Consider the following 70,491-nt stretch of genomic DNA (forward strand, 5'->3'; position numbering starts at 1 on the left):
CAATCTCATTCTGCCTTTGTCTGCTAGATCCAAAAGGCATCGCTATCAGAAATCTCTTTCCCCGTACAGGTACTTGTAGACCATGACCAAGTCACCTCTTAAGTTTCTCTTGCACAAATTCAGTAGATGGAGCTTTTGAAGTCTCTCACATTAAGGAAAGTATTCCAGACCTCAAAGCATTCTTGTACTACTTTTCTGAAAACTTTTCAATTCACAATCATTGGTTTTGAAATGTTGACACCAGAACTGAACAGCTACAGCTACACCCTAGGAGCTCATGTTTCCACCCTAACCTTTTAACTCCTTTCCAGGGTCACTTCTTCCCAGGGTACAGCTCCCCAGTCCGTTAAATGTGACCTACATTCTTTGTTGCTAATGTATGACCTTGCATTTGGCTGTATAGAAACACCGTTCAGATAAATTCAGCTGTCTGTGTATTTCAAATACTGTTGTACAACTGACCTGTCCCCCATCATTACCACCCCATAAATCTTTGTCATCTGCAAATTTTTCCAGCAGTGATTTTATATTTTCTTCTAGATCATTGATTCAGATATTAAAGAGCATTGGTTGAGAACAGCTCAATGCAGAACCACACTAGACGATTCCGTATTTACAACTAGCTGGAAATCTCTTATCCCGTTTAGTTGATTTAGAGTGTGCCATACTGATTTTGTGCACTGCTAATTTTTAGTCCCACATGACATTCTGATATGTCAAATACGAAGACAGCTACCTATGGTGGAAGTAGACTTTGCAGGTGTAAAGATTTTAACTTCTTCACTTTTGACAAGTTTCTTTCACTCAGTGCAAAATACATGCAAACGGAGTATTAGACTATTCTGGAAATTGGCACAGCCTCTATACATGGGCTGAGGAGATACAAGCACTGATTCCCTTCTAGAAACCTCCTAGAAACTGAGAACACCAAAGACTGGATTTTGGCTTCCTTTCAGCCCAATGAGTAAGGGAGAACTGGCCAGCCCAAGAAACATGATCTTCGCTTACTGAAAGAGCTGCATTGTGTCATATTCTGCTAAGTCAGTAAGAAGATAAAGGCATGTAAGTGGTCTGGAAAAGTATAGAATTGTAGATTTTTATTTAACATTTCTTATTTATTGCACTCCTAAAATGAATGTCACTATTGTATCGACTCACCTCAGTGCCTCTGCAGCTCAGTTACCCATAGTTGCCTCATCACCCCATTCTACTTATTTGTACTGGAAGACTATTCTGTACTAACAGGGGGCATTTGGTGTCAGTAGGAAAGACTCCAGCATTTCCCCCAGGTCCAGGTCAGGGTGCTAATGGGGCCCTGTATCATGCACTAAAACCCAAGAAGCTCAGCACTAACTGACAGCTAGTTCCATGCTCTCATGCCCAGTGAACCTCACAGGAAGAGGAAGGAAAGCAGGAGACTATTCTTCCCTCTTTATTGACTGATGGATTCTCAGGCAGATCTGGTAATTACACTGTTAAATAATCATTAAAAAACAAATCAAGGCCTGAGGAGTTTGAAGTGAAGTTTCTAAACTGAAGCAGAAAGTTGGGGGTGAAGGGTGAGAAGATGGGCTAGGGTCTCCACTTCTGTATCACTGCAAGTCAGATTCCCTACTGCCATCACCATGACTCCAGCCTACTGGAGTGGAAAGTCTGATGTAGGATGGGACACCATCCAGCTGTGGATACAGTTGCCTGAGTGCAGTTGGAATAGAAGGGAAGGGTTTGTCCAGATGTGGAGATACGGCGGGGGTCGAGGAGAAGCAATGTTGCAGCAATGCTAGAACAGAACCACAGAGATAGCAGCAGAGTCGATTCCAGTCAGCAGGAGGGTGGGTCAGGCTGGCCGTTGTGTCAGTCTCTAGGGAGAGCACCTGACCGACCCCTCCAGCACTCACACGTTGTGGGTCTTTTTGGTGAGCTGGGGCTCCTCATCCACTAGTTTTGACTTGAGATGTTCCTTGTAAGCGAGGATATCACCCTGCCACTTTGTGATTGTCTGCTTCTCGCAGACCCAGATCTCTTGGGCAACCTGAAAACATAGGAAGTTGGTCCTTAGTGCTGCTCTACTCACAGGGGCACTAGGTGGAGGATTCCCTCTCCACCCCACAGGGGGGCCCAGGCTCCCTTGTCCCCTTTTGTCCAGCCAAAGCAGGCAAGCAGCTGCCAGCAGTTCACTAACTCAGCTAAACACATTCATAGCTGTTACGCCAAATTAGGTGATCAGCATAACAGGCCACAGAATCTCACCCAGGAATTCATGCATCCAGCCCATCACATCTGACTGAGCTAGAGTGGGTCTGATAGAGACAGACGCCCCACTCCCAATTTACTGGCTGAGAAAAGTACTTGACGAAACACCCCACCCCCACCTTACCTGCTGGATGAGCCTGAAGTCATGGCTGACAAGCATCATTCCTCCCTCAAACTCGTTGATGGCATCTGCCAGAGCATCTATTGTTTCTATATCCAAGTGGTTGGTGGGTTCATCCAGGAAGAGCATGTGGGGATTCTGCCAGGCCAGCCACGCGAAACACACACGGCACTTCTGCCCATCAGAGAGGTTCCGAATGGGGCTCACCTGCCAAACAGACAATGCTTACAGCTCTGCAGAGGCACAGATTGCACCAGTTCCCATAGACTGGTCCTCCCATGAGAGTCAGGATGGAGTACTGCATGCTAGAACTTGAATTCTCCATGGGCAGCACTTCTGCATCACAGCAGGGCAGCTGCAGTGGGCTCCTGTCTTGACTAACCCTTCCCCCACCACTGCACCAGGGGTCCTGCAGATTTCTGAAGCAGAAACATGGAGCAGTCAAAGATGCTGCTCATGCTTGAAGTCCTATCAGGTACAGAATTAATTAAGGTCATTATAGGGCCACATCCTACCCACAGCCCTAAATGCTGCCCTCAGTTTCAGAGTGACTGGATGTTTCTCCTAGAGCAACTAGCAGGGAAAGTTATTTTTAGCTTTGTGGAATTAAGAGCCAAATCAGCTGGGAGGAAGTATTTAATCAGAAAAATTTAAATGATAATTGGGAATCATTTAAGAAACACCTTCCTAAATGCCCAAAAAGCCACAATAGAGGAAGGCGGCCAAGTTGGTTAAAAACCCAACTGTGGTTTAGAGGGGAAATTAAGGCAGCTATTAAAAAAAAACAAAAAAAACCCCACAACAGAAGAAAGGGGAAACTGATAGAAATCAATATAAAATTAGAAGTGTGGAACTGTAGAAAATTGATAAGAGAAGCAAAGGGACACAAGAAGAAATCTACGGCAAGCAGAGTTAAGGACCATAAGAAGGAGTTTTGTTTTAAATTATATTAGAAACAAAAGTATCCTGACAATGGGCCCGGTCCACTATTAAGTGGACATAGTAGAATCATCAACAATAATGAAATTTTTGCCTTTTCTGTATTAAGCACGTTTGACTTGGTAACACATGACATTTGATTGAAAACTAGAATAATAAAATTAACATGGCACACACTAAATTAATAAAAACTGACTAACTGATAGCTTTAAAAAATGTAACTGAACAAGGAATCATCATCGAGTGGTTGTGTTTCCAGTAGGGTTCCACAGGAAACTGTTCTTGACCCTATGCTATTTAACATTTTAATCAGTGACCTAGAAGACAAAAGTCATCACTGATAAAGTTTGCAGAAGACACAAAAATTGGGGAAGTGATAATGAAGATGACAGGTCACTGATTCAGATCAATTTGGATTGCTTGGTAAACTGGGCACAACTAAATAATACACATTTCACTACTGCTAAATGTAAATCTATACATCTAGAAACAAAGTATGTAGGTCATACTTATAGGATAGGGGACTCTCTATCCTGGGAAGCAGTGACTGAAAAAGGCTTGGGGGGGGGGGGGGGGGGGCGTGGCGGATAATCGGCAGACTGTGAGCACCCAGTCAATGCTTTGGCCAAAATGGCTAATGCAACCCTGGGATGCATGAACAGGGAAATCTCAAGTAGGAGCAGAGAGGTTATTTTACCTCTGTATTTGGCACTGGTGTGACCACTGCTGGAATTCTGTGTCTAGTTCTGGTGTCCACATTTCAAGAAGGATGTTGATAAACTGAAGAGGGTTCAGAGAAGAGCCACGAGAATGATTAAAAACTTAGAAAACATGCCTCATAGTGATAGACTCAAGGAGCTCAATGTGTTAGCTTAACAAAAAGAAGGTTAAGGGGTGACTTAATTACACTCTAGGTACCTACATGGGGAACAAACATTTAATAATGGGTTCTTCAAAATAGCAGAGAAAAGTATAACACAATCCAATGGCTGGAAGGTGAAGCTAGACAAATTCAGACTGGAAATAATCCGTAAGTTTCTAACAGAGTAATTAACCACTGGAACATTTTACCAAGGATCGGGGTGGATTCTCCATCACTGACAATTTTAAAATCAAGATTGGATGTTTTTTGTAAACATCTCTGCTCTAGGAATTATTCTGGGTCAGTTCTCTGGCCTGTGTTATACAGGAGGTCAGGCTAACTAATCATAATGGTCCCTTCTGACCTTGGAATCTACATAAGCTGCTAAAGCTAAATGACTCAATTAGTCCAAACAAAAAGGCCTACTGATATAATTCAGGGACTATATTAATATGCCTGGTAGGCAAGAGAAGTGTGGGATTGGAAATCAATTAACCAAAATTTATATGTTGGAAATTAGACCTACTTGGTGGACAAAATAATAAGAGGGCAGGCTATTTCACCCATCAATCCCTTTTGTGGTTTTTAAAGGGAAAGCCTTTGGGAGGAAATTTTATGGACGACAGGTGGGCTACCATGATAATTGCTGACTGCCCTCCATCTCCTGGGATCCACTGTAATATCAATGGACCTTTGTCATCCTGACACCAAGAAATTTCCTGGGTGAAGAGAGAGACCCTGATGACATTGCCAATCCCACTGGCATGGGCTGAATCCCAAACACCACCCCCCACCCACCAATGTGTCCTTTTTCTTCTCCACCTTACTACTTTATTTTCCTCTCTCCCCTCTTTTGCCTTCTGTCCAGTAAGAGTGGCTTAGCTGGCCAAGACTGCATCTTTTCCAACACTGCAACCAAACAGCTAGCTAAATGCAAGGTCCTAAACAGCCCAACACTGGTACAAGTTTGCCATGTCTCAAAGGGGCTGAGACTACCATGTTCTGTGCCCCGGTTTTTCCAGTAGTGTGGTTGAAAGTGAGAATCAATATCAGATACAGAAGCTGCATGTTCTATCTTTGCTGTTCCGTTCTTTCCCCTCTAGGAAATGGGATTAGATGTTAATAGCAACCCATTTCAACTTAATTTATTCTCTTTTCCCCAAAAGGAGAGAGACTATCATCTATAATACCGTTGAAGAGACAGGCAGCGGTGCGTGCAGGTGTTTTTCATTCTAAAAACCCTTTCTCCAGCTAACGGGAAAGCCTTACCTACTTCACATTTGAAATACTTTTAACTGTTTCTTTCTTTTCTGTATCTTTAATAAAAAGGTTAAAAAGCATCCTTAATGGTGTTTTCCATCATATTAAGCAGACTAAGGACTCTGTATACCACACTCCAAACCTTGTTTAGGCTCATACATTCCATCTAAATAAACACTACAGAACTCCACTTCAGAGAGTGGCTGCAACTTAAGACAAGTTCATACCACTTTGTACTGTGACCCAAGGGTCAGATCTAGAACCAAGCTAGGTCAGGCTAGGTTAGTATATGGATGGGAAACCAAGCAGATGCAAAGTCCATCACAGACAAATCCAAGAATAATCCAAAAATAAGGGGGAGTGAAGGGTGCAGTGTAGCCGCTCAGTTCCCTTCCAACCTCCAGTGCTAAAGATGCCTCATCACAAAAAACCTAGTCCACATGGACCATGAGGAGAAGGAAAAAAGGATCCTACAACTGGCCTTCAGACAGGGACCCTGTCAACTAATGGACCCGTTTCTTTCTGTTTAGGTACCATGCTACCCCAGGTAGTGGGTATGGCCAACAATCAAATAGTCACGGTGACCTGTGTTGCACGTGCCATGTTCTCATTCCCGCTAAAGACAGAAGAGATTTGTAGTCTATGATGTGTAAATTGGTGGCCATCCAGGGGATGATAATCTGTGGGTTAGAAGTAGAAGCATCAATACTACATAGCATCAGAGCAGACAGACTTTGGTATATTGATAAGGGAAGCTCGAGACCAAGGGGAAAAAAAAATGTATGGCTGGCAGAATTGAGAAGAAGAAGAAGGAATCTTTTTTCTAACTATGCCATGAACGAGAGAAATCCCAGCAACAGTGCAGGCTCACTACTGGATGAAGATGGTAAAACTGTTAATGAGGAAGAGGCAGCAGTCTTAAATATTTCTGCACCATATTTGGAAAAAAAGCAGGATGATGTAGTCACATCACATGAACGAACTACTTTTTCGTCCATTAGTAACTAAGTGTAGCCAATGATTTTAGTTTATTCTTCACTGATTGTGTGATATGTGTATTCATATTTACACGTTATATTAATGTACCAGTATGTTCTATCATAGATTCATTGTAGAATTCTGGAAGTATAAGATTGATCAGTATTTAGGCCTTGTCTACGCTACCGGGGTAAGTCGACCTAAGTTACACAACTCCAGCTATGTGAATAACGTAGCTGGAGTTGATGTAGCTTAGGTCGACTTACTACTGTGCCTACCCCGCGCTGCGTTGACAGGAGACACTCTCCCATCAACTTACTCTTCCTGTTCCAGTGGAGCTCCGGAGTTGACAGGAGAGCAATCTGTGGTCGATTTAATGGGTCTTCACTAGAGCCACTAAATCAACAGTTCTCAAACTTTTGTACTGGTGACCCCTTTCACATAGCAAGCCTCTGAATGAGACTCCCCCCGTTATAAATTAAAAACACTTTTAATATATTTAATACCATTATAAATGCTGGAGGTAAAGCAGGGTTTGGGGTGGAGGCTGAGAGCTCGCGACCCCCTCCATGTAAGAAACTTGGGACCCCCTGAGGGGTCCCGACCCCCCGTTTGAGAACCCCTGTGCTAAATCAATCCCTGGTACATCGATCACAGCGGCATCGATCCCCAGTAAGCGTAGACATGCCCTTAGAGGGAATCACATATTCGATATAAAAGACAGACAAGCTGAAATGCAAGAACCTGTAGGCCGAGGCCTGCAAGATTTTAGCTTAGCTATTTTAGGCCTTGGAGACAAGAAATGCTGACACAAATAAATGACCAACGAATAACCCGATGCCCCGAGATGATGGGGAAAAGGTACCAAATGGTGATATTGGGAAAAATTAGCCAGAAGATTAATTTTAAATCATAAAAATGCTGAAAAGGCACATCTGTTGCCAACATGTGCCTTAACTACAGGATACAGGTTGAATGTCAATGCTAATGAGAATAAAGAGAACCTACACAGCCTACAGAAATCAGGGTCCCTTAAGTTTCTAGGGTACATCAGACCAATAGGGAAAAAGAGGGTTGACACTTTTATGGACATATGGAAAATATAGGAATAGGCAGAATCACATTATAAAAAGGGGGTGCCCAGAGCAGGAAAATTGAGATTCCCATGGGAAAAGTCCAGCAGGAACCATCCCTCTACTGATGATCAATCCATGAGACACCCATCAGACCCTAACACTATTATTTAGGGTATGAGTATAACTATATTTGTAACTATATGCTTGGGTAATCATAACTTTTTAATTGTAACTTTAATAAAACTTATAAAACAGACTAGACCTTATACTTGTGAATGTCTGTGTGGTCACTATCCTTGGTCTTTATGTGTGCCTAGAGACTCTACATCTGAAGCAAGTAGAACAGGCAGCTTTCACTCTGTTAAGCTTGAAACTGTAGCCATCAGAGCCGAACCCACAGTAGCGCAATACCACATTATAAAATTCACTTTAAATAAAAGTCTACCTGAGGATATTAAGACGACTTTGCTAGGGCTAAATATTTTTAAATCAATATAGAGTTCTATAATAGCTGATTGAGATGATCTTTTGCCCACTGTTAGTTTTTCATAAATCTTTAAAAGCTGGGGAACTGGAAAAGCTGACAGGATTCAAATCAGTAAAAAATTAGATGAGGAGGAATATAATACCATCTTTCATTTTTTTAAAAAATGAGATTACAAATTTGACTGACGAAAGTAACCATGTAGAAGTAGTATTCTTGATTTTTGTAGCCATTGAACAAAAAAATTAGCACTACACAATATCAATAAGGTACATATTAAATGGATTAAGAACTGGCTAACTAATAGGTCTCAAAAAGTAGTCATCAATGGTAAAGTTTCTAGTGGGGATCTGCAGTGATCAGTCCTAGGCTGATCACTGCTGATAAATCTATGGATGACAAAGATTGGCAGAGTGAAAGTAATTATGAGGACTGGGTAGTTACATACAGCCATCTGGAGTGCACTGTAAGCTGGGATCATTCAAACATAATGCATTTTAATACAGTCAAATGCAAAGGTCTTCATCTAGGAACAAGGGATGCACGCCAGTGCTTGACAGAACAGGACACTATACCTGGAAAGCAATCACTCTGAAAAGGATTTAGGGATCATAATGGACAAGCAACTCAACATGTCAAGCATCTTCACACACTGACTCGCCAACCTAGCGAGGACAGCTTTAAACTAAGGTTTAAAGGGGGCAGGTGATAAAAGCCCACAGTATGCATAATTAAGGCAACCTTAACAGAGGGGCTAGATAGCAAGGGTAGGGTGAGAGGACTTGGAAAGTTACAGTAGGGTCAGAGGAGCAATAAGAGGGAAATCAGTGGGGGAATCTATTCAGCATCTTAGATGTCTATACACAAATGCAAGGTGTATGGGGAAGAAATAGAAGTATTAGTACACAAGCTAAATTATGACATAACTGACATCAGAGACTTGGTGGGATAAGTCTCATGACTGAAATATTGCTATAGGGGGTATAGCTTGTTTTGGAAGGACAGACGGGAAAAAGGGAGGAAGTGTTGCATTATACATCAAGAATATACACACTTGTTCTGAGGTCCAGAAGGTGAGCAGCAGTTTAAAGTCTCTGGGTAAAGAGAAAAAGAGGGGGGCTGGAAAATAGGAGTGACATCATTGTAGGGGTCTACTATAGACCACCAAATCAGGAAGGGGAAGTGGATAAGACATTTCTGGAACAAACAGAAGTTTCCAAGACACAAGACTGGGTGGTTATGGGGGAAATGTACCCGGATATCTGTTGCAAAAGTAACATGGCGAAATAGACTATGTCCAATAAGTTCATGGAATGTATTGCAGACAAATTTTTGTTTCAGAGAGTGGAGCAAGTAGCCAGGGACAGCCTTTTTAGACTTGATTCTGACCAACAGAGAGGAATTGGCAACAAATCTGGAGGTGGAAGGCAATTTGGGGAAAAGAGATCATTAAAATGGTAGATTTCATGATTCGAAGGAAAGGAAGGAGCAACAGCAGCAGAATAAGGACAATGGACTTCAAAAAAAGCAGATTTTAAACAAACTCAGAACTGGCAGGAAAGGTCTCGTGGGAAGAAAACCTAAGAGATAAAGGAGTTCCGGAGATCTGGCACTCTCTCAAGGAGACAAGATTAAAAAAGGAATAGAAAAGAATTGCATAAGAATGTGAGGACAAAATCAAAAAGGTTAAGGCATGAAATGAGTTACATCCAGCAAAGCACACAAAAGGCAATAAGAAGAGGGCTATTTTAAAATACATTAGGAAAAAGGTAACCGCTACCTCAGTAAGGAAGTAGAGCTAACAACAGATGATGTCAAGGAGGCTGAGATGCTTAATGCCTATTTTGCTTCAGTCGCCACTAAAAAGGTTAACGGTGACCAGATACACAATTAGTATTAACAACAAGGGGGGAAATGAACAAAAGCAAACATAAGGAAAGAACAGGTTACAGAATATTTTGATAAGTTAGATGTAGTCATGTTGGTATGGCCTGATGAAATTCATTCTAGGGTACTTATGGAACTAGCTAAAGCAATCTCAGAACCACTAGCAATGATCTTCGAGAACACATGGAGGATGGACAAGGTCCCACAGGACTGGAGAAGGGCAAACATAGTACCTATCTTTAAAAAGGGGAACAAAGAGGACCCCATGAATTATAGAGCAGTCAAATCTAATTTCAATAACTGGAAAGATATTGCAAAAAAATAAAATAAAAATAAAATAAATTATTCAACAATCAGTTTGTAAGTACCTAGAGGATAATAAGGCGACAAGGAACAGCCAGCATGGATTTGTCAAGAACAATCATGCCAAATCAACCCAATGTCCTTCCTTGATAGGGTTACTGGCCTAGTGGATAGGAGGGAAGCAGCAGATGCGATGTATCTTGATTTTAATAAGGTTTCTGACAGTCCCATGTGACAGTCTCATAAGAAAATTAGGGAAATGTGGTATAAATAAATTTACTATTACGTGGGTGCACAACTGATTGAAAGACCATACTCAGAAAGCTGTTATCAGTGGTTCGATGTGAAACTGGGAGGGCATATTGGAGTCAGTCCTGGGTCCAATAGTACTATTCAATGTTTTAACTAATGATGACTTGTATAGCAGAGAGGAGAGTATGCTTACAAAATCTGCAGATGACACCAAATTGGGTGGAGTTGCAAACACTGTGGAAGTCAGGATTAGAATTTAAAAGGGCCTTGACAAATTGGAAAATTGGTCTGAATTCAAGAAGATGAAAGTCAATAAAGACAAGTGCAAAGTTCTACACTTAGGAAGGAAAAAAATCAAATGCACAACAACACAGGGAATAACTGGCTAAGTGATAGTACTGCTGAAAAGGATCTGGGGATTATAGTGCATCAGAAATTGAACATGAATCAACAATGTGATGCTGTTGTGAAAAAGGCTAATTCTGGGGTGTGTTAACCAGAGTGTCATATGTGGGACATGGGAGGTAATTGCCATGGCGTACTCTGCATTGGTGAGGCATCAGTTGGAGCACTGGGTCCAGTTCTAGGCTGCGTTCCCTGTAAGCTGCACTGTCGGGTGGCCGCCCGGAGTGATTCAAGTGCGCATTTGATTAGCAGAGCTGCGCACAGCAGCATGTGTTCAGGTGCCCCTCCACCCACTGCTTTGCAGCCATGTTGTTCCTGCAGCTGCTCCCAGGACCCTCCTGCTGGCTGTGCAGAGCAGAGGGAGGTAGGGAGAGAGAGAGAGAGAGAAGAGAGGTGTTGATGCCAGGGTGTCCCCTTTCCCCTGCACCCCATCGCCACAGAGCAAGGGAGAGGGGACAGGGCCAGGACTTGCAGCAGCTCTGAGGTCTGAAGGAGCCTTCTGTCCAGGCAGTGTGTGCCTTAAAGAGACAGCGCATGGTCTCTCAGAGACTTTCCCAGCAGCCAACACTCACACAGTCTCTCCCCTGCCCATGTACCCCATCTCCGCAGAGCAGGAGAGAGAGGACATGGCTCACGCAGAGCAGGAGAGCTTTCAGTGAGTGCCTTAAGGAGACAGTGCACAGTGTCTCAGAACCAGCAGACAGAGAGAGTCTCTCTCTCTCACACACACACCCCCTCCCAAAACATACTTTTATTACTGTTGTTGTTACTTCTTGCACATATATTCTCTGTAATTATATTCTTTCAAAGTGTGTTATTTTAGTTTTTTGACTGGTCTATACATTTCATAATTTTTATTTCACTCTTACTGCTCAAAGAATTAAATTTAAGTGAGTTCTAAAATGCCTCACCTGTCCTGGCTGGAGTAATTATCCCTATGGTAACTTTTAAAAAATAAATATATCATAACTAGGTTTTTTGTTTCTACTTGTGGCGCACATTACCCGGGTGTACATAACAAAATTTATTCTGCACATGGATGGAAAAAATTACAGGGAACATTGGTTCTAGGTGCCACATATAAGGAAAAAAGTGGACAAAATGGATAGAGTCCAGAGGAGAGCAACAAATATGGTAAGGTCTAGAAAACGTGACCTATGAGACAAGGTTAAAAAAAATGGGCATATTTAGTCTTGAGAAAAGACGACTGAGGGGGGAACTGATAACATATGCGAAGAATATTAAGGGTTGTTATAAAGAGGACTGATCAATTGTTCTCCATGCCTACTGCAGGCAAGAAGTAATGGGTTTAATCTGCAGTAAGGGAGATTTAGATTAGATATTAGGAAAAACTTTCCAACGAGAAAGGGATAGATCATTGGAGGTTTGTAAAATCAAGTTGGACAAACGTGCCAGAGATTCATAGATTTTAATGCCAGAAAAGGACCATAATTTAGTCTGATCTCCTGTATAACAGGCCATAGAACTAACCCAAAATAATGCCTAGAGCAGATCTTTTAGAAAAACGTCCAACTGTGTTTTAAAAATAGTCAGTGATGGAGAATCTACCACCACCGTGGTAAATTGTTCTAATGGTTAATTACCCTCACTGTCAAAAATTTACACCTTATTTCTGTCTGAATTTGTCTAGATTCAACGCTCAGCCACTGGATCACATTAGACCTTTCTCTACTACACCAAAAAGCCCATGACTAAAGATTTCTTCCCCCATGTAGATATTTATAGACTAATCAAGTCACCACTTAGAATTTTTACAAGGCATGTTTTCTAATCCTATCATCCCTCTCATGGCTCCTCTCTGAACCCTATCCAATTTGTCACTTCTTGAATTGTGGGCACCAGAACGGGACAGTGTTCACCAGTGCCAAATACAGAAATAAGATCATCTCTTTCCTCCTACTTGAGATACCCCTGTTAATGCATCCCAGGATTACATTAGCTCTTTTGGCCACAGAGTCACACTGGGAGCTCATGTTCAGCTGATTATCCACTGTGACCCTCATATCTTTTTGAGTCACTACCCCCCAGGACAGTCTCCCATCCTGTAAATGTGGCCTCCATTTTCTCTTCCTACATATATACTATTATCCCTCACACCTCTCACTGATGAGATAGAATCATAGAGGATTAGGGTTGGAAGAGATCTCAGGAGGTCATCTAGTCCAACCTCCTGCTCAAAGCAGGACCAACCCCCACTAAATCATCCCAGCCAGGGCTTTGTCAAGCCAGGCCTTAAAAACCTCTCAGGATGGAGATTCCACCACCTCCCTAGGGAACTCATTCCAGTGCTTCACCACCCTCCTAGTGAAATAGTGTTTCCTAATATCCAACCTAGACCTCCCGCACTGCAACTTGAGACCATTGCTCCTTGTTCTGTCATCTGCCATTACCGAGAACAGCCGAGCGCCATCCTCTTTAGAGCCCCCCTTCAGGTAGTTGAAGACTGCAATCAAATCCCCCCCTCACTCTTCTCTTCTGAAGACTAAATAAGCCCAGTTCCCTCAGCCTCTTCTCATAAGCCATTTGCCCCAGCCCCTAAACATTTTCTGCAGGGGAGAGGGGTAGATAGGGTCCAGAGTGACCTAGACAAATTAGAGGACTGGGCCAAAAGAAATCTGAGAAGGTTCAACAAGGACAAGTGCAGAGTCCTGCACTTAGGACGGAAGAATCCCATGCACCGCTATAGACTAGGGACCGAATGGCTAGGCAGCAGTTCTGCAGAAAAGGACCTGGGGATTACAGTGGATGAGAATCTGGATATGAGCCCCAGTGTGCCCTTGTTGCTAAGAAGGCTAATGGTATATTGGCATACTGCCTTAGTAATAGCAGTGCTAGCAGACCGAGGGACGTGATCGTTCCACTCTATTCGACATTGGTGAGGCCTCATCTGGAGTACTGTGTCCAGTTTTGCACCCCACACTACAAGAACAATGTGGAAAAATTGGAAAACGTCCAGTGGAGGGCAACAAAAATGTTTAGGGGACTGGAACACATGACTTATGAGGAGAGGCTGAGGGAACTGGGATTGTTTAGTCTGCAGAAGAGAAGAATGAGCAGGGATTTGATAGCTGCTTTCAACTACCTGAAAAGGGGTTCCAAAGAGGATGGATTTAGACTGTTCTCAGTGGTAGCTGATGACAGAAGGAGTAATGGTCTCAAGCTGCAGTGGGGGAGGTTTAGGTTGGATATTAGGAAAACCTTTTTCACTAGGAGAGTGGTAAATCACTGGAATGCGTTACCTAGGGAGGTGGTGCAATCTCCTTCCTTAGAAGTTTTTAAGGTCAGGCTTGACAAAGCCCTGGCTGGGATGATTTAGTTGGTGTTGGTCCTGCTTTGAGCAGGGGGTTGGACTAGATGACATCCTGAGGTTCCTTCCAACCCTGATATTCTATGATCATCCAGATCATTAATGAAGATGTTGAATAAAACTGGCTTCAAGACAGACCCCGGGAACTCCGCCTGATACCGACTGCCAGCTAGACATCGGGCTGTTGATCACTACCCGTTGATCCCAACAATCTAGCCAGCTTTCCAGGGTGGATAAAAATCAGATTTTTTTGATAAAATGCTTTTTGAGGAAAAAACCTAAAGATAAAGATATATCTTTGAGCTATAATGTCTCCTCATGGAATAGGAAATATAAATTCTATAGTATGAGACAGTATATTAATGTAATGTTTAAGAAAAGTTTTGTGAATGAGTTCCAGTTGTTCCTGGATTAGGGACTTAATCTTATGTGGTTCCAGGGGCTTCTGTATAGATTATTTAGGTTAATCTTTCTATCTACCCAATAGGACTCAATGGTCAGTCTAGAAGATACCATCAGAGATGCTTAGTTTTGCAGTTCTCAAACTGGGGATTTTTGTCTCCACAGATAACATACTTGTTAGTAGCACAAATGTTTTTAAATAAATAAATAAGGTGAGAAATAACAGACCTCAACCCTATTGTGTCTCTGCAAATCTGTGTACACAGTCAATCTCTTACCTCTCTCTATAAGTGCAAAGTTTCAAAAAGTTCAATGAATAGAAGATTGCTGGGGGCGGAATAGATCTGGACAAGGAGAAGTAGTCTAGAGATAATGTGAGAAGGGAGGGACAGGCAGTAGAAACAAGAGTGAAACTGTTTGAGCAGCATATTCCAGAAGTCTTGAGGTCTTTCTGAGTGTAGCCTTCATTGATTTGAGATCTACCATACCATTCTCTCACTAGAAGGGAAAACTTATAATGGCAGCAGGTTGTAAGAGAGACCCAGTTTGGGAATATTTTAATGAAGTTCCTCTACCTGTGGGTAAGAAAGGCATACATGCAAAATGCAAACAGTGCAACAAAGAAATGAAAGGCCTGATTGGCCAAATGAAACAACATCACGAGAAGTATTCCTTCTCAGGAGGAAGCTGCATTGATGATGAAAGGAACATGTCTGAACATGCAGGATCTTCAGGTTGGTAAACATTTTTATTTCATACTTCCTTCTTAAGGACTGCCTGTCTTCCTTCTGGACTATTCTTGAATTCTCATGTTTGAGCAAAAAATATAGTACCATAGAGTAACAACTATCATTTTAGATACTGTTGTGATAAAAAAAAATAGATAGCTGAAATAGGCAGATCTTCCTTTTACAATTTCACCTTTAAAGTAGTATGGAGTGTCAGTGAATGAAATAAGGAATACTAAATGAGCAGTATGGTAATAATAATTAAATAACTACATTGACTTATTTTGTTTAGGAGAATCCATCCTCAACATACAGGATTCTGAAGACTATCCACCTTCAAGATCACCATCATTTTCTGTAGTGTCAGAGTTATCGCCAATGACAGTGTTTCAATCATATCATGTATGGCACGTAGCCACAGTATATCACCTATAGCAAAAAGAAAAAAAAAAAATCTCCATCTTCCAGAAACAACCATAGGTAAGTTTGTGATAAGAACCCGCAGATTATAAAAAAAGGTAATTGATGAAAAAATTTCCCGGTTTGTTTATGCAACAAACTCTCCTTTCCGTATGATTGAGAACCCACACTTCATTAACATGGTTCAGTCATTAAGACTAGGATACAGTCCACCCAACAGAGCAGATGTCTCACACAAATTGCTGGATAAAGTGTATGAAAGAGAAATTGAGCAGTGTGCAAAAGGTCTAGAGGGTGAAATTGTTAACCTGAGACTTGATGGGTGAAGCAATGTCCACAATGATCCCATTGTATGTGCTTGTGTGACAACAGAAGGTAATGTCTTCCTGACAGAAACAATTGATACATCAGGAAATGCACACACAGCAGAATACTTACAAGTAGCAGCAGTAAAAGCTATACCAAACTGAAAAAAAAATTCAAATGTTTAGTACGCAGCTTGGTCACAGACAATGCTGCAAATGTATCCAAGATGAGAAGAAATTTAGGAGTGAAGAGAGTCCCAAGCTAACAACATATGGTTGCAGTGCTCATTTGATGCACCTCCTAGCCCAAGACTTCAGTGTTCCAGAAATAAAAGCTAATAATGTTGAAATTGAAAAATACTTCCGTAACAACCACTTTGCAGCAGCTGCTCTGAAAAAAGTGAGAGGAACCAAGCTAACTCTCCCACAAGACGTGCGATGGAACTCAGTAGTGGACTGTTTTGAGCACTGTATCAAGAACTGGCCTAATCTGATGACACTTTGTGAACAAAATTGTGAAAAAACAGATGTCATGGTCACAGCCAAAGTTCTCAACATTGGGCTTCAGAGAAATGCTGAACACATGCTGAGTACCCTGAAGCCTATTTCTGTAGCCTTGAACAAAATGCAGGAAAATAGCTGTTTTATTGCTGACGCTGTTGAAATTTGGATGGAACTGAGTGAGCTTAAAAAGAGAAATATGCAATGACAGAGTTAAATTACAAGGATTAAAAAAAATCGAATGGGACAAGCACTATCTCCAGCTCATTTTCTTGCAAATATTCTCAATACTTGGTACCAGGGTCAAATCTTAACTGCTGAAGAGGAGGAGTTGGCTATGACATGCACATCCAGCAATCATCCCTCCATAATGCCAACTATAATAAACTTCAGAGCTAAGGGTGAAACACTCAAGAAATATATGTTTGCTGATGATGTTTTAAAGAAAGTCACATCAGCGAACTGGTGGAAGTCACTTAAGCACTTGGATTCAGAGACTGTTGAAGTGATAATCTCACTTTTAACAGTAGTAGCTTCTTCTGCCGGTGTAGAAAAAATATTTTCTTCCTTTGGACTAATTCGTTCCAAATTGAGAAATCGTTTGGAAAGCTTGTGTTTCTTTTCCAGATTATGAACAAACAGGAAAATGAAGATGAAGACGACAGAGTTAGCTGCAGAAGTCAATATTTTAAGTTTCTCATGTTGACCTGGCTGACATAGTAAATTTAATTTTTTTTTAAATTTCATTTAAACAAGTTTAACAAAAACAAACCTGATTTTAAAAAACTTGAAAGTTTAACTAAATTCAGAAATTCATGTGCTTGTTTTGTTAAATTATTATATGTTTGCTGTTGAAGAAAAAAAATCCAGAATACATAATGTTTTAGTTAAATAAAACAATTTAAATGTCTGTCTGGTGATGTTCTCCTACAGCATGGCAAGAAAATACTCCAAATATTAATGATTAATCTGTTGAATTGGAGATAGTTCTCCTCCCAAAGACTTCATAAATATCTGCTTCAATTACCTTTGGTAAATGAAATAACCAAATGATCATTCATTTTCTGATATAGCTGTAAAACTAATCTGAAAAGTTTTCAGACTAAATCACTTTAAAAATGTATAGTGTGTATCTTCTAAAAATGAAACCTACATCTATCTCTGAGTTGTGAAGAATATGTATTAAGTTTATATCAGCCAACAAGAATGCACTTTTATGAAGAAATCCATGATTAAATTGAGGCTTCCTGACTAGTGATTTAAATCAATTTGATTTAAATCAAATCCACCTTATAGTCCATTCATCCAATCCATACTTTTTTAACTTGCTGGCAAGAATATTGTGGGAGACCATATCAAAAACTTTGCTAAAGTCAAGGTATATCACGTCCACCGCTTTCCCCATATCCACAGAGCCAGTTATCTCATCAGAGAAGGCAATCAGGTTGACCAGGCATGACTTGCCCTTGGTGAATCCATGTTCACTGTTCCTGATCACTTTCCTCTCCTCCAAGGGCTTCAAAATTGATTCCTTGATGACCTGCTCCAGGAGATGACGGAAGCATTTGGTGGTAGGCTAAGTTCCCTCTAAGCTACACGGCTCGACAGCAGCCTATCAAGGGCCCCAGCCCGGCCCAGAGCTGCCACAGTGGGGAGAGGTGCCTCTCCCTCGGCCCCAGTCCAGGTGCACCCCAAACCCCTCATCCACGGCCCCACCCAAGCCCACAACCCAAACCTCTGCCCCAGCCCTGAACCCCCTCCCATACTCCAAACCCCTCATCCCCAGCTGGAGCCCTCACCTCAACCCTTGGGGGCCTTGCAGGAGGAAGTGAAGAGGCACACAAGTGGTGAGTGGATGGCTGGCTGGGGGAAAAGGGTGGGGGGGAGGAGAAAGAGGTGCGCACATGTAAGCAGCTGGTCGGTGGACCTGGGGGTAGAGCATGGGCAAGGCTTTGTGGGGGGGGGGGGGGGGAAGAGAATTGGAGGCGGCTGAGAGGGGGTAGGCCAAAGAGTCCAGGCATGCACAGCCTCTCCAAATGGAGGAGTCACACACCACCCATGAAGATGACTATCGCACCGTGGTCAGAACCTACCAATGGCACAAAGAATCCGAGCTGATCTATGCCACTGCACCAAAGGAAGCAAAACAAACATCCTCTTTCTCTGCCACCACAGCTATTCCACACAGCGAGCCAGCTAATCAATCCCAACGGCATAACCCAGGCACCAGCCACGGCACAGAACATTGGGATGACCACGCAGGATCAGACCCAAAGTCAGTCTAGTCCAGTATCCTGTCTCCAACAGCAGCACAGACTTGCTGAGGGGGAGACTAAACTGGACCAGATGTGACACAAAACCATCTGGGGCATCTAACAGGCCCAGGAGGCAGAACTCAGAGGAGCTAGTGAGGTGAGTGATTCCATAGTCACCAAGCCTGGAGCCAAGCATGAGACCCTGCTCCCTTGCCACACACTCCCTGTTGATTAACTGAGTTGTTTCCCCACAGACTGGATGGGAGATTAGAAATAGCCTTTTTAAATACTGAGGAGGTGCTCGACACTGTAGCTCTGGGGCCACAAGCTCATAAGTGGGAGAGGGCTTGCACCTCCATTCCCCAGTGTAGCCCACTGCCCAGTAACTCCAGATGGCTGGCAGGTGAACAAAAGGAAAATGGTGGCTCTGCATCCCGAGTATCACTCCAAGAGGAGGCCCCATGGAATAGATGCCCACTGCAGTCCACACCTACCTGCTGCTTCCCCGTCAGCCCATATCTGCCAATGATCTTCCTCATCTCCTCCTTCTCCTTGATCTCTGGGTAACACTTCATCATGTACTCCAGGGGTGAGAGGTCCAAGTCCAGTTGCTCTTGCAAGTGCTTGACAAAGAGAAGAGCAACTTCAGGCCAGCACAAGCAGAGATCCCAGTCACCTGCTGAGAGTGAGTTCACAGCCAGCAAGCCAACCCCAGCCCCCCAAACCTCTTCGCCTCTGTGGGTACAAGCTGGGGAGCAGGAAGCATAACTTCAGTTACACCTCCATCCCCAGATCACAGCAACCCATACCTGCCAGTGCCTCAGTGTGGTAAGAGGCTCACAAGGCATAAGGAAGCAGCCTCCGTATCATACAGAGCTCTGGTAAAGAACATCATGCTTTGTGCTGTACCAGGCACAGAGTTGCAGTCTCCAGTCCAAAGGATCAGAGACAAAACAGACAGGCCCAGAGCAGCACTGTCACACCTTCCAAGGGAAGCAGAGGTTGCCAACATAGCCTGCTCAATAGCCACACGCAGCAGGAGGAGACATGAGCTAGAAGGAAGTCCAGAGCCCTTTCACTGAGAAGCAGCTCTTCCCCATTCCAAGCGCTGTGCTGTGACTAATGAGGTGCCTCTTCACCTGGAGGCACAGCCTCTGACCCAGCAAGCAGGAGCTAGAGACACTTAAGCCAGGCTTGGGGGAGAGGCCTGGGGAGAAGAATGGAGAGATGAGACCCCTCTGTTCCCAGGTAGTCATCCCCAGCAGCCTGGGACATTCCTCACTGCCCCTGCAGGGATTACCTGGTGGTATCTGCCAATTTTCACATGCGAGTGTTTGCGAATCATCCCATCTGTGGGCAGCAGCTGGAAGGAAGACAAAGGCATTTCACAAGGGAATGGCAGACCAGCCACCCCTCCCACAATAGCCCATGTTATCCTGCTCCAGCTGATGGGAGACAGCTGGCTTGAGTGGCTGTGGCAGCAGTGAACCATGATCTTATCACTTCTCCCCTCCTGCAACCCTATTTTACCAGGGGGGCCGGCGGCAGCTCTTCCTGGGGTCAGTGAATGGGTCATGTGTTGTAATAATTGCCCCTACAAATTTATTCTAAATTGTGAGCTCAACTGGGAAACTGGATAAAAGTTTATACAGTGTCACAATAACCTATAACAGTAAGTGTTGGACTAATTCAGTCTTTCGTCTCAACAAAATGTCTCCTGATATAACTCAGGGACTGTGTTAAGATCAAGCTTTGTAAACAAGAGAAGGGTGGAACTGAAAAATCAGGGAAGCAAAATTGGTGAGTCAGAAACTAGGCCTAATCAGTGAGCAAAATAAAGCGAGATGGGCTATTCCACCCATGTCTCCCCTTTTAGGGTTTTTTAAAGAAAAGATGTTGGGGAAGAAATCTGACTACCGCACTGCTGGCTGAAGGAAAAATTAGAGAAAGGGAAGGAGCTGGCTTTCCCATCATAGCTGCCACCCCCAACATCTCCTGGGACCTGGACCTTTTTCATCCTAATCCTGAAAGATGTCCTGACCAGATCAGGCCAGAGAGATGGAGCCAGATGACACCACTAGTTTCACCAGCTCCAGCTTAATCCTAAAAAACCACCTGGGATGTGAGACTGTCACTCACCCTTCCCCCTTGTGTTCTTTTCCTTCTCCACCTTATTTCTTCTCTTTCCTATCCCTCTCCTTTTTCCTTCTAATACAAGTCTTGCTTATCCAGCCAAGACTGTATATTTTGCAACATTGTTTTAAGCTTGTGACCAGGAAAAGGTAGCTAAATGCAGTGCCTTGCATAACCTGATGTTGGTACAAGATTGACAAGCCTAATCAGCTCCTCCAAGACCATATGCTCTGCCTGTGTTTTTCCAGTACTGAAGTTACAAGTGAATGCCAACATCAGAGACAGATGCTGCACTTTCTTTCTTTGCTGTTCTTTCCTCCCTGCTTTGTGAGTAATTGTTTTGTTTTCTAGGAAATGGGATTGGACTTTAACAACAGCTTCACCCCATTTCAACTAACTTCTCTCCTTTGCAGAGAAAAGTTATTACTAGGTAGTTATTTAATACCATCTACAAGACTATCAAACAAGGGTTTTCTAAAATCTCTATCCAGCTAAAAGGAAAGGGAACAAGAAACATTAAAATTAAAGCCTTAATACTTTATATTTCAAATGCTTTAACTGTTTTCCTTCTTTCTGTATCTTTAATAGAAAGCTTAAAAATTTTTAAATGATGATTGCCATGGTACTAAGCAGGCTGAAGTCTATGTATACAAAGCCCCCAACCTTGTTTGAAATGGTTTAATGTTGTTAACATGACCCAGTCAGTGTTCATCTTTGACTCTTTGGACCCATGTACTCCACCTACAGTAATACAACAGAGGCTCTGTACAAGGAAGCATTTTGGGTGCTGCAGGTGACACCAGGGCTGTAGGGGTGGGGAAGAGAAGGAGAAACAGCCATACAGGAAGCATACCTCTCCTGTGAGCAGTTTCAGCAGCGTGGACTTCCCAGCACCATTGGGTCCCACAAGTGCCACACGTGTGTCCAGGTCAATCCCGAACTCCAGGTTATTATAGATCCAGGGCTGCAATCCACAGGGGAGACCATGAGAGGGGTCACGCCCCAAAACACCTGGTAAACTGTGATGAGCAGGCCCAGCTTGGGCACTTCTGATAAGCCACAGCTGCAAGAGCTGAGCCCCTCCCCAGTCTGCTACAGTCTGATGGGGAAGCTGGGCCAGTGGCCTCAGGGCCCAAACAAGGGGAGGGGGAAATCTTCATGCAACCCAGGCAAGCACAGCACCAAGTGTGCCTGGGAACAGAGAATACTCACCCCATCCTTCATGTACTTGAAGCTGACATTCTGCACCATGATGACAGGAGGGGGGATTTTCCCACATGGTGGGAAATAAAACGACAGAGTCTGGGAACAAAACACATCCCCATATTAAGTTCCTGCCTCACCCAGGGGACGAGGGGAGCCCTGCAGTTCCAATATGACTTGGCTTCCAAGTATGGAGGAGCAGCTGCCTGCATCCGTGGAGCCCAGAGAGCACCATGATGCCAGGGAGTAGTCAATGGCTTTACAAGTTGCTCCTAACAGCCACCAGGTCAAGCAGGCCTATAACTCACTAGCAGGAGGTTTGCTGTGACATTCAGCCCATTGCCGGCGACTGCCTACCCATTCTGCTTCCTTTGTGGGGTAGGTGTGTTCATGTCTCCACCCCACTTTAATCCTTCGGCGGAAGGGAGGGGCTGCTCCCCCACCCCAAGCCATTCAGCATTCATTGCTTTCCTTTGGATCCCTTGGGAGGGTTGGACAAGCCTTCTCCCCCACGCTGGGATAAGAAGCCACTGTATAGTAGCCCCCCCTGCATTCTCTTTTGGCCAGTCTTCTGTTAGAGCTGATGCCCCATTTACTGCCCCGCCCCCAGCCATTCCTGCTTCCAGCTCTGATGATTATTCCCAGCTGCAGCTCATTTTACTTCTCCAGCCATATTTATAGTCCTTGTCTCCCACAGTCAGCCCCACTTCTCCATCCTACCTTATCATTCACCACCCTCTCTGTTAGCCCGGAAGCCATCATTTTCTGAAGAGTCTTCTCTTTGCTTTGTGCCTGCCTAGCCAGCTTGGCACTGCCATGACCGAATCGTGCAATGTAATTCTGTAATGAGACAAGGGATTACCTTGTGGCAGCTGCCATGGTGGGGGGCACATGGGGGAAGATTGAGAACTGCAGTCCAGTTAAATAGATACCTTCATGTGGGCAATCTGATCCTGCTCCCAATGGAAACGCTTCATCTGATTTTCTTCCAGCTCCAGCCGGGTCTTCACATACTGATCATAATTCCCCTGGAGCGAGAGACCACAGGCCATGAGACAGCTCCCAAAGGCCACGCCCTCCCTGCACATAACTGAAACAAGATGCCCAGGCCTCTTGCAAGGAGGTGCTCTCTAGACTGCACAGTCCTGCCCTGGAGCCAGGGATGGGTCTGGGATGGAGCTGGTAGCCTAAACAGGGGTCTCCTCCTCCCCCATCCCAGGTGCTTGTCCACACCCTGGCCCCATTCACTCACCGTGTAATACTTCAGTTTGCGGTTGTGCATGTGGATGATGTTGGTGCAGATGCCATTCAAGAAGTCCTGGGAGTGGGAGATCAGCACAAGGATCCGTTTGAACCTGCAGCACCACATGGCTATTAGAGGCCCAACTGGGATGAGACTCCTAGGCTGGCAGCCCTGCCAGGGACCAGGAAGGATTCATGTCCACTACGAACCACTCTGGATTCCCTCCCATTAGAGAGAACCAGGTGCTGCAAGAGCTTTAGGGAAAGCTCCTAGGCTCAGTCCCAGGTAAGAGAATGATCCCTCACCACAACTGGGCAGAATGGACAGGAAAGAGGCCCTGACACACTTTTCGGAGGGCCTAGTCTGCTCCGTGGGAAACACTAATTCAGTAATGCCTCCCAGAGAGTGTCCTTTTGGGCATGGACTCTCCTACTGTCCATTCAGCACCCATCACAATAGGCCCTCAGTGCCACCATAATGCAAACAGACATGTCCACAGGTGGCACCTACAGAACAGCTGCTGGGAGCGATTGCTCCAGGAAGCAAGCTGCCCTGGGATGCCCCAGAAGGGTGCACAGGCACCAGAGCACAGCAATAGCTGCCTCCAGCCACGCTTACGTTTTCAGCTCCTCTTCCAGCCACACACAGGCATCCAGGTCCAGGTGGTTTGTGGGCTCGTCCAGCAGCAGCATGAATGGCCGAATGAAGAGAGCTCTGCAGAGGCCAGAAGGAGAGAGGTAGTGAATAGAGGTTTCCCCAAGCCCAGTTTGGAGGGTGGATGTCCAGAAAGCAACTTCCACCACCTCCCCAGAGATCTCTCCACCTCCAATGTAGCAGCCTGGAACAAAAGAGGGGAAGGCCCAGGGAGGGAACACTGAGCGTAGCACTCACCTGGCGAGAGCCACCCTCATTCGCCAGCCGCCACTAAAATCTTTCAGCTTCTTCCTCTGCATGGCTGGAGTGAACCCCAAACCGTACAGGATCCGGGAGGCCCGCACCTCTGCCTTATCGGCGTCTAGCTCCTCCAGACGCTCATACAGCTCCATCAGCTTCTCACACTCCGCTGTGAGAGAAGACTCCGCCAGTCAGCACCTGCGCCAGCACCTCACCAATCCGAGACCCCACCAGTGTCCCACTTTCCACTCATGTCCCTCCTCACTGCTGCCTGCAGCGGCTAGGGGCTACCTCTCTGCCCCCTGGTTCACAAACCTCCTACCAAGGCAGGGACCCCATAGCAAGCTCCAGGGGAGCAGGCTCCACTCTAGTTTGAATGGAAGGAGCTGTTGTGTTGCTGGAGAAGGAGCAGTGCTCCCCAGAAATCTCCAGCTAAAGCTGGGCAGCAGAGTCAGGCTTCATGCCCTGTGAAAACTTTGGTGAAGAGCCTGAGTAAGAGGCCCTTCCCCCAAGGGGATTCCTTGCCTGCATGAACCCCACTTGAGCATTACCGTCCTCGTGAGCCAGCCGCTCAGCTTCCCGCTCCAGCATGGCCCTCTCCGTATCCACCTCCATCACACACTGTAGTGGCGTCTTCTCGCTAGGGGGCATCTCTCGGGTCAGGTGATAGATGTCAATGTGCTCTGGGATTGGCACTTCCCGCTTCCCGATAGCAGACAGGAGCATCGACTTTCCTATGTACAGGCAGGTAGACAGACAGACAAACACCCTCCTGTTACTGTCTGGCATTGGCAGCGAGTGCAGTTATTACTATGTGATTACCAAGACACCTAGGAGTCCTACTCATAAATCAGGAACCTACTGTGCTAGGTACTGTACAAACAGAACAAAAAGACAGTCCCTTCCCCAAGGGGCTCACAGTCTAAGCGTAAGGCAAGAAACAACAGATAGGTACAGACAGGGGAGTATGAGGAAACAATGAGACAATATCGGTCAACGTGGTAGGCAGCAGTCTCTGCAGACTAGCAGACTAACAGTCAAGTTTTATGTAGGATCATCGGAAAGGAGAGTTTTAAGGATAGTCTGGAAAGTAGATAAGGAGGTAGCTCTGCCGATATTTATGGGGAGCACCTTCCAGGCACGTGGGGCAGCCTGGGAGAACGCACAAAGGTGTTAGGAAATGTAACAAGTGGGCACTGGAGGCTGGCATCTACTGATCAGAGGCAGGCATCAAACAGAGAAATGATAGATAAAGCTGGGACTAACTATGAAGAGCCTTGAAAGTGAAGACAAGCAGTTTATGTTTGAGATGATAAGAGAAAGGGGAGCCAGTGGAGGGATTCAAAGAGAGGGCTGACATGGTCAAAGTGACAGGCTAGGAAAACGATCTTTGTAGCAGTATCCTGAATGGGTGTTAGTGGGGCAACAGTGCATTTGTCAAGAACAGAGAGATGGATGTTGCAGTAATCAAGAAGCAAGATGCTGAGAGCTTGGAAGAGAATTTTAGCCGTGTGGATGGATAGGAAAGACCATATCTTAGATATTATCTAGAAAGAATCAGACAGATTTAGATACAGCCCGGACATTAAGACCTAGAGAGAGGTCCAACTCAAATGTGGCTCCCAGGTTATGGGCGTTAGTGACAGGCAGGAGGGTGGTGTTGTCCATAGTGATCAGGAAAGAAGACAGCAGGGAGGGTGATTAGGAGCTCTGTTTTACCCATGTTAAGCTTGAGCTGATGGCTAGACATCCACGACGAGATGTCAAAAGAGACAGACTGAGGTTTTAAGCTTGGACAGAAGGAGACAGGTCTGGAGTAAAGAGCTGAATCATCAACACAGAGATAGTAGCTGAATTTGTGTTTGCATATGAGATTACCCAGAAATAAGGCAGAGAGAGAGAAGAGGAGGGACCAAGGGCAGAGCTCTGTGGAAACCGCACAGAACCTTTGGAAGGCAGAGGAGGAGGATCCTCCATTAGAGAGGCAGGCATAGAACCAGGAGAGGACAGAGTCACTAAAGCCAAGAGAGGGCAGGATTTCAAGGAGGGAACCATAGTCACCATGGCTTCCCTGCACTGTGACACTGATGCTGCTAAATACACAACACAAAGCTGCAATGTGAATCCATCTAACTTCCTTCCCTGTTTTACTCCCCCTGGATCTCCCTGGGGTAAGGGCAGGTACCCCAAGTGTATTTGCTGCACTGCCCCAGCTGAGTCTCACTCTGTTTTTCCCTGCTCAGGGGGCACCTCTCTCCAGCATCACTGAGATTTTGCATCCTACAGCTCACCACCAGTTCACTGACCCCCCCCCCCCCAGGCATTGTTTCTCCAAACCAGCACTGAAAAGCTCTCTCCCCACATGCACACAGCACCCCCCAATCTCACCTATCCCATTGAGCCCGATAAGCCCATAGCGACGCCCTGAGTTCAGCTCGAGTTTGGTGTCGCTCAGCAGCTCCTGGCCGTGGAAGGTCAGCGAGAGGTTAATGATGTGCACATCAGTGCTGTTGGGGTGGGAGGCCAACACTCCAGTGACAGCGCGAGCAGCTGCTTTCTTCAGCTCAAAGTCCTCCAGCTCCTTCGTCAAAGCATCTATCTCTGTGTGCGGAGACAGGCCAAAAGACAAGGACTAACCCAGGGTCCCCATGGCAGCCCTCACTCCACCCCCAGCACCCAAAATGATGTGGGAGTCTGCCCCTGCCCAAGCACTGTTCCCCAGGAAAAGAGGCAGCTCACTTGCTCAGCTAAGCAGGCAGAGTCACTATGGTTAGTGAAAAACAAAACAAAAAAAAACACACACACCAAACAAACACCACACCACGAGGAGTACTTGTGCACCTTAGAGACTAACAAAGGTATTTGGGAATAAGCTTTCGTGGGCTAAAACCCACTGCATGAGATGCATGCAGTGGAAAATACAGTAGGAAAATATATACACACACAGAACATGAAAAAACGGGTGTTGCCATACCAACTGTAAAGAGACTAATCAATTAAACTGGGCTATTAGCAGGAGAAAAAAAACCTTTTGTACCGATAATCGGGATGGCCCATTTCAAACAGTTGACAAGAAGGTGTGAGTAACAGTAGGGGGAAAATTAGCATGGGGAAATAACTGATTAGTCTTGTTACAGTTGGCATGGCAACACCCAAATATCCTGTGCCACTCAGATGCCAGCATCTGACCTCCACAGAGGGTTTCTTAAATCAGTCAAGTTGCAAGAAAGCACCACACAGTGCTCAATTTGTAATGAAAAAGATGCCGGGGCTCAAGCAGTATTTTTACATCCATAACTGATTCAGCAAGGCCAGGGGTGGGGGGCTCTGAACTGCCAAGCCCTGGCTGTAATTAAGCACCGGCACCTCAGCCGGTGCTGAGCTGGGAGGCACCTACCCAGGAAAAGGAAAAAGTCCAACACAGGATGCTCCTTTCTCACCTGTCCCTTCTGTCCCATTGGCCTCCTCATTCTTCATTTCCTGTTGCTCCATCTCAGCATCCCCATTCTCCTCTGGGGTTTTCTTTGGCCGCTGGCGAGCTTTGGCTGCCTCTTTCTTCTTGGCTGCCTTCTTCTTGGCCAGGTCAGAGGGCATGGCTACAGGTCACAGCGCTAGCACAGTTGCGAAAGGAAGAGGAAGCAGAGCCCCGTTAGAGAGAAGCCAAGGCCCGGCACAGACCCCGGGGCTGAGTCCCTCTCCTGGGCTCCCATGACAATTTACACCCTCTGAACTCTGGGCCACTCGCAGTTTCCTGGGTCACGGGTCCTCCCACCTTCAGGGCTCGGAGCGAGGCCTTCACCCCCGACTCCTCCGAGGCCACCCGCACCCCGAGGAGGGCCAGGCGCCGGGCCCCCAGATCGGCGCGGCCGCTCGGCTCCTCGCTGCGGCCGGGGCCGGGGCCGGGCCGGCAGCCCGCGAGGCTGCAGCGGGCGCTGGGAGGGCCGGAGCGGCGCCGCGGTCTCAGAACTCGCGGAGCAGCTGCCGGGAGGCGCCGCCGCAGGGCGCAGGGCCGCCGCCGCTGACCCCCGGCTCCGAGGAGGGCCAGGCCGCAGCTCGCCCGGAGGCGCCGGGGAAGCAGCGGCCGGAGGCCGGCAAGGCCCCGTCAATTTCGCCCTGGCCCCGGCCCCAGCCCCGCTCCCTCGCCGGCCGCGCGCGCCTCACCAGCCGCCGGCTCCTCCGCGCTTTTCCGCCTGTCGCAACAGAACAGCTGCCACCGCGTGCGCACGCTCCGCCCCCTCCGGCCCGACCGCCAATCGCCGCGCGAGACGTCACTGCTCGCCGGGCCCCACCGCGCTCTGGGAAATAGAGTCACGTCCCGCCATCGCCAGAAGAGACTGGCCCCGGCGGGCCTCTGACTCCCAGCATGCACCGCGCCAAGCCGCAGGGCCCTCCCCAATAGAGGGCCGAGCCACCCCCGCAGCTGGGCCCCACAGCGCGTAACTTGGGCCAGAGCTCCCCGCACCTCCGGGCCTGGCAGCGCAGAGCCCCCCCCGCACCTCCGGGCTTCGCACCTCAGAGCCCCCCCCCGCACCTCCGGGCTTCCCACCTCAGAGCCCCCCCCCGGCACGTCTGGGCCTGGCAGCGCAGAGCCCCCCCCCCCGCACCTCCGGGCTTCGCACCTCAGAGCCCCCCCCCCCCCCGGCACCTCTGGGACTGGCAGCGCAGAGCCCCCCCGCCCCGCACCTCCAGGCCTGGCAGCGCAGAGCCCCCCCCCCCCCCCGCACCTCCGGGCTTCGCACCTCAGAGCCCCCCCCCCCCCCCGGCACCTCCGGGCCTGGCAGCGCAGAGCCCCCCCCGCACCTCCGGGCTTCGCACCTCAGAGCCCCCCCCCGGCACGTCTGGGCCTGGCAGCGCAGAGCCCCCCCCGCACCTCCGGGCCTGGCAGCGCAGAGCCCCCCCCGCACCTCCGGGCTTCGCACCTCAGAGCCCCCCCCGCACCTCCGGGCTTCCCACCTCAGAGCCCCCCCCCGGCACGTCTGGGCCTGGCAGCGCAGAGCCCCCCCCCCGCACCTCCGGGCTTCGCACCTCAGAGCCCCCCCCCCCCCGGCACCTCTGGGTCTGGCAGCGCAGAGCCCCCCCGCCCCGCACCTCCAGGCCTGGCAGCTCAGGACACCCCCCCCCCCCCCCCCGCACCTCCGGGCCTGGGAGCGCAGAGCCCCCGGCACCTCCAGGTTTCGCACCCTGAGAGCCCCCCCCCGGCACCTCTGGGCCTGGCAGCGCAGAGCCTTCCCCCCACCCCCGCACCTCCAGGCCTGGCAGCGCAGAGCCCCCCCCGCACCTCCGGGCTTCGCACCTCAGAGCCCCCCCCCGGCACGTCTGGGCCTGGCAGCGCAGAGCCTCCCCCCGCACCTCCGGGCTTCGCACCTCAGAGCCCCCCCCCGGCACGTCTGGGCCTGGCAGCGCAGAGCCCCCCCCCCGCACCTCCGGGCTTCGCACCTCAGAGCCCCCCCCCGGCACGTCTGGGCCTGGCAGCGCAGAGCCCCCCCCCGCACCTCCGGGCCTGGCAGCGCAGAGCCCCCCCCGCACCTCCGGGCTTCGCACCTCAGAGCCCCCCCCCCGCACCTCCGGGCCTGGCAGCGCAGAGCCCCCCCCGCACCTCCGGGCTTCCCACCTCAGAGCCCCCCCCCGGCACATCTGGGCCTGGCAGCGCAGAGCCACCCCCCCGCACCTCCGGGCTTCGCACCTCAGAGCCCCCCCCCCCCGGCACCTCTGGGACTGGCAGCGCAGAGCCCCCCCGCCCCGCACCTCCAGGCCTGGCAGCTCAGGACACCCCCCCCCCCCCCCCCGCACCTCCGGGCCTGGGAGCGCAGAGCCCCCGGCACCTCCGGGTTTCGCACCCTGAGAGCCCCCCCCCCCCCCCCCCCCCCCCCCCCCCGGCACCTCTGGGCCTGGCAGCGCAGAGCCTCCCCCCCACCCCCGCACCTCCGGGCCTGGCAGCACAGAGCCCCCCCCGCACCTCTGGGCCTGGCAGCGCAGAGCCTCCCCCGCATCTCCGGGCTTCGCACCTCAGAGCCCCCCGGCACCTCCAGGCCTGGCAGCGCAGAGCCCCCCCCCGCGCCTCCGGGCTTCGCACCTCAGAGCCCCCCCCCCCGCACCTCTGGGCCTGGCAGCGCAGAGCCCCCCCCCCGCACCTCCGGGCTTCGCACCTCAGAGCCCCCCCGGCACCTCCAGGCCTGGCAGCGCAGAGCCCCCCTCCCCCCCCCCGCACCTCCGTGCCTGGCAGTGCAGAGCCCCCCCCGCACCTCCGGGCCTGACAGCGCAGAGCGCCCCCCCCGCACCTCTGGGCTTCGCACCCTCAGAGCCTCCCCGGAACCTCCGGGCTTCACACCCTGGCAGTTCAGAATAGGGTGACCAGATGTCCCGATATTTAGTTGTTTGTCCCGCGTCCTGACCGATGTACGATCGGGATGCCATTTGTCCCGATATTTTGCTTCGGTGGCACTCTGGCTTTTTTTTTTTTTTTTTTTGCTTGGGGCGGAAAAAAACCTAGAGCCGGGCCTGGTGGGAGGTGAGCCTGTGGCTGCCCCCCCTGTGTCCCGATATTTTGTTCTTGTCATCTGGTCACCCTAGTTCAGAGCCCCATCACCTCCGGGCCTGGCAGTTCAGAGCCCCAAGACCTCCGGGCTTGTCATGTCAGTTATGAAAGTAAAAAAATTCTTGAGCTCTGGCACTTCTTTCATTAGTAATTAAGCACTGGTTTCCCCCACCCCCTCAGCAATGTGTCTCATGAACATGAAATTGATCATTCCTGAATGGTGGTGGGTGTCATTGCAATGCCTTGGGAGAGGGGAAACAGGAGCCCAGAATGGGGTCACAGGATGTGGAGGGTACCACATGCACAGGATTGGGTCATATCGGGCAGCAGATTGATACCTCTTGGGTCAGGTACAAGTCTGTATTTGCTTCTTGTCATTGTTTTATTGTTATTATTTCCTTTAGTTTAGTGCAGGGGTGGCCAACCTGTGGCTCCTGAGCTGCATGCGGCTCTTCGTAAGTTAACATGCAGCTCCTTGCATAGGCACTGACTCTGGGGCTGGAGCTATCGAGTTAACATGCAGCTCCTTGCATAGGCACTGACTCTGGGGCTGCAGCTATCGAGTTAACATGCAGCTCCTTGCATAGGCACTGACTCTGGGGCTGGAGCTATCGATGCTAACTTTCCAATGTGCTGGGGAGTGCTCAGTGCTCAACCCTCTGCTCTGCCCCAGGCCCTGACCCCACTCCGCCCCTTCCCCCTGCCGTGCCCTTGCTCTCCTCCCCTCCCCACCAGAGCCTCCAGCCCCCTGATCACGGTGGGCAGGAGACATGGGGAGGGATGGAGGGAAGGGGAGGTGGTGATCCTGGGGGGCGCGGAGCCACTGGGAGCAGGAGGGGGAGCTGATGGCGTGCTGCTGACGTATTACTGGGGCTCTTTGGAAATGTACATTGGTAAATTCTGGCTCCTTCTCAGGCTCATGTTGGCCACCCCTGGCCTAGTGCCTACCCGCCCTAGTCATGGACCCAGACTCCCTCAGTGCCAGGTGCTGTACAACCATAGAACAAAAGGCAATTCCTGCCCCAAGAGGCTTACAGTAAAAACCTGGAGATGGGACTGGTGTCCTCCCTTGGGAGAGCCGGGCGCTAGGGTCAGGGGAGCAAGAAACGGGGGCTGGCAAATTGCACGTGGGCATTTCCCGGCTGAGCGGAGGTGTGTCAGGAGCCCGTTCCCACCAAACACTTCTTGTGTTTTGTGAGGCTTCCTGGGGGCCCGCCAGGCTCCATCGGTCCTGGCCCGCCCGCGACGAGCGGACTCGGGATTCCGGCCCGGGACACACCGAGCGGCGGAATCAGGCCCGCGGGCCCCCAGTGCCGACGCGGGCCGGCCCCGGCCGCTGCAGGGCAAGGGCCGCTGCGGGAGGCAGCGACGGGAGCTTTTGCTCCCGGTCCCGCGGGAGAAGCCGCCTCAGCCCCGGAGCTCGGAGGCCGGACCGCGGGGCGAGACGGTTCGCTTCGCCCCTGGCCGCGCCCGCGCCTTCCCCGCCTCCGGCCGGGCGGCCCGCGCGCTGGGCGGCACAAGGGCCCGGCCGGGGCGCGGCGCGGCGGGACCCGGGGCGGGGCCGACGGGGCGTGGCTGCAAAGCGCAGGGAGCGGCGGCGGTGACGGCGGCTCTGCGCGTGAGGCCTGCGCACGCGCACTGAACCATAGAGTCGGCGGGGTCCGGCGGAGGGAGCGGCGCGGGAGGGACCATCGAGAGGGGAAGAGGAGGGAGCGGGGCTGGCGGGAGGCGGCTGAGCTGGCGGCTGTCGGACGCGAGCGATGCCAGCCTGACCCGGCGCCCCGAGCTGCTGCGCGCCCCCGGCTCCTCCTGCCTGGCCGGCCCGCGCGAGGCGAGTCCGCCGGGAGCCGAGCCTGGCCCGGGCCCGGGCCCCTGCGGCAGGAGCGTCCGGCAGGTAGCGGGGAGCGGCCCCAGCAGGGCGATGCCTGGGCAGGCGGGGGGCCAGGCGCTGTGCTGGGGCCCCGCTCCCCTCCCTCAGCTGGAGCAGGGCTGCCCCCGGAGCCCGAGAGACCGGGGCTCGCCAGCCGCCCCTTCCCCCGCCCTCGGGGAGAACCGGGGACGTTTCTCTGGGACCTTCCCTTGCACGGGCCCGGGCTGGACCGCCCAGGCCTCCCCGGACACGTTTTCTCCTCGCACGGCGCCTTGCCGGTGGGATTCAGCCCTGCCTTGGAGGAGCTCTAGGGAAAAGAGGAGAACTCTTTCTCCAGGCCCTAGTCCACCTGTTCCCGCTCTGCTGAAGCTACCAGCTAAGGTCTGGGTGCTGAGTTATGCTGAGCATATTTGTCCAGTAAGAGTGGCACTGGAACGTAGGCTTTAGGGTGGAAAGCCCAGTATCCTCACCCAGCCAGTCTGCCCGGCCTGGGGCTGCACTGGAACTTGTCCCTTAAGGGGAAAATCCCCTGTCGCCCATGTCCCTCCACTGCCTCTGCTGAGGGCCTCATCCTTTCCCATGCAGGAAGCACTAGCCAGTCTCCCTGGCATTGTCTCAGAAGTGGAGCCTCTGACCTCTCTTTTAGCAGGGGGTGAATGGTAATCCCAGCTCTGGCGTTTAGGGTATCCTAACCTTAATCTGAGTCTGCACAGTTGTCACTGAGGCAGATTCAATCCTGCAGTTCTGGTTGTTCAGTTTCCCTCTCTCTAGGTAGCCTGGATGGGACCATCAAAAGTGCAGCAGCTTGGAACCAAGAAACAAGCAGGTGGGACAGGCTCTCATGCTGTTAGCCTGAGTCACCGCTGAGACACTGTCCACCAGCTGCAAAGGATCAGTGTTTCATGTTGCCAGATGTTATTCCAGGGGACCTGAGCATTGGTTTCTTTCTCCCTCTGCTCCTAAGGCTCCTGTACTTGGAAGTTCAGGAAACTTCCTGATTCCATCCCATGTGAGAAGTGTTTGTATCTTGAAGTCCCTGGAGCTGACTGGATTCACATATCTCAGGGCTGGAGCACTCTCTGCCTCACCTGTCAAGGAGCTGGGAATGACTTTCCACATCCCCAGGCATGGACGCTACCTGGGGCTCATTTAATTCTCTTTCCAACATGAGCCATATTGCCAAATTCTCTGAACTTTGTGGTTTATCCTCTGACACTGTTACACACCCATGACTGAGCTAGATCTGTGGCCTACTACTGCCTTTAAGTGGGACATCGTGCCTCTCATGCGTCTGGATCACTGTTTTCTAACTCTCTCAGGTTTTGGTGCATTTCTAGATCTCCCTTCGTCCAGATTTTTTGTGATTCTAGATACTTTCTTTCTGAAGATTCTGCATATTGTTTCATGATAGCTCTGCCATGCGTCTGGCTACTCTCCTTGCCTTCCTGCGGCCTGCACTGCCACTCATCCTGGGTCTCTCCTTGGGATGCAGTCTAAGCCTGCTGCGCGTCTCCTGGATCCAGAGTGATGGGGAGGATACTTGCATGGACACAGGGGTAAATAATGGGCTGTTTGCAGGGAAAATGCAGCAGGACACTCTTCCTGGAGGAAGGTCAAGCCAGAATGATGAGGACTTCAAACCCAGGATTGTTCCCTACTACCGAGACCCCAATAAGCCTTACAAGAAAGTGCTCAGGTAAGAGACACTCCTTTTGAGCAAGTCATTGTGAGGTGAAGGTGACCACCTATGTCTAACATGGGGTCCCATCAGCTGTTACGGGCTAAACAGGGTCAGACTGGGTTAGTTGGTTGAAACTATAATTAAATATAGTATAATAAAATGGCTGGAAGATTATGATGTGACAAGGTTTAACCAGCACGGTTTCTCCAAAGGAAAATTGTCTCCCACTAATGTATTAGAATTCTTTGAATGTGGAAAAGTAGCAGATAAAGGAGAAGCGGTTGACAACGTAGTTCAACTTTCAAAATGGCTTTGATAAGATGTCTCACAAAAGGCTACCAAAGAAATTAAATAGTCTAGGGGTGAGAGGCAAAGTCTTCTTATGGATCAAACAGCCTTCAACTACCTGAAGGGGGGTTCCAAAGAGGATGGAGCTCAGCTATTCTCAGTGGTGGCAGATAACAGAACAAGAAGCAATGGTCTCAAGTTGCAGTATGGGCGGTCTAGGTTGGATATTAGGAAACACTATTTCACTAGGAGGGTGTGAAGCACTGGAATGGGTTACCTAGGGAGGTGGTTGAATCTCTATCCTTAGAGGTTTTTAAGGCCCAGCTTGACAAAGCCCTGGCTGGCCAGATCACAATTTAGTGCCACACCTTTCAGGGTAGCAAAAAGCCCAACAAATAAAATGTCCAATTGTTCCATCTGTTGCATTTGATCCTGGTCCCAGTGGTTCATCTGCCCTTTCCTCAGGACTTTCAGTCATCTATTCCCTTCTTAGGGGCTTAACCAGTGGTTGTAGGGGAACCCAGGCCTGCTTCTACAATAGGTTTTAGGCAGGCAAGTCAAGGTTCAATCCCTCAAACTTCTTGCTGCTGTTTCCCTGGACTGTTCCTTACTAAGCCTATAAGGAGGCCTGTCCCACAACCTTTCTGAGTTCACCCTTCTCGCAGGGCTAGGACTCTCAGTGCTCCCTCCTAGAATTCCCCAATAAATCCCAAAGTAAAAGTGTAAGCTTAAATCCCCTCCTACCCCTCTTAGGCTTGATCTTTTATTCTTCTCTTAGTCGTCAATTGAATGTCTGCCAGGGCTGTTTCCATTCTCTGATCCCAGAGAGCAACTGCAGAGTTCCTACCTCTCTCCCTGCAGTGCCCTTCATCTTCTTATGCTTTATGGTGAAGCTGACTCGTCTACTGAGTATAACCATCACCTACTATATTCCCCATACATCCATGCCACTACGCTCTCTTACCCTGCTGAGTATCCTTAAAAAAATATAGTAGAGCTTTTTTAATGTTACCCCACTTTCCTAAAACACTCACTAAGCCCCTCCTACTAAATTAAGCTGTCACCCCTTTTGCCACAGACTTCCTCTATTTATACTGATTCCCACTTCCTCTCCCAGTTAAGATTCATGAGTCATTGTGACTGGCCAACCCTGCAGGTGTGGCCAGGCACTTTTTAATTGAGCTCCCAAGCTCCAGTTTTAACCCTTTTCATTACAATGTTGGGTAGACACCCCACCATAGAGATGAGCAGTAAAGTACCAAAATTTGCAGATGATGTTACTTTTATTAGTCAAGACCAGAGCAGACCATGAGAAACTTCAGAGAGACTGTATCACGCTAGATGAATGGGCAACTTAATGGCAAAGTGAATTCAGTGTTGCTAACGGCAAAGCAGTACACATTGGAGGGGGGAAAAAAACCTACTCATACCTTATACAGTTCAAAATCAATTCAGGAAAGCAACCTGGTGTCATTATAGACAGCTGCATGGAGATCTCTGCTCAGTCTGCAGATGCAGTCAAAAAAAGCAAACAAGATGTTCGGTTACATCAGGAATGGAATGGAGAATAATAAAAAATTAATGCATTTCTATAAGTCAATGACATGGCCTCATCTGGGTACTGTGTGCAGCACATTGTAGAATAGAGGGGGTTCAGGGAAGGAAGACAAGAATGATTAGGTGATGAAAAAAACTTCTCCTATGATGTGGCTGAAAAGATTGGGACTGTTACCTCAGAAAGGAGACAAGTGGAGACATGATTAAAGTATATAAAATAATGAGGGGTCTAAAGAGAGATCAGCAATTTCTGTTCTCCCTGTCTCAAAACACAAGAAAAAAGAGGACATTCAATTAAATTAAAAGGTGGGAAAGTCAAAAATGATCAAAGGAAATACTTTTCACTCAGTGCCACAGGATGTCAATGAGGCCAAACTTCTTATAGTGCTAACATAAATTTTGGAAGAAATATTTAACCTCATGCTTCAGGGTTAAAACCAGTCAAACTACTAGTGATTAGAAGACTTCTTGCAGCTTCCTCTGATACCGGTGGTGCTGGCCATCCTTAGAGACAGGATAGTGGACCAGATGGACCTTGGGTCTGATCCAGTCTGGCAATTTCTATGTTCCTAGTACTTGGATAGGAAACAGAGGTTTCAGGGAGCAGTGTTGGGGGCTTGGTAGCGAGTGCACTCCCTGTTTAGTGAGTGCTGATCCCAATGCTATCGTATGGCACTAAGGGGTGCTGTACTGCTGGGTGGGTAGATCCCTCAGGGTCAGTTTCCTCTCTGAGTCGGTACTGCCAGACTGCTACCTTTCAAGTATGATATAAAAGCAAGATCTTGATCATTTGTGATCATTAAAGATCCTGTGACACTTTTGCAGGAGTCAAGATGTAATCGCCAGGGAATCCAAGGATCTCTCATATATTTACATTTTGCCCCCTTGAACTTCCCCCTTACAATTTCTATTGAATGCAATAGTTAGCTTCACTTCTTGCCCTAAACTGTTGTTCAGGATTGCTGTGTGGCTGTTAAACCACTGCTGCATCCCAGCCCAGAGGGGGCAGTCTTTCATTAGTGGGTGATGCCATCTCTCTGTATAGTTGGATACAAGTGATAGGATGCTAACTGGCTTTGATTTCTGTGAAGTAGGAAGGTGCCTAAAAATGTGAGATCATTAGTAATGTGTACACACAGCTGAGCCCTAAGTCAGAGCTTTGAAAGGAATCTGATTACTCAAAACATCAAGGGGGTATGGGTGCCCCCTCTGTCTCTGATGTGAGTATAGGGACAGATCTGTTTCTTTCCCTTCTCCCAGCTGCTTGTGTTGTAACCATGGCTTTTCCCTGCAGGACTCGCTATATCCAGACAGAGCTGGGCTTCCATGAACGGCTCTTTGTGGCTGTGCTCACCTCCAAGGCAACCATGAACACACTGGCTGTGGCAGTGAACAAGACCGTGGCCCATCACTTTCCACACCTGCTATACTTTACGGGGTTGCGCAGCGCCAAGGTGCCGCATGGCATGGCATTGGTGTCACACGGGGACGAACGCCCCGTCTGGCTGATGTATGAGACCATGCGCTACATCCATCAGCACTTTGGGGGTGACTATGACTGGTTCTATGTCATGCAGGATGACACCTATGCCCAGGCCGAGCAGATCAAGGCCCTGGTGACACACCTAAGCATTAATCAGGATGTTTACCTAGGACGGGCTGAGGAGTTCATTGGGGGGGATGAACAGGCCCGCTATTGCCATGGTGGCTTTGGCTACTTGGTTTCCCGGAGCCTGCTGCTCAAGTTGCATCAGCATCTGGACAGCTGCCGTAATGAGATTCTCAGTGTGCGCCCGGATGAGTGGCTGGGACGCTGCATCATCGACTTCCTGGGCATCAGTTGCATCTCCCAGCACCAGGTATTGTCCCTCCAGGGGTTAGGTCACAGCCTCAACCCAATAGACTCCACACCCTCACAAGCCTGTGTCATAGGTTTGGGGGCACTCACCCCTTTACCCTATGCTGTGAAGTACTGGGAAGAAAGAAAGTGTGGGGTAGCAGCATGGAACAAGAGCCCAGCTTCACCCTCAGCACTTGGGAAGTGGAGCTAGACTGACATTTGAGAGAACAGATTTAGTCAGATTTCATCAATTTCACAGTTTTTCAAGGGGGTGGGAGGCAGCCTGGGATAGAAAGAAACAACAAGGAGATCTGAATTCTCCTATGATCTATGAAGTGAGGAGCAGAGGATGAAACCCCCTCTCGTGCCCACATGTTTGTCTCTCTGGGTATCACGCCCTTCAGAGTGAGTGAGTGGGTGGGGGAGGGAGGACCCAGTGTGAGTCCCAGGGTTCCTAACCAGTCTCCCTGAGTCTTATCCATTTCAGGGCCAGCATTACCGCTCCTATGAACTGGCCAAAAATGCAGACCTAGAGAAGGAGGAGGGTGAGGACTTCCAGGCGGCGCTCACTGTGCACCCTGTCTCTGAGGGGACCCTCATGTACCGACTGCACAAGCATTTCAGCAGGATCCAGCTGGACAGAGCCTACCAGGAGATCCAGCAACTCCAGGTATCTGGGTGGGGGAACACTGACGGGGAACCTGAGGCAGAGATGGAGTGAGGTTAGACAGGATCTCTTTTTTCAGGTCTGTGAGGGAACAGAGAATCTCTGACAGCCAGGCAGTGGCAGACTCCTCTATGGAAATAGCCCCTGCACAAGGAGGGTGTGGTATCAGAATCACTACTGTCCTGGACCACCAAGAATTCAGGAAGCTCTAGGTACAGAGGAGGGATCAGGCCATTTGCCCCTCTGGGATTGGAGAGGGGGACAGAAAGAGGGACCAGACCACTTGCCTCTCCAGGAGAAGAGCATCTTCAGACACTGACTCACCAACCTAGTGAGGAGAGCTTTAAACTAGATTCAGAGGGGCAGTTGACAAAAGCCCACAAGTAGATATAAAAAAAAAAAAAGGTGACCTTAACAGAGGGCTAGCTGTTGGGAGAAGGGGATGAAAATTACAGTAGGGTCATAGGAACAACAAGAGGGAAAACAGTGAAGGAATCTGCTCAACATTATAGATGTCTATACACAAAAGCAAGGAGTATGGAGAGTAAACAGGAAGAACTGGATGTAATAGTACACAAGCTAAGTTATGGCTTAATTAGCATCAGACTTGGTGGGATAAATCTCATGACTGGAATATTGGTATAGAGGGTATAGCTTGTTCAGGAAGGAAAGATGGGGAGAAAGGGAGGAAATGTTGCATTACACAGCGAGAATACATACACTTGTTTTGAGTCCACAAGGAGGTAAGAGGCAGATAAGTTGAAAGCTTCTGGGTTAAAATAAAAGGGAAAGAAAATAGGGGCAATGTCATGGTCGGGTTTGAGTTAGAAAAATCAAATGGAAGAATACAAAATGGGGAATAACTGACTAGGTGGTAGTATTGCTGAAAAGTATCTGAGGGTTATAGTGGGTTATAAATTCAATATGAGCCCACAATGGGATGCAGTTGTGAAAAGGCTAATATTCTGGGGTGTAGTAATAGGAGTGTCATGTGTAACACATGGGAGATATTTGTCCCACTCTACTTGGCATTGGTGAGGCCTCGGCTGGAGTACTGTGCCCAGTGTTGGGTGCCACACTTTAGGAAAGATGTGAACAAATTAGAGTCCAGAGAAGAGTGATAAAAAGGATAAAATATTTAGAAAACCTGAGGAAAGGTTAAAGTGGGCATGTTTACTCTTGAAAAAGGAAGACTGAGGGTGGGGGGACCTTATAACAGTCTTCAAATATGTTAAGGGTTGTTATAAAGAGCATGGGGATCAATTGTTCTCCATGTCCACTGAAGGTAGGACAAGAAGTAAAGGGCTTAATATCTGCAGCAAGGGAGATTTAGGTTAGATATTAGAAAAAATCTGATTATAAGGGTAGTTAAGCTCTGGAACAGGCTTCCAAGGAAGGTGGACGTATTTAAGAACAAGTTGGACAAATGCCTGTCAGGGATGGTCTGGGGTATGCTTTGTCCTGTCTCAGCGTGGGGGACTGGACTAGGTGGCTTCTCAAGGTCCTTTCCAGCCCTACACCTATGATTCTATAAATAGCAGTGTACTTTCTTCACAGATGCAGATCAGGAATCTGACATCGCTGACACCAGCCCGCGAGGGGGGGCTGACATGGCCCATAGGCATCAATGCTCCCTTTGTCCCCAAATCCCGCTTTGAGGTGATCAGCTGGGACTACTTCACAGAGCAGCACCTCTTCTCCTGTCCCGATGGCTCCCCCAAATGTGAGCTGGCTGGAGCCAGCAAGGCCGATGTTAGTGACATCATTGAGGCAGCACTCCAGCATCTCAACAGCCGTTACCAGCCCCAGCTTCGTTTCTACAAGCAACAATTGCTGAATGGCTACCGGCGCTTTGACCCCACGCGTGGCATGGAGTACATGCTGGATCTCTTGCTGGAGGCTGTAACCCAGAAGGGCCACAGCCATGTTCTGGCTAAGCGGGTGAGTCTAGTGCGGCCCCTCAGCAAGGTAGAGATCATCCCCATGCCCTATGTGACAGAGGCCACACGCGTGCAGCTGGTGCTGCCCCTGACCGTGCAGGAGGTGGACTTTGTCAGCAACTTCCTGGACACGTTTGCCATGAACACTCTGGACACACATGACAATGCCCTGCTTACCCTGCTCTTCATCTACCAGCCTTATGATGCTCAGCGAGTCAGCCAGCTGGATGTCTTTGCTGGGGTCAAAGCTATGGTGGGAGAGCTGGAAAAACGGTATGCAGAGGTGAAAATCCCCTGGATCAGCGTAAAAACTGAGGTGCCATCCCAGGTGAAGCTCATGGACATAGTGTCAAAGAAGCACCCTGTGGACACCCTCTTCTTCTTGGCCAGCGTTTGGACAGAGGTTAACACAGAGTTCCTGAATCGCTGCCGCATGAACACCATCAGCAACTGGCAGGTCTTCTTCCCAATGCACTTCCAGGAGTTCAACCCAGTGCTGATGTACCATGGCGAGCAGGCCTCCTCCTCCAGCACTGACTTCCTGAGGGATGGGCACTTTGACCGTCATGCCTTTGCTGAGGCTTGTTTCTACAACTCTGACTACATGGCAGCACGCACCAAGCTGGCAGCTGACATTTTGGACCGGGACGAAGTGCTGGAGAGCATGGAAGTATTTGATGTCTTCCTTCGCTACTCTGGCCTGCACCTGTTCCGGGCTGTGGAGCCAGGGCTGGTGCAGAAATATATGCTGAGGAGCTGCAACCCCCGGCTGAGCGAGGAACTGTATCACCGCTGTGTGCTCAGTAACCTGGAGGGGCTCTCCTCCCGCTCGCACCTGGCCATGGCCCTCTTTGAGCAGGAACAGGCCAATAGCACCTGAAGGACCAGAAGCTACTAGTGGTTCCCCAGCACCTTAACACTTGCACCTTCCACCCTCCTTCCCAGCCCTAGTCCTGCCCTGGGAAAGATGGGTGTGTGAGGCCAAGGGGCGGGCAGGGCAATTGAAAAATTTGGTTTCATAGGAAAAGTAATTAAAGTTTCTTCCCATGCAAATTAACTTGGTTCCTCACAAATTATCATGAGTTTCTTCTCATATGGTACAGTGACACTCCCACAGAGTGGGTTGTGGGCGTGACGGGGAGGGAACTATAAGATTACTGCCAATCTACACTTAGCCACATAAAACTCACCCAAAGCGCTGTTGGGAGCAGGGGATGAAAATTACAGTAGGGTCATAGGAACAACTAAATAAGTTGTAAATAAGAGACCTGAATCAGAACAAGAATGCCTTGACTGCGTATTAATGTATGCACTGTCCCCATTCTCTGACACACTTGGATTCCCTGATGTGTTCACTGCTGCAATCACACAAATACCTCTTGAGCCCTGGCTTGTTAGTGGTGTACTATGTTTTCCTCTTGGGATTCCTATTCTTTCACTCCATTAAGATGCCGCTTCTCTAGCCCAATGCTGAACATTCACTTTATAGCCCAGAGGGGGGGAAAAATTGCCAGCTGCCCTCACCATAGGGTGACCCTGTACTAAATCTGAATGTCAACTAATTTAAATTCAGTGTAGTTGTAGCTGTCGGTCCCAGGATATTAGAGAGACAAGGTGGGTGAGGTAATATCTTTTATTGGACCAACTTCAGGTGGTGAGGAAGACAAACTTTTGAGCCATACAGAGCTCTTCGTCAGGTGAAGAGGAACTCCATGTGGCTTGAAGTTTGTGTTTCTCACCAACAGAAGTTGGTCTAGTAAAAGATATTACCTCACCCAACTAAGTCAAATATCTTACAGAAGTCATGGACCCAGTGAGGGTGAGCTAACAGTTGCTTAGTCCCATTCAGATGTGTGTTTGTCAGGAGTCAGACGTGGCTGGTGAACATGCATGGAAGGGGACGTAGTCCTGGGAGAGCATGCACAGGGGAGTTCAGGCAGCTAGAGTGTATTGACTTCGGGATGGGGGAGCCTGATCAAAGGTATATGGACAAGGGGCTAGAATATGAGCCTTACAGCGATTCAGTCTTTTAGAATGGCTGCCCTCCACCCCCCTGCAGCCCAATTCAGGCTGCATAAAGTGATGCATTAGCTGCTTTCTGCTGCTTCTCTTCTGTCCTATCTAGATTATTATACTGTGCTTTTTACTATGGTGTCTGATGCCTTCTCTCTGAGGCTTCAGTTTTTAAGATGTACACCAGGGTATCCCAAAAGGAGACCTTAGTGAGACTGCAGCAACTCTTTTGGGCATTGAATCTGTATCTGGCTGCTACTCCTGCTCTCTGCCCCTTCTTCAGTTGGGAAGAACCTTTCCCTGGGCCCTTTTCTGAGATGAGGGGGTATGCACTTGCCACTCTGCTCCTTCTTTAGAGCTGTTGAGAGCAAACCCCCTGTCACTCATCCAGTGGTGGTTATAGATGGTAACTCCTCATCCACTGTAAATGAGATGCCCATCTGGTGACACAAAATGCCCAGCTGCTGAGACTGTCAGCTAATACTGGGGCTTATGTGAGCTTCACAATACCCATGGAGACCTGTTAGAACAGCAGTTCTCAAACTTTTGTACTGGTGATCCCTTTCAGATAGCAAGCCTCTGAGTGAGACTCCCCCTTATAAATTAAAAACACTTTTAATATATTTAACACCATTATAAATGCTGGAGGCAAATTGGGGTTTGGGGTGGAGGCTGAAAGCTCGTGACCCCCAACGTAAGAACCTTGTGACCCCCTGAGGGGTCCTGACCCCCAGTTTGAGAACCCTTGTGTTAGAATATTATCCCTCAAATGCTATAGACCTTTGACTTGATTGTTAACCTTGCTAGCTAGGCTGTTCGGTAATCTGGGAAAGGAGCCGTCTGCAGGGATGATGCCCTGCTCCTTCAGATCACTGGGGGGCTGACTGGTTCTTCTGCAGGATGTATAGGTGCCATGGCAACTCTGCTGCTGTGCACACTGTGCTCATGACATGGCACTACAGGGGTAGGATCACCCTATGGTGAAGGCAGCTGGCAATTCTTTTTCCTCTCTGGGCTCTAAAGTGAACATTCTGAACTGGGCTAGGGAAAACCGAAATATACTGAGCTAGGGAGGGTGGTATACAGCCATCTAAGTTAGTTAGCTGAGTCACTGCCGGTGTATTTTTTCACACTGCTGACTAGCATAGCTGTGCCAGTGTGAGGCACATAAGGCCATGTCTACACTACAAACTGGCCGACACAAGCTATGTGATTGTCGTGCAAGTGTGCAGGGCCACTAACCATCTGCTGTGCAGGACTGTGACTCAGCAATGTGCAGGACATAGATGGATTTGCATTAATAGGTTTCTCAAACAGCAGTGGGGCATTAGTCTGCACACAAACCCCTATTTTCACAATTTAGTCTTAAATCAATTTTCACCTCTATACTACTTCAGACAGAATTATTGGCACTTATAGTGTCTGGCCATACATTTATGGCAATAACAGACAAGACAGAATTGGTAAATGGGCCCAAGTTACCACATTCTGCGGCATTAGGAAGTACTTCCATCTTACATGATAGTTATCGCCTTCTCTGATCCCTTGATCTGGTCCTTCAGTCCCATTCTTTAGTTTCTGCTCTAGTGTATCTCCAGTTTGAGCCCATGTTCACTTAGGTTTTTTATACATAATCTTTATCCAATTGGGTTGCAGCATATCAGTCCTTTGGATTTTAGGTAACCCGTACATTATGCCTGCTCAAGCTTCAATTACCCAATGGCTGATAACATTTGTGGGTGGCAAAAAGATTGGCGGATTGGTAGATGAGGACAGGACAGTCACACACAGTGATCTGGACCACTTGGTAAACTGGGTCCATTCAAATAAAATGCAGGCCATACCTACAGAGTGGAGGACCGTTTCCTGGAAAGCAGTGACAGAACAGGATTTAGGGGCCACAGTGGACAAGCAACAGAACAGAAGATCCCAGTGTGATCCTGTGGCAAAAAATGCTAATGCAGTCCTTGAATGCATAAACAGGGAGTGATGAGTTGGAGCAAGGAGATGAGTTTACCTTTGTGTGCACTGTTAATGAGATCAATACTAGAATACTCCATACAGTTCTGGTATCCTCCTTTTTAGAATGATGTTGAAAAATTGAAGCAGCTGCAGAAAAGAACCGCAAAAATATGAGGGCTGGAGAACATGCCTTATACTGAGACACTTAGTGAGCTCAATCTGTTTAGTTTATCAAAAAGACAATTGAGAGGTGACTTGATTACAGTGTTCAAGTACCCCCACAGGGAGGAAAGACTGGGTACTCTAGTAGAGAAAGGCAGAGCAAGAAACAATGTCTGGAAACAAGCCAGACAAATTCAAATTAGAAATAAGGCATAATTTTTTAGCAGTGAGGGTAATTAACCATTGGAACTTGATCACATTTATAATGTGCAAATAGAATGAAGTCCAGACCAGTAATATACACACACACTTGGTGCTTTAATAGGACCAATTTCACACAGCTGAAAAAATATGAGCCAAACCAGCAGGAAAGAAGAATTTAATCAGAAAAATGTAAATGATAATTGGGAATCATTTAAGAATATCTTACTGGATGCCCAAAAAGCCACAATCGAGGGAAATGGCCATACTGGTTAAAACACTGACCTGGTTTAGAGGGGAAGTGAAGAAAACTATAAAATAGATAACAAATGGAAGAAAGGGAAAGTTGATAGTAATGAATATAAATCAGAAGTTAGGAATTGTAGTGAATTGACAAGGGAATCAAAGGACACAGGGAGAAATTTATGGCCAACAATGTTAAGGACAATAAGATATATATTAGGAACAAAAATAATCCTATGAAATTGGTCCAGTGCTAGATGGAAATGGTAGAATTATCAATAATGCAGGAAAGGCTGAAGTGTTCAGTACATATTTCTGTTCTGTATTTGGGGAAGAAAAAGTTGATTCAGTCTATTCATATGGTGATAACACTTTTTCCATTCCTCTAGTATCTCTGGAGGATGTTAAACAGCAGCTACTAAAGGCAGACATTTTTATATCAAGAAAAGGAGTACTTGTGGCACTTTAGAGACTAACCAATTTATTTGAGCATAAGCTTTCGTCAGCTACAGCTCACTTCATCAGATGCATGCTGTGGAAAGTGTAGAAGATCTTTTTATACACACAAAGCATGAAAAAATACCTCCCCGCACCCCACTCTCCTGCTGGTAATAGCTTATCTAAAGTGATCACTCTCCTTACAATGTGTATGATAATCAAGGTGGGCCATTTCCAGCACAAATCCATGGTTTAACAAGAACGTCTGAGGAGGGGGGGCGGGGTAGGAAAAAACAAGGGGAAATAGGTTACCTTGCATAATGACTTAGCCATTCCCAGTCTCTATTCAAGCCTAAGTTAATTGTATCCAATTTGCAAATGAATTCCAATTCAACAGTTTCTCGCTGGAGTCTGGATTTGAAGTTTTTTTGTTGTAATATCGCAACTTTCATGTCTGTAATCGCGTGACCAGAGAGATTGAAGTGTTCTCCGACTGGTTTATGAATGTTATAATTCTTGACATCTGATTTGTGTCCATTTATTCTTTTACGTAGAGACTGTCCAGTTTGACCAATGTACATGGCAGAGGGGCATTGCTAGCACATGATGGCATATATCACATTGGTGGATGTGCAGGTGAACGAGCCTCTGATAGTGTGGCTGATGTTATTAGGCCCTGTGATGGTGTCCCCTGAATAGGAGGTGCTGTTGTCATCATGAATAGGTCGGAATATGAACAAGAGCTGCTTGGCAGCTCTCCAACACCACTTTCTACAAGCCATTACCCTCTGATCCCACTGAGAGTTATGAAAAGAAACTACAGCATTTGCTCAAGAAACTCCCTGAAAAAGCGCAAGATCAAATCCGCACAGACACACCCCTGGAACCTCGACCTGGGGTATTCTATCTACTACCCAAGATCCATAAACCTGGAAATCCTGGGCGCCCCATCATCTCAGGCATTGGCACCCTGACAGCAGGATTGTCTGGCTATGTAGACTCCCTTCTCAGGCCCTACGCTACCAGCACTCCCAGCTACCTTCGAGACACCACTGACTTCCTGAGGAAACTACAATCCGTCGGTCATCTTCCTGATAACACCATCCTGGCCACTATGGATGTAGAAGCCCTCTACACCAACATTCCACACAAAGATGGACTACAAGCCGTCAAGAACACTATCCCCGATAATGTCACGGCTAATCTGGTGGCTGAACTTTGTGACTTTGTCCTTACCCATAACTATTTTACATCTGGGGACAATGTATACCTTCAGATCAGCGGCACTGCTATGGGTACCCGCATGGCCCCACAGTATGCCAACATTTTTATGGCTGACCTAGAACAACGCTTCCTCAGCTCTCGTCCCCTAACGCCCCTACTCTACTTGCGCTATATTGATGACATCTTCATCATCTGGACCCATGGAAAAGAAGCCCTTGAGGAATTCCACCATGATTTCAACAATTTCCATCCCACCATCAACCTCAGCCTGGTCCAGTCCACACAAGAGATCCACTTCCTGGACACTACAGTGCTAATAAACAATGGTCACATAAACACCACATTATACCGGAAACCTACTGACCGCTATTCCTACCTACATGCCTCCAGCTTTCACCCTGACCACACCACACGATCCATCGTCTACAGCCAAGCTCTGCGATACAACCGCATTTGCTCCAACCCCTCAGACAGAGACAAACACCTACAAGATCTCTATCAAGCGTTCTTACAACTACAATACCCACCTGCGGAAGTGAAGAAACAGATTGATAGAGCCAGAAGAGTTCCCAGAAGTCACCTACTACAGGACAGGCCTAACAAAGAAAATAACAGAACGCCACTAGCCGTCACCTTCAGCCCCCAACTAAAACCCCTCCAACGCATTATTAAGGATCTACAGCCTATCCTGAAGGATGACCCAACACTCTCACAAATCTTGGGAGACAGGCCAGTCCTTGCCTACAGACAGCCCCCGAACCTGAAGCAAATACTCACCAGCAACCACATACCACACAACAGAACCACTAACCCAGGAACCTATCCTTGCAACAAAGCCCGTTGCCAACTGTGTCCACCTATCTATTCAGGGGACACCATCACAGGGCCTAATAACATCAGCCACACTATCAGAGGCTCGTTCACCTGCACATCCACCAATGTGATATATGCCATCATGTGCCAGCAATGCCCCTCTGCCATGTACATTGGTCAAACTGGACAGTCTCTACGTAAAAGAATAAATGGACACAAATCAGATGTCAAGAATTATAACATTCATAAACCAGTCGGAGAACACTTCAATCTCTCTGGTCACGCGATTACAGACATGAGGGTTGCTATCTTAAAGCAAAAAAACTTCAAATCCAGACTCCAGCGAGAAACTGCTGAATTGGAATTCATTTGCAAATTGGATACTATTAATTTGGGCTTGAATAGAGACTGGGAGTGGCTAAGTCATTATGCAAGGTAACCTATTTCCCCTTGTTTTTTCCTACCCCCGCCCCCCCTCCTCAGACGTTCTTATTAAACCATGGATTTGTGCTGGAAATGGCCCACCTTGATTATCATACACATTGTAAGGAGAGTGATCACTTTAGATAAGCTATTACCAGCAGGAGAGTGGGGTGCGGGGAGGTATTTTTTCATGCTTTGTGTGTATAAAAAGATCTTCTACACTTTCCACAGTATGCATCCGATGAAGTGAGCTGTAGCTCATAAAAGCTTATGCTCAAATAAATTGGTTAGTCTCTAAGGTGCCACAAGTACTCCTTTTCTTTTTGCGAATACAGACTAACACGGCTGTTACTCTGAAACCTATTTTTATATCAGTAGCTCCAGATAACTTACATCTAAGAGTTTTAAAAGAGCTGGCTCAGGAGCTCACAGGACTGTTAATGTTGATTTTCAATAAATCTTGGAGTACTGGACAAGTTCCAGAAGACTGGAAGAAAGCTAATGTTTTGCCAATTTTAAAAAAGGGTAAACAGGATGACATGGATAATTATAGGGTTGAGAAAGGAATAACATGATCCAATGATGCGAAAATTCAGATGGGAAACATGGTATTAATTTTTAACTGTGAGAGTAATTAACCATTGGAACAATTTACCAAGGATCATAGAATGTCAGGGACCTCAGGAGGTCATCTAGTCCAACCCCCTGCTCAAAGCAGGACCAATCCCCAATTTTTGCCCTAAATGGCCCCCTCAAGGATTGAACTCACACCCCTAGGTTTAGCAGGCCAGTGCTCAAACCACTGAGCTATTTCTCCCACCCCACAATTACTGACCATTTTAAAATCAAGATTGGATGTTTTTCTAGAAGATATGCTCTAGAAATTATTTTTGGGATGTTCTATGGCTTGTGTTATACAGGGGTCAGACAAGATGATCACAATGGTCCCTTCAGGCTTTACATTCTTTCCCCCATTAATTACCACCCTCCACTGGGGATCAGAAGAGTCAGCCCATGAAAGTACAACGAGACATGTACACAAATGCCTGGGGTGCAAGCTCATCCGGCAGTGTATCCTAAGCGGCAGAGGAGCTGGCTGTATACCACTTTCAGTCACATAGTTCACTTAATAAGGTTGAGCTGCAGGCTGCCTTCTTGGCTGGAAAGAGGATGGGTGAGCCCCTCGGTCCCAGACAAATGTTCTCAAGCCTTGGGCAGTACACCCACTTATGCAGTGTTTTCCTACAGATACTACACCTCAGATCTTTGAGGTATAGCTACACAGCCCATGGCAGCGAGCCTCCCAGCCCAGGTCAACAGAGTGTAGACAGCATTTTGAAGTTGTGGCTTGGTCTGGAGTTCGGACTCTGAACCCCCCCGTCTTCTCTAGACTTCAGAGCCCAAGTCACAATGTCTTCACAGCTATTAATTGTGGACCCAAGTCTCTTGACCCAGGATGGGAGGCTTACTACCAGGCTGTGTAGACATACCCTAAGATCCCTCAGCGGGGGTCTTCTGGGGTTGGCTGCTCCCTCCAATTTGGGGCATCTACACTGATGCCCTTTCCAGGACCCATGCTTCGACCAATTCCTTATGGGAACATTCTCACAGAATTGCTTTAACCCGACCAGGTCAAATAAACCTGCCATCGCACTGCTACCTCTTTTGTGGAGATATTCTCCCATCTGGGTGACAGCTTCCATATATATCACATCCTATTTCTTTTGCACACCCTGAAACCTTTTCCTATAAGCCTCAAGTGTTACTTCAAACTTAAGCAAGAGAGTCTTTTTAACTGTTCATACTCCCCTGTATCAACTCTGTCCATCTGCCTATACACCTCTTATCGTTTTGGGACCCTGTCAGGAAGCCAAACAACAGAGCTGGTCTGAAGAACCAACCTTATTCAAATCACAAGCCTTTTAAAGGTTTCAGAGTAACAGCCGTGTTAGTCTGTATTCGCAAAAAGAAAAGGAGTACTTGTGGAACCTTAGAGACTAACCAATTTATTTGAGCATAAGCTTTCGTGAGCTACTACCCAAGATGCATAAATCTGGAAATCCTGGGCGCCCCATCATCTCAGGCATTGGCACCCTGACAGCAGGATTGTCTGGCTATGTAGACTCCCTCCTCAGGCCATACGCTACCAGCACTCCCAGCTACCTTCGAGACACCACTGACTTCCTGAGGAAAGTACAATCCATCGGTCATCTTCCTGATAACACCATCCTGGCCACTATGGATGTGGAAGCCCTCTACACCAACATTCCACACAAAGATGGACTACAAGCCGTCAAGAACACTATCCCCGATAATGTCATGGCTAATCTGGTGGCTGAACTTTGTGACTTTGTCCTTACCCATAACTATTTTACATTTGGGGACAACGTATACCTTCAAATCAGCGGCACTGCTATGGGTACCCGCATGGCCCCACAGTATGCCAACATTTTTATGGCTGACTTAGAACAACGCTTCCTCAGCTCTCGTCCCCTAAAGCCCCTACTCTACTTGCGCTATATTGATGACATCTTCATCATCTAGACCCATGGAAAAGAAGCCCGTGAGGAATTCCACCATGATTTCAACAATTTCCATCCCACCATCAACCTCAGCCTGGACCAGTCCACACAAGAGATCCACTTCCTGGACACTACAGTGCTAATAAACGATGGTCACATAAACACCACCCTATACCGGAAACCTACTGACTGCTATTCCTACCTACATGCCTCCAGCTTTCACCCTGACCATACCACATGATCCATTGTCTACAGCCAAGCTCTGCGATACAACCACATTTGCTCCAACCCCTCAGACAGAGACAGACACCTACAAGATCTCTATCAAGCATTCTTACAACTACAATACCCACCTGCGGAAGTGAAGAAACAGATTGATAGAGCCAGAAGAGTTCCCAGAAGTAGAATCATAGAATATCAGGGTTGGAAGGGACCTCAGGAGGTCATCTAGTCCAACCCCCTGCTCAAAGCAGGACCAATCCCCAACTAAATCATCCCAGCCAGGGCTTTGTCAAGCCTGACCTTAAAAACTTCTAAGGAAGGAGATTCTACCACCTCCCTAGGTAACGCATTCCAGTGCTTCACCACCCTCCTAGTGAAAAAGTTTTTCCTAAAATCCAACCTAAACCTCCCCCACTGCAACTTGAGACCATTACTCCTTGTCCTGTCCTCTTCTACCACTGAGAATAGTCTAGAACCATCCTCTCTGGAACCACCTCTCAGGTAGTTGAAAGCAGCTATCAAATCCCCCCTCATTCTTCTCTTCCGCAGACTAAACAATCCCAGTTCCCTCAGCCTCTCCTCATAACTCATGTGTTCCAGATCCCTAATCATTTTTGTTGCCCTTCGCTGGACTCTCTCCAATTTATCCACATCCTTCTTGTAGTGTGGGGCCCAAAACTGGACACAGTACTCCAGATGAGGCCTCACCAATGTCGAATAGAGGGGAACGATCACGTCCCTCGATCTGCTCGCTATGCCCCTGCTTATACATCCCAAAATGCCATTGGCCTTCTTGGCAACAAGGGCACACTGCTGACTCATATCCAGCTTCTCATCCACTGTCACCCCTAGGTCCTTTTCTGCAGAACTGCTGCCTAGCCATTCGGTCCCTAGTCTGTAGCTGTGCATTGGGTTCTTCCGTCCTAAGTGCAGGACCCTGCACTTATTCTTATTGAACCTCATCAGATTTCTTTTGGCCCAATCCTCCAATTTGTCTAGGTCCCTCTGTATCCTATCCCTGCCCTCCAGCGTATCTACCACTCCTCCCAGTTTAGTATCATCCACAAATTTGCTGAGAGTGCAATCCACACCATCCTCCAGATCATTTATGAAGATATTGAACAAAACCGGCCCCAGGACCGACCCCTGGGGCACTCCACTTGACACCGGCTGCCAACTAGACATGGAGCCATTGATCACTACCCGTTGAGCCCGACAATCTAGCCAACTTTCTACCCACCTTATAGTGCATTCATCCAGCCCATACTTCTTTAAATTGCTGACAAGAATACTGTGGGAGACCGTGTCAAAAGCTTTGCTAAAGTCAAGAAACAATACATCCACTGCTTTCCCTTCATCCACAGAACCAGTAATCTCATCATAGAAGGCGATTAGATTAGTCAGGCATGACCTTCCCTTGGTGAATCCATGCTGACTGTTCCTGATCACTTTCCTCTCATGTAAGTGCTTCAGGATTGATTCTTTGAGGACCTGCTCCATGATTTTTCTGGGGACTGAGGTGAGGCTGACTGGCCTGTAGTTCCCAGGATCCTCCTTCTGTTTTTTAAAGTTGGGCACTACATTAGCCTTTTTCCAGTCATCTGGGACTTCCCCCGTTCGCCACGAGTTTTCAAAGATAATGGCCAATGGCTCTGCAATCACAGCTGCCAATTCCTTTAGCACTCTCAGATGCAACTCGTCCAGCCCCATGGACTTGTGCACGTCCAGCTTTTCTAAATAGTCCCTAATCACCTCTTTCTCCACAGAGGGCTGGCCATCTACTCCCCATGTTGTGATGCCCAGCGCAGCAGTCTGGGATCTGTCCTTGTTAGTGAAGACAGAGCCAAAAAAAGCATTGAGCACATTAGCTTTTTCCACATCCTCTGTCACTAGGTTGCCTCCCTCCTTCAGTAAGGGGCCCACACTTTCCTTGGCTTTCTTCTTGTTGCCAACATACCTGAAGAAACCCTTCTTGTTACTCTTGACATCTCTTGCTAGCTGCAGCTCCAGGTGCGATTTGGCCCTCCTGATTTCATTCCTACATGCCCGAGCAATATTTTTATACTCTTCCCTCGTCATATGTCCAACCTTCCACTTCTTGTAAGCTTATTTTTTATGTTTAAGATCCGCTAGGATTTCACCGTTAAGCCAAGCTGGTCGCCTGCCATATTTACTATTCTTTCGACTCATCGGAACGGTTTGTCCCTGTAACCTCAACAGGGATTCCTTGAAATACAGCCAGCTCTCCTGGACTCCTTTCCCTTTCATGTTAGTCCCCCAGGGGATCCTACCCATCCATTCCCTGAGGGAGTCGAAGTCTGCTTTCCTGAAGTCCAGGGTCCGTATCCTGCTGCTTACCTTTCTTCCCTGTGTCAGGATCCTGAACTCAACCAACTCATGGTCACTGCCTCCCAGATTCCCGTCCACTTTTGCTTCCCCCACTAATTCTTCCCTGTTTGTGAGCAGCAGGTCAAGAAAAGCTCCCCCCCAGTTGGCTCGTCTAGCACTTGCACCAGGAAATTGTCCCCTACGCTTTCCAAAAACTTCCTGGATTGTCTATGCACCGCTGTATTGCTCTCCCAGCAGATATCAGGAAAATTAAAGTCACCCATGAGAACCAGGGTGTGTGATCTAGTAGCTTCTGCGAGTTGCCGGAAGAAAGCCTCATCTACCTCATCCCCCTGGTCCAGGGGATGAGGTGGATGAGGCTTTCTTCCGGCAACTCGCACCTACTACAGGACAGGCCTAACAAAGAAAATAACAGAACGCCACTAGCCGTTACCTTCAGCCCCCAACTAAAACCCCTCCAACGCATTATCAAGGATCTACAACCTATCCTGAAGGATGACCCAACACTCTCACAAATCTTGGGAGATAGGCCAGTCCTTGCCTACAGACAGCCCCCGAACCTGAAGCAAATACTCACCAGCAACCACATACCACACAACAGAACCACTAACCCAGGAACCTATCCTTGCAACAAAGCCCGTTGCCAACTTTGCCCACATATCTATTCAGGGGACACCATCACAGGGCCTAATAACATCAGCCACACTATCAGAGGCTTGTTCACCTGCACATCCACCAATGTGATATATGCCATCATGTGCCAGCAATGCCCCTCTGCCATGTACATTGGTCAAACTGGACAGTCTCTACGTAAAAGAATAAATGGACACAAATCAGATGTCAAGAATTATAACATTCATAAACCAGTCGGAGAACACTTCAATCTCTCTGGTCACTCAATTTCTGATCTCAAAGTGACTATCCTTCAACAAAAAACTTCGAAAACAGACTCCAACGAGAGACTGCTGAATTGGAATTAATTTGCAAATTGGATACAATTAACTTAGGTTTGAATAGAGACTGGGAATGGTTGATTCATTATAAAAAGTAACCTATTTCTCCTTGTTTATTCCTTCCCCCCCCACTGTTCCTCAGATGTTCTTGTTAAACCCTGGATTTGTGCTGGAAATGGCCCACCTTGATTATCATACACATTGTAAGGAGAGTGATCACTTTAGATAAGCTGTTACCAACAGGAGAGTGGGGTGGGGGGAGAGAAAACCTTTTGTAGTGATAAACACCCATTTTTTCATGGTCTCTGTGTAAAAAAACATCTTCTGTATTTTCCACAGTATGCATCTGATGAAGTGAGCTGTCGCTCACGAAAGCTTACGCTCAAATAAATTGGTTAGTCTCGAAGGTGCCACAAGTACTCCAAGCCTTTTAAAGTCACCTATATTCCTCCCTCTATCTCTTTAAATTGGGGAAACAATTTGATATCAAGGCTCCCTGCAGAATTGGCTTCCCTTGGTCTCACCCTCCTTATCCTTCAATGGGACCTTTTGCTCTTCTGCTTCCCTCCACATGCAGTTTATACTGATGGTGCTTTTCATGGTTTTTCCACTCTTCCACCTGGTGTTTTCACTGCTCTTCCTTAGGTTTTTGATGGTTTCTGTGGTCAGCTCACTCCCTTTCACAGTTTGCTAATCTCTGTTGCTCCTGACTGTGGAATCCTTTTGTTGACTCTTACTTGAGACTGACATGGAGACAAGAGGAAAGAGACAACAAAAAGAGTCCACAGCAGCTGTGTGTAGTGCTGACTTGGGTAAGATGGACTATGTCTTTATCTTTGCTTATCTGTGCTAACCCAAGGATTTCCCATTGCTGCATTCCAGTTGACTAATAAACCCTGCTCTGTTTGCAAAAGGCTGTCTGGTGTCACTTCAAATACTTGCTGAGGTACATTGATCCCCAAAGACTGTAAAAATCTCTGAATATGAGTCTACCTCAGTTGGACTTGCTGGGTAGAGCACACAGTGTGAAACAGGAATGATGGAGCCCAGAGGCTCAGGGCTGGTCTACACTACAAAATTAAGTTGACTTAGTCGACATACAGGCACCACAGCAATTAAAGTGATGGTTCATGTCCACACTTGCTCCTTCTGTGGGTGGTGTCCTCACCAGGAGCACTTTCACCAACTGAAGTGGGGCATTGTGGGACGCTGAGAGCTGGAGCCAAGCAGCTCTGCATGAAGCTCACAGCTACCCCAGCACTGACAGCTCAAGCTGTCAGCTAGACGCAGGCTCACAGCAGCCCCCTCCCTCCCATCCCGGCGCTGACAGCCCAAACTATCAGCTGGGCATGGGGCTCATTGCTGGCCCCCCAGCACTGACAGCCTGAGCTGTCAGCCTGGCACGGGACTCACATCTGCCCCCCAACCCTTGCACTGACAGCCCAAGTTGTCAGCTGGGCATGGGCTCACAGTCCCCCCCCCCATCGATGCCAGGGCAGAAAGGAGGGCTAAAACTGTGGGTGCTGGGGCAGAAGGGAGGGCTCCAGCTGTCAGCCTCACTGGGGGCTGGCAGCCAACAGGCTATGTAAGTAACGCAGTGTCTACACAGATACTGTGTCGCCCGAACTACAGTGACATAAGTGCTACGTCTCTCGTGGAGGTGGAGTTATTATGTTGGTGTAGCAGGGGACAGGGTAACAGGGCAGAAGCTGCATTCTAGTGCAGCCACGGAATAATTAGGTCTAGTGCAGACACTGAATAATTAGGTCTATGTAAGCTGCCTTGTGTTGACCTAACTCTGTAGCATAGACCAGGCCTCAGTCTTGGAGGCATTCAGGCCTCGTGGCCTACCCTTAAGGGAGAGTGGGGTCTGGCACACTGAGGGGGTTCCTCCAAAGAACTGTGTAAAAGCTGGGGGATAGCACAAATCCTGTATATCTGTGACGTGGGTGGGGAGCAGTTGATGCCTGCTTGGTGGTCAGGGAGGGAGGGATGGTGCAGCTGTGTTGTCAGTGCCTGGTCCCTGGCAGGGGTGTGTGTGTTGGCACCTGGACCGTGTCAGGGGAGACATGTTAGTGCCTGGTCTCTGGCAGGGGGCCAGGGAGTATGGGGAGAGGGGTGTTGATGCCCAGTCCCTGGAGGGGAGAGGGACAGGGAGTGGCAAGGGTGTGGGTGGTGCCCAGTCCCTGGAGGGGAGAGGGACAGGGAGTGGCAAGGGTGTGGGTGGTGCCCAGTCCCTGGGGGACAGGGAGGAGATGTGAGGGAAGGAAGAGTTGTCAGGGCCTGGTCCCTGTGTGAGGCATGGAGGTGGGGGAGGGGTGTCAGTCCCCAGCCCCTGGCTAAGGGGGGCAGAGGGGATGTTGGGTGGCAGGGGGATGTCAGTGCTCGGTTGAAGGGGGCTCAGTGGGTGTGGTGGGGAGGAGTGTCAGTGCCCGGGTGAGGGGGGCAGGGCTAAGGGAGGGGTCTCAGTGCCCAGCTGAGGGGTCAGAGGCTGGGAGGGAAGGGGTGTCAATACCTGGCTGAGGGGGACAGGGCTGGGGGAGGGGAGGGGTGTCAGTGCCCGGCCGGGGCGGGAGGTTCCCGCGCTCCCGCTCGGCTCCGTGGCGCGGGAGGCTCTTTACCCCGATCCCTGACGGCCGCACTTTGCAGACGCTCCCTGCCGCCCGCCGCTCCCCGCATCGCCGCGCAGGCGCCCGCAGGCCCCGGGAGCGGAGCCGCGGCCCCGGGAGCGGGAGAGTCCGGGACCGGCGGGGAGGAGCATGGACGTGAGGGTGAGGGCGAGGGCGAGGGCGAGGGCGAGGGCGAGTGGGAGGGGTCCCGCCGCCGCCGCCGCCGGGGAGACCGGCCCCCGGCTCCTTCCCTTGCTCCCCCCCGAGCCTCCCCTTTGGGGGAGACCGACCCGCCCCCCCAGCCTCGGGCACTGCCCCCCGCCGCGCCCCTCCGGGGAGACCGGCCCCCCAGCCCCGAGCACTGCCCCCCCCCCGCCCCCCTCCGGGGAGACCGGCCCCCCAGTCCCGGGCATTGCCCCCCCGCGCCCCTCCGGGGAGACCGGCCCCCCCAACCCTGGGCACTGCCCCCCGCCGCGCCCCTCCCCGCGCCCCTTCGGGAGACCGGCCCCCCAGCCCCGGGCACTGCCCCCCGGCGCCCCTCCGGGGAGACCGGCCCCCCCCAACCCTGGGCACTGCCCCCTGCCGCGCCCTTCCCTGCGCCCCTCCGGGGAGACCCGCCCCCCCCAGCCCCGGGCACTGCCCCCTGGCGCCCCCCTCTGGGGAGACCGACCCCCCCACTCCTGGGTACTGCCCCCTCCCGGCCCCCTGTCGGGGTGACGGACCTCCTGCCCCCCACTCCTGGGTACTGCCCCCTCCCGGCCCCCTGTCGGGGTGACGGACCTCCTGCCCCCCACTCCTGGGTACTGCCCCCTCCCGGCCCCCTGTCGGGGTGACGGACCTCCTGCCCCCCACTCCTGGGTACTGCTCCCTCCCTGCTCCCTCCCTGCCCCCTGTCGGGAGACCGACCTCCTGGCCCCCAGCCCTGCGTACTGCCCTCTTTCCCTGACCCCTCCGGGGAAATCCGACCCCCAACTCCTTCCCTTGCTCCCTGCTCGGGGAGACTGATCCCTCAACCCCTTCCTCTGGTAGGGGGAGACTGACCCCCACCACCCCTTCCTCTGCCCCCTGCCGAGGGAAACTGACCCTCCAGCCGATTCCCCTGTCAGGGAGACCACCCCAGCCCCTTCCCTTGTCCCCAGTCCTGGATACTGCCCACTCCCCGGCCCCCCACTGGGGGAGACCAACCCCCCGTCACCTCAGGCACTGTGTCCTACTTCCCTCAGGTGAGACCAACTGCTACCTACTGGCTCCTCCTGGGACAAATGAACTGCCCCCTGCTAGGAAAGATTGACCTCGACCAGTCCCAATGCTTGCTCCTCTGGTGTTAGGAGAGATCCAGCACCACTTCCTCACAGCCCCAGCAGTGCCTCTGGGGGAGACCCCCATTTCTGTGATATATCTTCTCCTACATGGCACTGTTCCCTGCCCCTGAGACATACACTGGGGGCTGGGTCTGCCTTTGCCTTGAGATAGATTAATTCTCCTGCCCCTGCTCAGTCTGGCAGTGCTACTGCTCCCACCTGTCCTGGAAGAGAGACATGCCTGGTACTACCCCCACCTGCCCTGGGGTAGAGATACTCTTTCCCCCTATCCCCACCCCCTGCACTGCCCTCTATCCAGCACTGCCCCCGTTCCCTTGGGGAGAGACTCCCCGCTTGGAATTGCTCTCAGCTTGCACTGCCTTCTGGCCCTAGGAGACAGACCCCTCTCTAGCATTGCCTTAAGCTGGGCACTGTCCCCCTCCCCTGGAGAGACCCCTAGCACTACCCTCAGTCCAGCACTGTACCTTTGCTGTGGGATACCCCTAGTTCTGCCCTTAGCCTGGCACTCACTCCTGCCTTCGGAAAGAGACTCTTAGCACTGCTTCCTGTTCTTTCAACCTTGGCACCCTCCTTGCCTAGCACTGCCCTTCAGTCTGCAGTTTGTTACTATATGCCTCCACCTTACAAGCCTTGCTCCCTGCCTGCCAGGCCTGGCACTTTCACTTGCTTCTGCCTTGGCATTGTTCACCTGGCCTTGCATGGCCCTGCTTCAGTTCATGCCACTGTCCACTATGTGGTACTGCCCAGATCCTCCTAATTATTTCTGGATCTACTGCTGGGCACTGTTAACAAGTCCATCTGCCCACACTGTCCCATATACCCTGTCCGCTTTCCCCTGCTTGGCTCTGCCAAGCAGCTGCTTTGGCACATTGTGGCTCTGACCAGATATTGCCCTGGCAGAGTTGGTTCTTTTGCAATGACAGAGCAGGCTGAACACCGCTGCTCTGCTCATCTGACTTAGTACTGCTACATGAACATGAACATCCTCTCCTCTCGGTCCGTCTGCTCTTGGAACATCTGGATCGTCAGCGAGCACCCTGCTGGCCTCAACACAGCTGGGTATTAAACTACCCTCCCTGTACATCCCTATGAGCACAACTGTGTTTTCCTCTCTCCACTTGCTGTGACACAGCCTCGCCTTACTTCCTGGCTTGCAGAGTTAGTGTGATGTGCCATCCCTCTTCCACAGGCATAGCTCGATTGTCACACTCTTCCCAAGGAGCAGCTGTATTGACATCCTCTTTTCCACAGACAGAGCTGGATCTGCATCCCCTTCCCCAGGAACGGCAGGATCTGCTCTGGACTTGCCCTGGCAGAGATGACTCTGCACCCACTTGTGTTGCCCATGTGCCCTAGAAACAGCTGGATCAACAGCTCCATTCCAACCTACCTACCCCAGGATATTTGGATCTTACCCTACCCTCCTTACTCATCTCTATTTACATCTCCTCACCTGCCTTAGCACAGCTAGTTCTGCACCTTCCATGTCCTGGTACAGCTGAGGTAACAGTGTCTCTGCTGAAATATTTGTACTTTGCTGTCTGTCTTTTGTAGCCTTTTTTTATACACCAGCAAACTGACACTTACAGCTCCTGAACTAGTTCACTTTCCCCAAAATAGCCAGAGTCCAGATGTGCCCAACAGCAGGAATATAGCCTGGAACAGCAATATCAGTAAACACTCTCCACTCTTCCTTCAACATCTGGGGCTGATAGCCTCTCTATCTTTCTTCTCTCAGCTTGTAAAGGTGCATCTTGGGTCAGCACTGACCCAGCAAGTTCACACTGATTTGTTGTGTTCATCTCTTCCCTCCCATTCACTGCCTGCCTTCTCCTTTCAGAGCTGGATTCGAATGTATCCTGGGTTTGCTGCGTTACAGCAGTTCCTGCTTCAGTTAGATCAGAACCTTCCCTGCTAATTCATCATGACATAACCAACCAGCCACCTCCCACTGCACAGCTGGATAAGCTTCTTGTTTCCCATTGTTCCAAGCACATGTGACTCAAGGCCTTCATCATCCACCTAGTCTGGTACAGGTAGGTTTAACTCTTTGGAAAGTGGATTGTTCCTGGTGGGAAGGAAGATGTATATGGTTTGCATGAGATAGGGAGAATGTCTGGGGCTGGCAATCTTGGGTATGTTAGGACTGTTGCCTGGAGTCAGTCCTAGACTGAGCTGCTCCTTCAGTACTCACAAAAAGAAAAGGAGTACTTGTGGCATCTTAGAGACTAACCAGTTTATTTGAGCATCCAATGAAGTGAGCTGTAGCTCACGAAAGCTTATGCTCAAATAAATTGGTTAGTCTCTAAGGTGCCACAAGTACTCCTTTTCTTTTTGCGAATACAGACTAACACGGCTGCTACTCTGAATCCTTCAGTACTGGATATCTTAGCTGGTGCTCTGATTAGTTAAGATCCAAATATACTGGGGTAGATAGGCTGGAATGGGGTTGTTGATTACCATCATGGCTGGTAGAGAGGAGACTAACATGGGCAAAGCAGGGAGTTTGACTTGGAGAGTGAGAGGTAGCCACTGAGAGAGCAAACGAGTGCTTGTTGTGGGGGAGAAGGGAAGAGGAGGAGCTTAAGGTGTTCATTCACAGTAACTCCTCCTCCATTCACTAAGGGTGATTGATGCTTGCCAGGCTGTCACTGACTTGCACAGGTATCATGCTTATCTTTGCACCATACCTAAATCAACATTTTTTGAGTTCTCATTTCCTTCATGTAGTGTCACACAGTAAATTCTCCTCCTCCTGCTATTCCTCCATCCCTGGCTTCCATAGATACTCACTGGTTAACTCTACATTTACACTAACATACTAGAATTTCCAGTTCAATTCTTTAGTGTCACTTCCACTGGAGCATTTCCAGATGAGCCATACTGCCTCCTGCTGCTCGGTCACTTCTTTACAGTTTCTCTAACCGGTATTCTCTTTTCCATGGTTGGATCAGTCCCTTTTTTCCTGCTTAGACTTGCAAAGTTCACTTCAGTGGTCACTGGTGATAAGAGTAGTGGACGAACACAGTGTTACCCTAGTGAAGGTAACAATTTTATAGTTTAGGATTATACCATTATGATCAGCCAGTTTGACCGCCTGCGCAATCCTGGCTAGAGAATCTCTCCTAGTGATTCCTGCATCAGGTTCATCACTTCTGGCTGAGCTAGAGCATGTTGCTGAGTGAAAGACACCCAGTCTTGCTTTATAGATTCGAAGTGATGGAGAATTCACTGTGGTCCAGGTAAGTTGTTCTGATGGTTAATTACCCTCACTGGTAAAAATTTGTGTTATTTCTAGTCTGAATTTGTCTAACTTCTGCTTCCAGTTAGTGGATCTTGATGACTGAAAACTTAATACCTCATCTTTTCCAGTCCAGTTGGTGCAGCTGAACCACTTCATGGAGTTTTAAAGCCAGAAGGGACCATTATGGTAATCCAGTCTGACCTACTGCATAAGACAGGTCAGAGAATTACACCTAGTGAATTCCTGCGTCCAGCCTAAGAGCGTACCTTTTAGAAAGGCATACAGTCTTGACTTAGACTCCTCATGAAGTACTCTTGCTCAACATCTGGCAAAGATTGGGGCATGGATGAAAGCTGGCTGGCAGAGGCTCGACTCAGATAAGAACAAGGTAATGCTGGAAAGTTGGGGGAAGCAACTGGAAAGAATGGTAGTGATTATCAGTCTGCTTGGTCGAGGGAGTGCACCTCCCATTTATACTCTTGTTTGCCATTTAGGGACTCTGTTAGGTCTTAGACAGCCGCTGGATGCCCCAATAGCAGCTGTGGCCAAATTGCTTTTTCCCTTCTGCGTTTGGCAAGGAGGGTGCAACATTTGCTTTCCAATTCTGAGACCTCATTACAGTTGTCCCTGTCATTGTCACCTCAATACTAGACTATTGCAGTGTGCTCTACGTTGGTTTACACCTTAAGGTCATCTGGCAGCTGAAGTTACTGCTGAATGAGTTTGTCTGCCAACTTGTTTGCATGTTGGTGTTCAAGAGTCTGAGGAGTTTGGGATGGAATTTAAGGTGTTGCTTTCGACCTACAAAGCTCTAAAAGGTTTGGGACCTGCCTCTCTCCCAGTGTGAAGTTGCTACAGTGGTGTTCAGTGGGAGACCTCAAGGTAACAGCCTGATACTTTAAACAGAAGGGAGGTGGAGGGAGAGTATTTTTCTTAAGGGGCCCTTTGACTCTGGACCTGGCTAATTTCCCAAGCCCTGTCCAGCAAAGCTTGGACCATTATAACTAAGACCCTACTTGAATCGTGGGATCATATTCAAATAATTGCAGTTGAGTTGAGAACAAGACATGGAAAATCATGGAAAAGTACTAATGGACATTTATTAATAGCAGTAATTTGGAGAAGCCAGAGTAGACCTACTTGTTTAAGAAAAATTTGCTGGAACGATATAAACACTCAAGTATTATGTTATGCCTGCTAATTTTTTTGATAACCAGACATTTTGCTGTAACTATATTAAACATTCATTTAAAAAAAAGAAAGTGACCCATACAACATAAAATTTAAAAGATTAAAAGTCTTAACATAACTGCTGTAGAAATCGACTCCAGTCCACTTTAGCCTTTAAAATTTCACAGGCATTGTATGTTAGTGCAGTACTAATTGCATACTCAAAATACATGCAAAATTGTGGACTGTGCAAAGTAAGCCAATTAAAATCCAAATTGCGGTAGAAGCCTAATATTGTGGGATCTACAACTTCCACAATATTGCAAATGAAGTAGGGGCTTAGTTATGACATTCAGGGCATGCTGTAAGACTCAACCGTTTTCCTAAGGTTTTCTGGAAAGGTTCATATTTTGAGATGGGGAGGATTCAAAATCTCTTTTATGGATAGCTCTCTTTGTATGTATTCAGTTGTGTAGAGGTGCCGTAATCCTGCATAGTTAATTACTTTTAGACAAATGTAAATAACTAAAATAGACAACCCTAAGGTGCCACAAGTACTCCTCGTTCTTTTTGCTGATACAGACTAACACGGCTATCACTCTGATACATGTCTTTGTAGCTCATACTAACAAGTATTTGTATTACACTCTCTGGAATGTATTCATGCCATATATAGTGACTACTAAATGTTCTCATCTCACAATGTGTATTGCTCAAAAATGTCCTCAGATGGATTCATTAACTGCTTTCAGCACAGAGACTGGTATGCTGTGGGCAAGTATGTCTGGTATTTAGCAACTTAACACGGGGTCCTTAACACGGGGACCATAAGGCAGAACTAGCACTTTATGTAGCGGATAAGTGTCCCTTGAGTTTCAAGGATGCTTGTTGGGTAAGAAGTGAGAGACAGTTCTAAATATAAATGACAGTGTGCAATGACAGAACTCATAGAATATCAGGGTTGGAAGGGACCTCAGGAGGTCATCTAGTCCAACCCCTGCTCAAAGCAGGACCAATCCTCAACTAAATCATCCCAGCCAGGGCTTTGTCAAGCCTGAGCTTAAAAACTAATGGAGGGATTCAAGAAATTGGGTGATGTGGTCAGAGTGGTGGCAGAAGAAGGTCATTTCATGACTTTGCTTCTATGACCTCTCTGGCCTTGACAACTGTCAACCTTGCCCCTTACAAATCTATTTAGTATACTTCTGCGAAGATCATCTTCCTGGCCTGTCACTTTGATTATGTCACCCTTCTTTTTAGTCCCTCTGCTAGCTCCTCCTCCAACGTATCAGACACAAACTTCCTGTCCTTACCTTCAAGGCCTTTCATAACTTAGCCCTGCCCTGTCTGTCCTTCCTGTTATCACAACATTGATCCCCACCTTTGCCACAGATAGGTGTCAAGGGCCATGGATAGATGTCCTCTTTTTTAAAAAGTGAATCCTAGAGTAGAGGTTGCAGAGGTGTGTCAAATGCTTTTGACTTTGTCATCTTTTACTCTTTGCTTTAAAATTTGGCACATTCTGTGGGAATGAAATTTTTGGATGCTTTTAGTAAAGTGGTTCAGCTGTTTTCAAGAACCAGGAGAGTGGAGAAGAAATACAATTTTGCAATTATAAAAATGCATTGTGGCCCTTTTTTGTTGTTGTTGTTTGCACAGCTCTAGTGCCTCAGTGGAAAATGGTATAAATGTGCATTTGACACGTTTTTGCATATGGTCCTTAGATTACAGTGTGCCTTTTGGTGGTCTGATGAAAATTGGTGGTCTGTATGGAAATTGAGTGAAATTCTTTATTTACAAGGTGATGTCATAGAGGAGAAGTGGAGTTGAATTTGTAAATGTTAGGCAGTTGAGTGGGAAATGACTTTTAAGTGACCCATAGATAATTAAAAAAAAAAAGGTTTGGTCTTTTCTGCTGCTTTTTATGGTAGAAAATGAAGAGCTGGAAGTGTTTTAGGGGGTTTCTGACTTTGTTTTTCCCCTTAGAAGTACATAGGGACAGGCCCAAACCAGAACCTAGGGACAGCTTCCTGTACTGATAGTGGCCAATACCAGCTGCTGCAGAGGGGAGGCCCAAGAAACCTTGCAATAAATGGTTATTCATAGATTCTTAGAGTTTAAGGCCAGAAGGGATTATCTAGTCCAGGGGTGGCCAATGGAGAAGTGGCTCTTCAGAAGTTAATATGCGGCTCCTTGTACAGGCACCGACTTCGGGGCTGGAGCTACAGGCGTCAACTTTCCAATGGGTCAGGGGGTATTCACTGCTCAACCCTTGGCTCTGCCGCAGGCCCTGCCTCCACTCCACTACTTCCTGCCCCCTCCCCTGAGCCTGCTATACCCTCGCTCCTCCCCCTTCCCCCTCCCAGCCTCCTGCATGCCACGAAACAGCTGATTGGGAGGTGCGGGGAGGGAGGGGGAGGCGCTGATTGGTGGGGCTGCCAGTGGGACGGAGGCACTGGGAATGGGGTGGGAGGGAAGCTGATGGGGGGGCTGCTGATGTATTACTGTGGCTCTTTGGCAATATACATTGGTAAATTCTGGCTCCTTCTCAGGCTCAGGTTGGCCACCCCAATCTACTCTGACCTCCTTGATAGCACAGGTCCTGTATTGACCCAATAATTTGTGTGTGACTAAAGCATAAGTTGGTGTTTGGTTAAACCATATCTTCCAGAAAAGCATCCAGTCTGGATTTGAAGACTATCCTTGTGTTATTTGTTAAGAACATAAGAATAAGTGTTATTTGTTGGTAAAGTGATTTTAATTTATCTAAATTCCATGTATACTTTACAAGGGTCTGAAGTGGTGTAGGGTGGAAGATTTTGGTTTTGCAGAACATTGGTTCACCTTCTGTTGGAAGAGAGGGCTGTATAGTTTGAGATGGCCTTCACCTCTGCAGAAGGGGGACCAATATTCTTGGTGGCTAGAATAATCAGGAGGGTGTTAAACTAATAACAAAAGAGGAGGATAAAAAGAGGAAAGATATGAGAACTCAACACAAAATTGAGATGTTGAAAATAAAATTAATATATGACATGGAGAGAAGAAATTATTGAGTTGCCTATGTACCAAGGCTGGGAGCATGGGTAACAAACGAGGGTTTGGAATTGCTCATTTATGAGAACAAAATTTGATCTAGTTTAGAGGTTCTCAAACTTCATTGCACTGTGACCCCCTTCTGACAACAAAAATTACTACACAACTCCGGGAGGGGGGACTGAAGCCTGAGCCCGGGACAGTTTACCTGCAGTGTCTGCAGGTTTGGCCGATCGCAGCTCCAGCTGGCCACGGTTCGCCGTTCCAGGCCAATGGGGGCTGCGGGAAGCGGCTTGGGGCAAGGGATGTGCTGGCCGCCGCTTCCTGCAGCCCCCATTGGCCTGGAACAGTGAACTGCAGCCAGTGGGAGCTGCGATCAGCTGAACCTGTGGACGCTGCAGGTAAACAAACTGTCCCGGCCCGCCAGCGGATTTCTCTGATGGGCCGCATGCCAAAGGTTGCCAATCCCTGATACAAAATTAACATGGCACACAATTAAATGGATTTAAAGCTGGTTAACTGACAGGCCTCAAAATTTAATTGTAAGCGGAGACTCATCATCAAATGGATGTGTTTCTAGTGGGGTCCCACAGGGATCAGTTCTTGATGCTACGCTGTTTGACATTTTTTTTATCAATGACCTGGAAGAAAATATAAAATCATCACTGATAAAATTTGCAGATAACACACGAATTGGGGGAGTTGTAAATAATGAAGAGGACAGATCAGTGATACAGAGAGATCTTGATTCCTTGGTAAGCTGGGTGCAAGCAAACAATATGTTTTAATATGGCTAAATGCAAATGTATACATCCAGGAAGAAAGAACGTATGCCATACTTACAGGATTCGGGACTCCATCCTGGGAAGCAGTGACTCTGGAAAAGATTTGGGGTAGTGGTGGATAATCAGCTGAACATGAGCTGCCAGTGCAATCCTTGGATGTATAAATGGGTATCTTGAGTAGGAGTAAAGAGGTTATTTTTAGGGCTGTCAAGCGATTAATCGTACTGTTAATAATAGAATACCATTTATATAAATATTTTCAATGTTTTCTACATTTTCAAATATGTTGATTTCAGTTACAAACAGAATACAAAGTGTACAGTGTTCACTTTATATTTATTTTTAATTACAAGTGTTTGCACTGTAAAGACACAAGAAATAGTATTTTTCAATTCACCTGATATGGGTACTGTAGTGCAATCTCTTTATCATGAAAGTTGAACTTACTAATATAGAATTATGTACCAAAAAACTACATTCAAAAATAGAACAGTGTAAAATTTTAAAACTTGCAAGTCCACTCAGTTCTACTTCTTGTTCAGCCAATCGCTCAGACAAACAAGTTTGTTTACATTTGCAGGAGATAATGCTGCCCGCTTCTTGTTTACAATGTCACTTGAAAGTGAGAACAGGCATTCTCATGGCACTGTTGTAGCCGGAGTCACAAGATATTTATGTGCCAGATGTGCTAAAGATTCACATGTCCCTTCATGCTTCAACCACCATTCCAGGGGACATGCGTCCATGCTGATGACTGGTTCTGCTGGAAAACCATCCAAAGCAATGCCGACCGATGCATGTTCATTTTCATCCTCTGAGTCAGATGCTACCGGCAGAAGGTTGATTTTCTTTTTGGTGGTTCAGGTTCTGTAGTTTCTGCATCAGAGTGTTGCTCTTTTAAGACTTCTGAAAGCATGCTCCCTACCTCGTCCCTCTCAGATTTTGGAAGGCACTTCAGATTCTTAAATCTTGGGTAGAGTGCTGTAGCTATCTTTACAAATCTCGCATTGTTACCTTCAATGCGTTTTGTCAAGTCTGCAGTGAAAGTGTTCTTAAAACGTACAACAACATGTGCTGGGTCATCATTCGAGACTGTCATAACATGAAATATATGGAAGAATAGGGGTAAAACAGAGCAGGGGATGTACAGTTCTCCCCCAAGGAGTTCAATCACAAATTTAATTAATGCATAATTTTTTTAACGAGTGTCACCAGCATGGAAGCATGTCCTCTGGAATGGTGGCTGAAGCATGAAGGGGCATACAAATGTTTAGCATGTCTGGCATGTAAATACCTTTCACTGCTGGCTACAGAAGTGCCATGCAAATGCTTGTTCTCACTTTCTGGTGACATTGTAAATAAGAGGACAGAATTATCTCCTGTAAATGTAAACAAACTTGTTTGTCTTAGCAATTGGCTGAACAAGAAGTAGGACTGAGTGGACTTGTATGCTCTGAAGTTTTAAATTGTTTTGTTTTTGAGTTCAGTTATGTAACAAAAAAAAATCTACATTTGTAAATTGCACTTTCAGGACAAAGAGGTTGCACTACAGTACTTGTATGAGGTGAATTGAAAAATACTATTTCTTCTGTTTATCATTTTTACAGTATAAATATTTTGTAATCAAAATATACACTTTGATTTCACTTACAACACAGAATACAAGATATATATGAAAATGTAGAAAAACATCCAAAATATTTAATAAATTTCAATTGGTATTCTCTTGTTTAACAGTGCAATTCAAACTGCGATTAATTGCGATTAATTTTTTTGAGTTAATTGCGTGAGTTAACTGCGATTAATCGGCAGGCCTAGTTATTTTATCTCTATATTTGACATTGGTATGACCGATGCTGGAATGCTGCGTTCAGTTCTGGGGTCCACAATTCAAGAATGATGATGATAATTTGGAGAGGAGCGATGAATATGATTAAGGGACTAGAAAACATGCCTTACAGAGAGAGAGTCAAGGAGCTCAATATATTTAGCTTAACAAAGAGAAGGCTAAGAGGTGGCTTGATTACAGTCTGTAAGTACCAGCATGGGGAGCAAATATTTGATCTTCAATGTGAAAGGTATAACATGATCCAGTGACTGGAAGGTGAAGCTAGACAAATTCAGACTGGAAATAGGGTGTAATTTTTTTTTAACAGTGAGGTTAATTAAACATTGGAATAATTTACCAAGGATCATGGTGGATTCTACATCACTAGCAATTTTTAAATTGAAATTGGATATCTTTCTAAAAGATCTGCTCTTGGAATTATTTTGGGGAAGTTCGATAGGCTGTGTTATACTGGAGGTCAGACTAGATGACCACATTGATCTCTCTTGGCCTTGGAATCTATGAAATCAAACACAACCATGAGGCTTCACATCATTTTGATGATTGGGGGCTATATGTCTTCAGATGAAGGTGGAGTCATCTTGGCCAGTTATTTAAAGCATTTCTCCTTTAGACAGCATAATTTCTGTCTTGCCTGGATCATCTTGAGGAAGTCCTCTGTAAATCACCAAAAATCCCAGATGTGCATCCTGCTAATCTGCAGACCTCCAGAGCCCTGTGAGGTCTTCAAGACCAACCCCCTGGGAGGATATGACAGGGATGCGGTGTGACATGGTGGTTCAGGATTTACTGCCCTAAGTATCTTCAACATCCATGCTAATACCACCTCTGATAGGAACATGGGACTGGAAGGGGCCTTCTGGATTGTCAAATCCAGTCCCCTGTTATTGATGCAATAGTATGAGATCTCCATCTACCCTCTCTTTCCCACAGGTTGTTTCTTGACTTTGCCACATTACCATTCACGCGCTGGACCTAATTTCAGACTGGGTGTGGATATAGGGAACACAAGAAACAGTTCTCTGTTCTGGGCTGACGCTCTTTCTCCAAACTGGGATGAGAAGAAAATATAAAATCTGGAAGAAATCAATAAAGATCTGGAAGAAAACATAAAATCACTGCCAACAAAATATGCAGATGGTGGAGTGGTAAATAATGGTGGGGATAGGTCAGTTATACAGACCAATCTGGATTGTTTGTCAAAATATGCCATTTGAACACTATGCATTTTAATACAGCTATCTACAACATCATACATTTAGAAGCAAAGAATGAATATCACACTTATAGGATGGAGTGCTGTGTTCTGCAATGCGGCAACAGAAGAACTTAGGTGTCATGGTAGATAATCAACTAACGTGAGCTCCCAGTGTTGTGCTGTAGCTAAGAGGGCAAATGCAATCCTTTGATGTATAAGCAAGGGTATACCGAATAGAAGTAGGTTTGTAATAATACCTCTGTATGTGGCATTAGTGAGACCATTACTGAATAGTGCATCCAATTCGGGTGTCCACACTTCAAAAAGGATGTTGAAAAATTGGAAACGGTTCAGAAAATAGCTACAAGGATGATTTAAGGTCTGGAAAACCTGCCTTAATAGTAGAGACTAAAGTAGCTCAGTCTATTTAGTTTATCCAAGAGAAGGTTGAGGGTGAATTGGTCACATTCTGTAAGTATCCATATGGAAGAGATTTTGATAATAGATGGCCTTGAATCCAACAGGAAAAGGCAGAATGAGCTCCAATGGGTGGATGCTGAAGTTAGACAAATTCAGATTAGAAATAAAGTACACATTTTTTTTTTCCTGGAATGGTAATTAATGGAACAGTTTACCTAAGGATGTGGTAGATTCTCCATCACTTGACATTTTTGTATCAAGTCTAGATGTCTTTCTAAATGAGATGCCGTATCTTAAACTGAAGTTATGGGCTTGATCCAGAAACTACTGGGTAAGGATGTTTGGTCTGTGTTATGCAGCATGTCTGGTTAGATAATCCTAACAGTCCCTTCTGGTTTGAAAATCCTCATTTACAGATAAACAGCATCCCTGGGAGCTTCTGGACTGGCCAGATATACTGGTAACCCCTCCTCAGTCCCTGAAACAGGCCAGAAAATAGGTGATCTATTGAGCTACTAAGATTGGTCCGTAACCACAGCCACTGACTCGCAGGCACCAATGTGCCTGCTCCATTCTCACCCCCGAGGTCTCCATGGTTTCAGGGATAAGCTGTGACATGAAAAGCATGAAGGAACAAGACTTGTTTGTTGAGGAATATGCTCCCCCCTCCCTGCCATTTTTTGTGGCTTTAGCATCCTATTTAAAAAAAATATTTCCCTTCCTCTG

The 70,491-nt window shown here is 47.9% G+C and overlaps 3 protein-coding genes across 12 annotated transcripts in view; 2 read left to right on the forward strand and 1 right to left on the reverse strand.

Moving 5' to 3' along the window:
• Positions 1–1,416: 1,416 nt before the first annotated feature.
• On the reverse strand, positions 1,417–28,595 carry LOC102938936 (ATP-binding cassette sub-family F member 2). 3 transcript variants are annotated; one of them, XM_037891518.2, is made up of 15 exons: positions 28,394–28,595; positions 27,673–27,843; positions 26,621–26,833; positions 24,784–24,966; positions 24,230–24,401; positions 23,957–24,052; positions 23,348–23,450; positions 23,028–23,123; positions 22,816–22,935; positions 22,105–22,194; positions 21,746–21,856; positions 20,060–20,122; positions 19,254–19,382; positions 2,378–2,581; positions 1,417–2,032 (listed from the first exon to the last, which is right to left on the reverse strand). In XM_037891518.2, the coding sequence occupies exons 2-15, from the start codon at positions 27,824–27,826 to the stop codon at positions 1,895–1,897; spliced, it is 1,872 nt and encodes a 623-aa protein (XP_037747446.1). In that variant the 5' UTR covers positions 27,827–27,843; positions 28,394–28,595; the 3' UTR covers positions 1,417–1,894. The 3 variants fall into 3 exon arrangements, with proteins under 3 accessions (XP_037747446.1, XP_043397819.1, XP_043397820.1); XM_043541884.1 differs by lacking the exon at positions 28,394–28,595 and adding an exon at positions 28,256–28,377; XM_043541885.1 differs by lacking the exons at positions 1,417–2,032; positions 2,378–2,581; positions 28,394–28,595 and adding an exon at positions 15,413–15,707 and having other exon boundaries at positions 27,673–27,998.
• A 3,846-nt stretch (positions 28,596–32,441) lies between these two features.
• Positions 32,442–41,667, forward strand: CHPF2 (chondroitin polymerizing factor 2). Of its 4 annotated transcripts, XM_037891521.2 has the most exons (6): positions 32,442–32,661; positions 33,409–33,463; positions 33,602–34,333; positions 37,458–38,022; positions 38,491–38,673; positions 40,228–41,667. In XM_037891521.2, exons 3-6 carry the CDS (start codon positions 34,056–34,058, stop codon positions 41,488–41,490), a joined length of 2,289 nt encoding a protein of 762 aa, XP_037747449.1. In that variant the 5' UTR covers positions 32,442–32,661; positions 33,409–33,463; positions 33,602–34,055; the 3' UTR covers positions 41,491–41,667. The 4 variants fall into 4 exon arrangements, with proteins under 4 accessions (XP_037747449.1, XP_043397821.1, XP_037747447.1 ...); XM_043541886.1 differs by having other exon boundaries at positions 33,223–34,333; XM_037891519.2 differs by having other exon boundaries at positions 33,409–34,333.
• Positions 41,668–56,780: 15,113 nt separating this feature from the next.
• The window catches only part of SMARCD3 (SWI/SNF related, matrix associated, actin dependent regulator of chromatin, subfamily d, member 3), a 246,792-nt gene continuing 233,081 nt past the window's right edge, over positions 56,781–70,491 (forward strand). For 3 of the 5 annotated variants that reach the window (XM_037891523.2, XM_043541891.1, XM_043541889.1), the window contains exons 1-3: positions 56,781–56,906; positions 59,907–60,102; positions 61,439–61,698. In XM_037891523.2, the coding sequence (XP_037747451.1) occupies positions 61,657–61,698 (42 nt within the window). In that variant the 5' untranslated portion in view covers positions 56,781–56,906; positions 59,907–60,102; positions 61,439–61,656. The remainder of the gene's footprint in view (positions 56,907–59,906; positions 60,103–61,438; positions 61,699–70,491) is intronic. The other 2 variants (XM_037891524.2, XM_043541892.1) reach the window with 1 other exon arrangement.

Source organism: Chelonia mydas, chromosome 2, assembly GCF_015237465.2.
Source record: "Chelonia mydas isolate rCheMyd1 chromosome 2, rCheMyd1.pri.v2, whole genome shotgun sequence".
NCBI lineage: Eukaryota > Metazoa > Chordata > Testudines > Cheloniidae > Chelonia > Chelonia mydas.

Bases quoted from the DNA above. Each gene is read 5' to 3' on its own strand.
- CHPF2 (XM_043541886.1), top strand. From the start codon at position 34,056: ATGCGTCTGGCTACTCTCCTTGCCTTCCTGCGGCCTGCACTGCCACTC. The intron at 34,334-37,457 runs GTAAGAGACACT...TTTTCCCTGCAG, and splicing joins CCTTACAAGAAAGTGCTCAG to GACTCGCTATATCCAGACAG. The intron at 38,023-38,490 runs GTATTGTCCCTC...TATCCATTTCAG, and splicing joins GTTGCATCTCCCAGCACCAG to GGCCAGCATTACCGCTCCTA.
- LOC102938936 (XM_037891518.2), bottom strand. From the start codon at position 27,826: ATGCCCTCTGACCTGGCCAAGAAGAAGGCAGCCAAGAAGAAAGAGGCA. The intron at 21,857-22,104 runs GTGAGTATTCTC...TGTGGATTGCAG, and splicing joins TCAAGTACATGAAGGATGGG to CCCTGGATCTATAATAACCT. The intron at 2,033-2,377 runs GTAAGGTGGGGG...CTATGTTTTCAG, and splicing joins ACTTCAGGCTCATCCAGCAG to GTTGCCCAAGAGATCTGGGT.